At 38.3% G+C, this 51,958-nt stretch overlaps 2 protein-coding genes across 4 annotated transcripts; one reads left to right on the plus strand and one right to left on the minus strand.

Moving 5' to 3' along the window:
• Window positions 1-221: 221 nt before the first annotated feature.
• LOC112555251 (UV radiation resistance associated protein-like) lies at window positions 222-30,979 on the minus strand. Of its 3 annotated transcripts, XR_003097428.1 has the most exons (17): window positions 30,757-30,979; window positions 29,679-29,799; window positions 25,895-25,929; window positions 22,351-22,414; window positions 21,973-22,070; window positions 20,140-20,253; window positions 17,850-17,947; window positions 13,239-13,344; window positions 10,166-10,292; window positions 9,394-9,478; window positions 8,942-9,032; window positions 8,599-8,656; window positions 6,234-6,396; window positions 5,077-5,155; window positions 4,571-4,659; window positions 3,751-3,919; window positions 1,497-1,634 (listed from the first exon to the last, which is right to left on the minus strand). XR_003097428.1 is itself a non-coding variant. In XM_025223565.1 (16 exons), the coding sequence occupies exons 1-16, from the start codon at window positions 30,826-30,828 to the stop codon at window positions 764-766; spliced, it is 2,271 nt and encodes a 756-aa protein (XP_025079350.1). In that variant the 5' UTR covers window positions 30,829-30,977; the 3' UTR covers window positions 222-763. The 3 variants fall into 3 exon arrangements, 2 of the variants coding, with proteins under 2 accessions (XP_025079350.1, XP_025079351.1); XM_025223565.1 differs by lacking the exon at window positions 3,751-3,919 and having other exon boundaries at window positions 222-1,634; window positions 30,757-30,977; XM_025223566.1 differs by lacking the exons at window positions 3,751-3,919; window positions 30,757-30,979 and adding an exon at window positions 26,444-26,483 and having other exon boundaries at window positions 222-1,634; window positions 29,679-29,745.
• Window positions 30,980-31,070: 91 nt separating this feature from the next.
• Window positions 31,071-39,784, plus strand: LOC112555260 (ragulator complex protein LAMTOR4-like). The gene is made up of 4 exons (XM_025223579.1): window positions 31,071-31,208; window positions 31,344-31,433; window positions 33,074-33,191; window positions 39,058-39,784. The coding sequence occupies exons 2-4, from the start codon at window positions 31,356-31,358 to the stop codon at window positions 39,153-39,155; spliced, it is 294 nt and encodes a 97-aa protein (XP_025079364.1). The 5' UTR covers window positions 31,071-31,208; window positions 31,344-31,355; the 3' UTR covers window positions 39,156-39,784.
• Window positions 39,785-51,958: the final 12,174 nt, after the last annotated feature.

Genomic DNA, 51,958 nt, shown 5'->3' on the forward strand with positions numbered 1-51,958 from the left:
ACAAATACCACTATGTCCTAAAACAGTGGTTCTCAAAGTGAGGTCTGCGGACATAAGTCAGGTGGTCCGCAGCTGACAGTCGTCATATGTCAGCAAAGTGATGTTTAAGGTGATGCATTCCTCGCCTTAACATTTTAATTACAAAGAACGAGGTACACGTAGTTTTATGTCAACTTATTACTATACTACTGTCACAAAAGGACATTAGTTTTGAATTGTAATGAATTAAATGCGGCAATTTAAATTTGAAATTCATAGTACAGAGTGATTTTTAGGCCTTGGTGGTCCGCCATATTTTTTACTTAGTAAAGTGGTCCGCAGTCCGAAATACTTTGAGAACCACTGTCCTAGAAGGAGTGCAAGAAATAGGCAACTTATCAGTGGTAGTTCACTTGTTTATGTATGAATTCAGAGGAAAATGCAACATTCATGTACCTATCAAATTTCCTATTTTACATCATAAATAATATAAGATTCAAAGACAGATTTCTTACAACAGTCAACAGTATAATCTGATTGGCTATTCTCCTTTATCTCCAGCTCCCTTTCCAACTTTCATGCCTGTAAGTACTTTCCCAAATTTTATTTCACTCATTATTGTATTTATTTCTAAATTGTGTACACTTTTCCTTTTAATGTACAGCACTTGCAGTTTCTGTTGTAAGAAGCTAATGTTACAAACTAGTGTTTGTACCAAGGTTGCTAATTGGTTGTGGACACTTGAAATCCTATAAAATGATTTTAACCTATATTCAGGCACTATTCATCTTTCACCATCTTCCATCAAAAGCATATCATGAATCTCCTTCATAAGCTGTGAGTCTGGGATCGGGGAAGATGTGTTTGAGGAGGGTTCTATGTCAGAGCTTGGTATTGGCATTCCACGAGACACTAAGCAGGGCCAATCCTCATCACTGTCGCTGTCACTGCTATCACAACTACATTCAATGTTCATGGCATCTACAGCAGCATCCTTCTTGGTAGAAAAACCGCTTGCTCCTGTGGTACTGCTACCATCTTGTATCGTGATACTCTCTCTATCTTTCTCATTCTCAATTTTGTTTAAAAGTTTGAACGATTTTGGCAAAAGTGTTTGACCTGCTGATGCACTCTCAAGAATTTCCATCAAGTGCACATTTCTATCTCTATCTGACAATACATCGCCTAATGAACTGCACACTCCTTGAGAACTTTCATCCTCTCTCATAGAACTAAACTCTTCCACATAAGAATTTTGGGATTTGAAAAAGTTATCATCTACAGGAGGTTTAAACAGGTCCTCTCCCTCGTCATTTCTACAAACATTGCAACTGCTCTTAGCTGCATGATCAGCACTGTCTGGTATCCTGGTGTCTGCTGTTCTGCACTCAGCACTTTCAGACTTGCTCTTAACCTGAATGTTTTGTGCATGCTTGAACCCAAAGGTTGTTCCACTTGCTGGTGTTCTGCTATTTCCAGTGCTACCATTGACAGCACTGAGAGCCATGGCTGGAGAAGGAAGCAAAGCCTCAATGCCAGCCAAACTAGAAGTTGTACTGGAAGCTGTGACGTAGACACTGTCACCCTCAACCCTTTCTGCCATGGCTTTTGGACTCTTCAATATTGTCAATTGATCCTTTTCCTTTTCATCATCCCTAAACAACCGAAAATATAATGAAACAGTAGTGAAGATTTAATAAAAACTCTATTCTTTTATAAACAAGGAATTCCTAACAATCCCATTCAAACAGAATTTACATAAAATTGTGGGATTGTTCATTTGTTGACAACTCTTAAAGCAGTATCTATTCTGGTCCTGACATTAGACAACCTCAGGTTTGGTTGTTTATCTAGGGCCAAGTCTTCCTGAATCTCATTCATGGAGAACTCTGATCTCACAAATGCTCGACTACAGCCAGAGCTATATACCATTCAGCATTCAGCCAAGACATTTTCTCTCTATATGCATTGTGTATTCGAAATCCATATTTTGAATTTCTTAAACCAAAAAATTAACAAGGACACAATAGGGTTTTAAAAATATTTCTGAGAATGCTAGCTTTGAAATAACTTGTTTTGACTTTCTTCATCCAAGCTGGAATTTCTGCACTACACCCGAGTCCTGGAACATTTGCTTCACTGCTAATTACAGAGCTTAAGTGAAATCTGCTAATAGCAGCAAGTAGAAGTCAGCAATGAAAGTATTGATGAAAGGTCAATGATAGTGATCTCTAGCTGAAACTTTACTTTCCTGGGTTATTCCTCTTGTGTACTGAGGACACCTATGACAATAGTTGTGCTTGCAGTGCTCTGTTCCCTACCCCTGCACCTCCTTCCACCCTTGCACCTTAGCTCTTCATAGCTACAGTTGGTCAACAACTTCATTGGTACTCAGGCAAACAATGTCATAAATCTAGCTGATCAACATCTTCATAGCTGCAGTTCAATTGCATTTATTTGGTACAGTCAAATCTCCCTACTATGCCACCTACCGGGACCGAGCAAAAGTGGCATAGTAGCGAGAGTGGCATAATACGGAGGGTTCGTAAAACGGCTTTATTTGCTCAAGTTACCCGTCAGTCCAAAGCTCTCAAGAATAGTTGGCTGGCGCTAGCTGTCTCCTCTCATTCTCCCCCTCACCTCTTCATCCTCCACCCCTCCCAACCACATCCGCACACCTGCATCCTGTCGCTAGTCGACCCCCTCCCGCTCTCCCTCTGTCACGTGACTGTCACCCGGCCAGCGACCTACCCCCATCGCCACCCTCCACCCTCCCTGTGTGCGTGCTATGTTCCATCCCATCTAACTGCGATGTCCCACACTACCATACAGTATAATAATCGAGCACTGCGTGGAATTTCACAACTTGTGCCTTTTAACAATCACAAAAAAGTGGCATAGTAGCGAGAGTAGGGGGTGGCATAGTAAATTTTTTTTTTACATTGAATTTATAGTCGGGACCGAGCAAAAGTGGCATAATACCGAGAGTGGCATAGTAGCGGGGTGGCATAGTAGAGAGATTTGACTGTATTTAACAAATTAGCTGGTTGGATAAGGGATGCAGTGCATGGCACATGACCATGAAGCATGTGATGAAGCACCCAAAATTTAGTAACAACAGTGGGCAAAAGTCGCTACTCAATTGCCACAAGGTGAGGGGGCCTGCTTGGTAGAGAAGTGGCATTGCCACAGGGATTGAGCATAGGTTGAGAGGACTGACATAGTTGGAGGATACCAATGACTGAACATAGGCCGAGAGGATACAAACAGTCGGATGACACCAGTGACTGCAACTGACAAAGTAGCTTGTTAGCAGCCTGGGCAACCTAATCTACACCTACACTTGTATGCTGTTAGCTCGTCCCTTCGGTGAATGAAGCCTGTGTCAAACTGTGCACATTAAAATCTACAATGAAAGTAGTTGTGAAATCCAGAACACACATTATGAGACAGAGAAACAATCCAGTCCAGTGTTTAACCATGTACTGTAAAAAAACTCTTTTGGAAATAAAAAAGGGTCTTTGTGAATTCTAAGGTCAACTATGTGCAATGGTAAAGAAGAATGAAACAGAAGAAACTAGATTAGGAGGCACCCTGTTTACTTAAAATTGCCCTTTTCCCTTAAACAACAAAGTGGAATGGACTGACTGGAGCTAGGGCTTCAGGAGCCATGGCTCATCAATTGTTACTCATGTGGATCAGTCTGCTTACATTTACCAAAGTATGGTCCAGCCACAGTGGTAGTCATAACAAACAGATCAATTGACTTACATTTGCCAAAAGCTGGTCCGACCGCAATGTTAATCATGTCAAACAGACCCGTCTGCTTATGTTTGCCAAAACACAGCAATGCCATTTCAACAATCTCTTTCATCAGTGTCATTCCAAACTGCATGCACAGTGTCATTGCAGACTGCATGCATAATGTTCCTATCACAACCTGTCAGAGGCGCAAGCATTTTTTTTCCTTTTCTGCCAACATCTATGAACTTAAATGGTTTTTAAGAGTTGAAAGTTTTGCAGGTCTACCACTTGCATAAGAGTTAACACGGATAAGCACATTTGGTACTGCTACTTCATGTTTTCAGCATTTATAAACCAAATCCAGTTACAGGAAAAATTCGGTCAAATTTTAGAAGGCAAAAACAAAAAAGTGCCAACACAGCAAAAAGTGAAATACAAGTTAAATTTTTTGCCATATTGTACCTCAAGACCAATAGAAAAACAGAAATAGAGTACACAGCTCTGGTGCATATTATTTGAGGATGTATGGCAGGTAGTTTTTCTCCATTTTATTTTTTTTTCCCCCGTCATTGTAGAATGCTCCAGAAGAAAAGTAAATACTGCATTAAAAAGCTGATTCACTTCTCTAAGACCACTTCTTTAGAAAGCATTACTCTGATGATGTATCACATCATTTCAAGAGTGCATTAATAATTATTTTTCAAAATACTAAAATTCAGCTTAAAACTGATGCTGTTAATAGTGATGTGCTCATATCTTATAATATTTTACCATCTTAAGACCTATTGTACATTTCAATTTCTCATATAGGTCATTATACACAATCACCTCTAATCAAAACACTTACATTCTGACTCCAATCTTCTGCAGCAGAGTCTGCACATTTGGCAGAATAAGACGTAGATCCTGCGTAGGCATCCCAAAGAAATATCGAATCTGTAAAAGCATATAAATTCCATCACTTCTACCTTGTCATGTGCTGCCACAAACCTGAGCTTACGGCAGTATGATTAATTTCAAATGTGGTCTTTTCTGAATGTTTTTAATCCACTTTCATTTGCAAATATAATACAAGTAGACTTGGAAAAAAAACAAAAAAAAACCAACAATTTTTGGTAACCAAAAAAACTCTCAAAATCTGTCTTATCAACAAAGCTTTGTGTTATCAACAGAGCTTTGTGCAAATTAAAGTCTTGAGGCATGATAAATGTAATAAAGAAATTAAAAAATATGAAAATACATAAAGCCAAGGACATATTTTAATTATGAATTACAAATTGCTAGTGTATTGTATGGCGAACAAGTCTTAATTTATAAAAAGAAAAGTATTTTTATTCAAACAGATATGCTTACCTGACTAATGTTTTTGTTCAAAAGATAGACTGCATACTTGAAATGAGCTTTGTCTTTTCCTTTACAGTATAGAGGAAACCTGTCCAGAAAGTACATTTATCATGTCTTTTACCTCAACGTACAATGGAAATAACACTAAGGAACTCTCTGTTGATAGTCTATGAACTGCTACTGTTACTGGCAATAAATTAACCTTTAATACTAACCACATTTATGCTCTCCACCAAAAAAGTCAGCTAATTAAATAAGATGGTTCTAGGTAATCTCCAAAGAGCTTTCCCTGAACCAATGCTAATCTTCTTTTGCTGGTAATGGGGGTCTTAGAGTGAGGAACATGAATACAGGGCGATTAAGATAGGTGGAAGAATCATAAAGGCTAAACCACACGGGATTTGGCAAACACTGTTTTCTTGAAGCACTTCAACCCATCAGTTTCCCGGACGCAAGGAAAATTGGTTCAGGAGCTCTAATATGAACCTTATATGAAAAGGAAGGTAAATATCTGCTGATCTGTATCAAAATAATAACATTTCCCGTAAAGGAAACAGGGGAAAAAGAAGCTTTTTCAGAAAAGTGCTTCAAGAAAACGGTGTTTGCCAAGTGGTTTAGCCTTAAGGAGAAAGTCACAAAAGCTGTGAAAATGTCAATAAGAATAAGCCAATGCAACTACTCTCAAAGCAAACTACTAGCATACCATCTGGTGGAAACTGAACTTGCCAAAGTTATTACTAACATGAAAAAGAGGAGTTTTATACCCATGTTCTTAACACTCCTAAGCAAGCCTTCATCAAGAGATATGTCAATGTGTCCATGTGTGTGAAGATGGCTACAAACCTGGTCGGGCAAAGATTTGTGCTGATATATTTTATTAACACTTCAATGTTCAATCCTTATTTTTTGCATCAATTAGATTTTTAAAATTAGGTTTAGTATTACATAACTGTACCAGGCTATCAAGGGTGACAACGAGACAGCCCATTGACCTGTTTCACTCTCCAATCTTCTCTTTCTAAATTAGCATCAAATCATGCACATATAGGCTGATGAAAATCCCATAAAACCGGTGCAAACACAGTGAATGTTACTTTCTGATATGTGGACATCTTATCTTACATCAAGAATAAGTAAACAATGTCAAAGATTTCTTCCATACATACTCTCGTTCCTTCTCTAACTTGGGATTCACTTGGTCAAACACAATTGACCTTGACCCTCGATTCTCCATTGGATGGCGAAGTGGAAGATCAAGAATTTGTGACATCTTTAGAATTAAATGACATGTGTTGCCTAGGGCAGCAGACAGCATTACTTCATCTTGGCCTGCAATATGCATACAACAGTTCTTCTTAGCTTCCAATTCTTAGTCCCATAATCCTCCACTCAATGAAATCTCATGAGTTAAAAGTCACTCTGTCTTCTCACCATGTATGTTGACCATGTGGGTATGTTCCACTATGTGTTTGTAGGCATGTAGTGCTTCTAAATGGTGTCAGTTGTGTTGACTGTGAGGAATGGGCACTACCACAGCCTGTAAAAAAGGGAAGTGGCATAGTTTGAGAGAGAGAGAGATGGGGCCCTCAGAAAAGAGTCATATCTGAATACTGAGAGAACTGCATTGTTAAGAAGGTGGTATATGGTGTAGAAGTTGGTCCTGAGGAGCCACCCACCCACTACATGATTGCAAGTATTGGCATAAGAGATGCCAGATGTTGTGTTCATGCATTAAATGGCTGCCTCTTCCTTCCACTTTGGGAAGTCTTTAGAAGATATCAGCATAAGAATTTCACATTTTACACAGGAGGCACTCAAAAAACAATCACCTGCAGCATGGCCAGTCCCACACCCCTACCCCCAGTCCCCAACAGCGAACACAGTTGGCTTTAGAATTGCAGAAGCTATCCCCATGACCATAACTCTGACAGGTTGAAATTATGCAATAGAGAAGTTAGTCCCGCGGCCATGGAGAAGGTCAACGTTCAAGGTAGAATATTTTTTGGTTAGGCTATTATGGCTTTGTACACTATAATAAGGTATATTTTTTTGTCATTATGTCCCGCTTTCTGGCTTCTCGCAAGTCCATCAAATGTCCCGGTTGTCTTTAAAAATCTGAATATGATTCGGCGATGGTGACGACACTATCATCGGCACGTGTCCCGCTTTCGCCCCCGAAACGTCTGGTCACTTATAATGCATTATATAAAGATGAGGTTTCACATGTGTAATATATAAAGCATACAATTATATGAGTTTGGAACCTGAGTGTATTATATTGGTGTCTGTTATATACATAGGTAATAATATACTACATACTAAAGATCAGATAAAGAGCTAGGGAGAGAACAACAAACTGTTGCTTAGGCAATTACAATTAGGCAATTAATTTCTGTATTACAGAAGGTGGTAGCCACTCTTCTAGTTAAAAAAAAACAAAACCCAAATAAAACATGCAAACAATAGTCCTAGCATATTCATGAACTTACATATACTTGCAAAGAATTGTTTCAGATTTCAAATACCTTTAAAATGTAGAGCACAGTGTTATATATTATTGTCCTACTACTGCTACTCAGTAACATTAGCTTATATATAGATGGATATCTATAACATTTCAAACATATATATTTCTCTGGAAGAACTATATCTGGGACACATAAATATGACATGAAATTTTTTTATCTGTATCTGTACAACATGGACAGTTGAAATCAGAAGATTGCATATGTGCCTAAAGGTTTGGTCTTTTATTAGAGAAACACCTACTCTAAATCTCACTGAAGCACTTCTAATGTAGGTATTTCTTAAGTAGTATAGAATGCTGACTGTAAAAGAAGATATAAATGCATTATAGTATTGATACTGTCCACTGGAAGTAAAATGCCATTCCTGCTGCTATGTCTTGGAGTTTCCTTTTAAAAGTTGTAACAAATAACTCAGGATCTCCATCCCTTTCATTTCGTCAGACATGCCTGAAGCCATATCAGGGCCGGTAGGCCAGCCTAATAGCGGTGATTGGCGTGGCCAATGAGCGATTGACGCAGCCGTATACAAGACCTGCTGACTGTCCCTGCCTTTTGTTCGAGTGTTGAAAGTTACAGATAAAAGAAAAAAAAAACCACAGATAGAAGCCCGTTTTATCTTGCTTTCATTATGCTTGTTTAACATGGAGGCAGCAGTGCCACAAGTTGAGAATATCCTCGGAGGAGTCTGTTACCACGGACATGCTACAACTGAGGTAGTAATGTGCGCTGTCTCATTGGTGTAATTGCACATGTTTCTGTTTTTCACATAGCACTAAAAAAAGTATTCTCATCCGGTGGGCCAGTGTTCTGTATTTACCATATACTACTCAAAACTATGCTCACCCAAGCTGGGGGCCAGTATCATGTGTTTCATCATGTCTAAGCTTTGTGGTACCTTTTGAAGATTATAATTTTGAGTTTGTCTCTGGGTGAGAACCAAAGCAAAATGCCCCTGTTTTCATGTCTGAATGAAAGAGCACACATCTGCCTGTGTGACATTTACCTTGCATTTCTTCAGCATGTGGAAGTCGGACTCCATTAATAAAATATTTTCCTTTTACCTACACACACAAAAAAAGTATTTTACTGCACACTGGCCACATCAACAAAAATTTGATAATTACATCTGAACATAAAAACGTATGCGATAATGATGTAAAACACAAACATAATGCATTAAAATCAATATAGAGTAAATACACAAAGTCTGAAGTACCTTTCATTCATAACATTCACACTCTCTCTCTCATGCCTGTATTTACACACATAACCCCACTGCCACCCACAAAACACTCCCCCCATAATCCAACTCCTACCCCCCCCCCCTTACACACACATATATATACCTCAGTGATAGGGTAGATATAAGTGACAAGTTCACTTAGCATCTGTTTCCTACGAAGATGCAGCAGTGCATTTTCCTTGACAAGTTGCTCTCTGCAGCAGAAAGTGTAACAGTAAATATAAGAAAAGCACAACAGGTTGGTGTGGTATCTCCTATTATTTTCAATGGATACATAGTTCACAAATCAAGTTGCAAGATATCTTTTCATTGCTTTTTACAGATCATATTTGTGGACTGTAACCACTTTTGTTGGTCTCCAGAAGCAGATAATTTAGAGAAAAGATTCGAATTCTACAGGATTATGCAAACAGTAAGATCCCAAGTGCATAATTACAAGCACATTTGTGTGTTTTTGCTCTTGCCCACACACACACTGTACAATATACATGGATATCAGACTGTACAAACAGCTTTTACAGAGTCCAGGAATCTCATAAGCAAAACATCTTTTACCTTCTGTCAATATGCTCTTTCTTATCTTCACTTAGTACATCCCACATTTTTGTTGTATCTTCCACCTTTCGCTTCAAAGTCTGCTCTGAAATATTATACACATAAATGACAGAATATTTCTTCTTGCCAACCACATGCTAGTCAACTTCAATGTTAAGGAAAAGTCTTGTCACACAACTTCTGTGGACTGACTTATTCTGTACATTAGTAAAAAGGTCAGCGCTCCAAAATACTTTGAGAACCACTATACTCAATGATTATCAGATTTTATGGACTACTTTTCGGTGTAGTTTTCTTTCTTTTATCTGTATGTTCCTTGTATTTTGGTGTACTAAATCTTGCTGCGAGGAGCAACAAGGAATAAACTAAACTAAATCTTCAAGATGGACAGAAACCTGGAAAAGATTTTTGTGTGTGTATTCTGCTCATATTGGATCTCCAAACCTGACAGCAGATGCTACAAAAAAAGTTTTTACAGAGCTGACTGTAATGAATGACTTTTATCTTTATGGGGGAATTGTGGTTTTAATGTGTCTTAATGTAAGTCTATAAAAAAAAAAAAAAAGGACTCATGATCTCAGTCACACCAGGAGAACAAATAGCCATAAGACAAACTATATCAGCCATTATTTTTCGGACACCATAGTTTATCATCTCACTAACTGGGAAAACTAAAGATAATAAGTAAGTGAAAGCAGTTCTCCCAATTCAAATCATCAAAATGTAACTATTAGTGGTGTACAAGCATATTGCGCTGAAAAAGGTCACTAACCTTTCATGACAGCTGCATCCTTGATCATTCGGTACTTCTCTTGTGTAGTAAGCAGCTGAGAAGTGCAGAGGAAAAGTTCCTCACGCAGTTGGCTCACTCTCATGCGGCAGTCTTCCTGTTCTACCAGCTAACAAGAAAATGATATTTCACTTCCACTTCAGATTTTGTATACACATGTATCTGATACTAAAACAATATTATACACTTCATCATCATATGTTCAGTTTCTTTACATATATGTGAGCATGCACTGTGTAACAGTGTGTGTGAGTGTACACTAGGGTCCCTGTGAAAACTTTCACTTCAGTTTTTATCTACACATATATCTGATACTAAACCAAATGTGTTGGATATTGGCTCCGCCTGCTAAGAATGCCACAAACTAGACTCCAGAAAAAAGCCTATTTAATGTTAACACTACTTCATGAGCAAAACAAGAAAATATGGATGCACTTTATTATATTTTTGTATAAATATGGTTTTGGCATGGTGTGGGAAAGTCAATGGGCTGGAGATGATAAACTGCTCCTACAAATCCTGAAGAAGAGACTGATAGACTGTCACCACCAACAGTGGCATGATGCTATTCAAAGCAGTTCAAGATATTTCCCATACAATACATTCAAGACTCATATTATTTTAAGCAACTATCTTGTCTGGTTGAAACACAGAGGCATAAGAGATACCTTCATAAAATTTAGAATGGGTATAACTGTACTCAAATGCCATCAGCAGCGCTATTGCTTAACTCAATCAGAATGTTTGAACTGCCCCTTTTGCCCTGACATAGTTGAAACTTGAACAGCACTTTCTCCTTACATGCCCTAAATATATGGACCTTCGTAAACTTTTCATCCCTAAAAAATATTCTAAGCATCCTTCCCTTTTCCATTTCACACTCTTGATGTCAGATAATAGAATGTGAACTACACTACGTCTTTTGTTTATAATGCACAGGAAATAAGAAAAACTGTGACCTAGACCAAAGCTATGTTAATGTTACTTGGTTATATGTTGTCTTGTGACTAAAATTAATTGATAAGTATTAATTTGTACTTGCATATTTATATAACTGTATGGTGTGTGGTTAAATGACAATGCATATCTTTACTTGCACCTGGGCATGTTGTGCTCACCTATAATTATATTACTATTGATATATATCTTTGATGGTTATGCTCCCTCTTGAAAAGGGCCGATGGCCTATTTAATAAACTGATTCTGATTCTGATACTAAATCAAATGCAATTATAATCACAGTGAAAACTAACGTTTCACTCATTAAATCACTTGAGTAAACTTAAATCATCTTAAAGTAAATAAAGATTATCCAGAATGAGGGAAATCACATGAAACAGAGAAATTCAGACTCTGCTGCAGTAGTCATGTTTCACTCACTTGTAAACAAAGGAACTACACTTACAGAAAACCTGTAGTTAAATTTAAGCCAAGGGATGTAACTTGTGGAGAAATGATTCAGCTTTTAAATTCAGCCTTTACTTCCCAATACCATTAGATCTTATAATGAAAACAAAAATTGACAAATTTGTCTGGAGCATTATTAATAGCAGTTGGGCATGTCACTGACTACAACTAGCCACTGTCTGCATGGTACTGAAAGCTCATCATCTACAAAATCTGTGCTGATTGTTGATCTACATTCCTTTCCTTATTTGCCCAAATTGAAACATCAAAGACGTCTGATCCCAAACATGTGAAAGATAGTGCAAATTACTTTGTACAACATTTTATTCTTATTCTAATGGTTAAGAAGAAAAGATAGGAAACTGCAGTGAAAAAACATCATCTAAATTGTGAGACTGATTCTTCCTAGTTAGAGACCAAGCAGAAATCAGTAACGATAGCTTTCCCTTTTCAACCACCTTCAGACAGAGAAGAATCAACCAGTAAAGACATGCAACCATGTATTTCTGTGTTTACTTAGAACATCTCTGTATTCATGTTGTAAAACACCTAAGCAAAGTGCGTTGCCATAGCAGTGCATGTGGCAAGTTGTGATAGGTCTTGATTTGTCTATGGATGGCATCTTTTGAGTTAGACCTCTAAGGGGTTGTGTCATTCAATAAATGGATGTTGTTGAAGGAGATATGATAGAAACCCTAGCAGCAAAAATGTGGACAGTCATTTGAAAACCATTAAAAAAATCTCTGACTGGTAGCATGTTCTACCCTGGCTGGACACCAGGTTGACCACAGTAGCTCACAAGAAGCATAAGTATGAATAGGACTGTTTCATATTAAATACTGTGTTGTTTCAGCCATTTTACATGCATTTGGACAAGTAGCAGTCATTTTGGTGTATGTTCATGCATGTGCAACCAGAAACAATAAGGCCTTGCAGAGATCCACCAACCAAGCTGTCCTTATTATCGGCAACTTTATTAATTGGGATCTCAGTGACAAATTGCTATCTCTGTATTAGTGTGTTAGCTGTTACACTGGGCAGAACTGTGTGTGTGACAAATGTTTTAAGTTCTAACTTGTATCTCAAATGCTTATGCAAGCAGATGCAGGCCTATCTTGGGTAGATATGATCATAGTGTGGTCCATCTTATCCCAAGATACCCAAAAAGGTAAAAACTGTAAATCAAGGGCTATAAAGACAGGAGGAAGTCACTGTTTGGGGTAACAGATTGACAGTTGTTCATTGACAGCTACTTGCACTACAAAGAATTTGCAGCAAATGTGCCTTAAGCTTCTTCTGTGAAGACCATGTTGTTTTCCAGCAATAAGTCACGGATCAGGAAAAAAAATACCAAAAACTGTAAAACTAGCCTTATCTCTAAGAAGTATGCATTCATTAGAAGTAATACAGGACAGGTAAGAGATCTGGGAAAAAAAATTGATAAAAACAAATCAGAATGATGAAAATTTAATATAAAAAAAAGGTAGAGATGAAGCTAAAGGGTGAGAGCACATATATCAGCTCCAGTCCAATCAACATATTATAAATTAATCCTTGTACTATCATCATGATACTAAAACCAGTAAAAAGCAACCTACTTACTAAGTGGAGTACAGTAACACTGTGCACAATACTATAAGCAACCTACTCGCTTAGTGTTTTCCTGTGATGCTAGTAGTCGGTCTTCAATCTGAATACGGTAGCGTTGTGCATGGCCCTGCAGTTGCTTGATGGCTCTCAGAACAGTCTGGATCCTGAGAGTAGAACGTAAAGCAATGGATGAAGGTATGAAGGGATGTAGATACTGTAAACAGTGTCAGATGGAGTCGTTACATGATGATTAGCATGACAGACAGTATTGCCAGGGAGTTAAGAATAGTAATTCAGGACTACTACTTTGTGAACAGATATGTTTGCAGAGAGCGTGTGAATGTAGCCTTGGAGTCTGAGTGGCAAATGTGATGTAGAAGAGTTCCACTGCTTAGCAGCACAGAGGGAGGATGTCTGTTGTCCCATATGTGACTGTGTGGGAGGGAGGGATAGGAATGCAGGAGTCTGGTGAGGCCTGAAGGTTTCGTAAAGGAGTGTGGACAGACAAGATTTCAGTAAAGTAGTGGGGAGGAGGAGCCATAAAAGATAAATGTCACATGCTCATGGATGAGTTCCAAGAAATAAACATAGCATCATCCAAACATTTCACCTCACCTTCCCTGTGTGTGCCTAACCTAACGGTACTTCTTATCTCTGTCGAATTATCCATCTCTGTCAAATTACCCATAGAGTCCTTTACAACCTATTTCGGTGTCCATTTCCCATTCTTCATATGTCAAGATAATGCCTCACGTAGTAATGGACCTTAAAAAATTGCTTCCTTATTGTACAGTGATTACAGCAGCGATTTGTGACATCATTATACAATGGATGCTTTTAACATCGTGCAACCTCACTTATTAGCAGAGAGCCTAGTCTCAGACTTCCATTTGTCCTATCAATTAACTCTCTGGATCCTAGACTTCTTAACCAACAGGCAGCAGAGAGTTTTCGTTAATGGTACTCTCTCCGACATTACTGTTACCTGTACAAGCTCCCTTCAAGGCTGCTGCTTGTCCCCACTATTGTTCATACTATATACTAATAGCTGTAGAACCACTGTTGATAGAAGCTTTCTTATAAAATTTGCTGATGACACTGCCTTGTTGTCTCTCTTGTATGAGCATGAACACGTTCACAGTGGCGCTCTTCCTGCTTTTGTACGCTGGTGTGATGAACATTTTCTTGACTTGAATGTCTCAAAGACAAAGGAAATGATCTTTGACTTTAGGCTGAACAGACCTGTTGTGGTTAATAGTACTATCCATGGTGATGCCATTGAGATAGTCAACACTTATAAATATTTAGGTACTATCTTTGATGATAAACTTAAATGGGATGTGATAATGACATGATCCTCAGGCGGAGCCAGCAACGCTTATACCTGCTACGGAAGCTTAGGTCTTTCTCTGTCAGCCCAGTCATTCTCACTTGGTTCTATCAGTCCTTCATTGAGAGTCTCATCACCTTTTCTTTCACCATCTTGGTTTCACAACCTCTCCGTAGGGAACAGGAAAAGCCTTGTCTCCCTTGTTAAGATCTGTTCCAAAATCACCGGAACCAAGCAGAGGGATCTAGCCCTCTTAAATAAGCAGCAAATCCTTAGGATGGCATCTCGTATCCTTACCATTCCTGGTCATGTGTTGGCGAGTGAGTTCTCACTTCTGCGGTCTGGTCGCAGATACGCTGTACTGGTCATGTCGAGCGAACCGTTACCGAAACTCGTTCATTCCACGTGCAATTCACTTCTTCAATTCCACTAGCTGTGATGATGTGTCAGCCTGAGGTGACCTTGTGCAGGGTGCCCACTGAACCTCCTGTTGCTGTGTTACTATATGAGTGGGTGTGTGCGCACATGTGTGTGTATGTCGCCAGAATCTATTCCCTTTAATCTCCTACATAATCTTCCCTCTAGTGTGCTGGCGTGTCATCATACCTGTAATTGCCCTTGCGGATTAATAAAGTTGTATTGTATTGAACAAGGAAGGCAAACTAAATTATGGGGAGAATAATATGACTAACAATGAATTTGAGTGCATTATGGGCATAATGATCTTAGCTGGTGGCTATAAAGCTCAGGATGAACCGATAGAACAGTTGGGCAGCAACAAGCAGAAGAGAGCCATTTTTTTTTCCAAAAGCGACACTCAAAGCAAGATTCCTGCAATCGAGAAGAGTGCTTAGATTTGATGCTGCTGATGATGCTGGTCAAAGGTGACCCGATAAAAAGCTATCCTCAATCTCTAAAATATTTTGTAGGGGTAGACAACTTGAAAGAATTTTACAAACCCTCAGAAAATGTGACTGTTAATGGACAATTACTCAACTTTAGAGGCAGATACTTTTTTAAACAATACATTCCCAGTGAACCAGGGAAATATAATATAAAAATCTGGGTCCTCTGTGAAAACCCAATATCTTCTGTTTTGAATTGCCCAGTATGCAAAGGAGGAAGTGGGGTGGGGGAGGAATTGGTGTTTTACGCCGTGCCAGCAACTGAGGCTATATTACGGCAAGGCAGCCAGGCCTGTAAACAGATGCCACATGCAGAGAAAGAACAGCTTGCCCGAGACGAGAAATGAACTCTGGGCAGCCAAACTTCACTGTATTGGTGACAGGCGCTAACCGTTGCGCCACCCGACCGATGCAAAGGAGGAAGACCTGGTCAACCAGGAAAACAGAACCAAGGTGAAAGAGTTGTGTTGGACATGATTTCTGGGTTGAAAAATAGTGGAGGGAACATACCGATTGCCAACTTCTTCACTAGCTTTGGGCTGCAAGAGAAACTTCTTGCTAAGAAGTTTACCTTGCTGGGGACCATTTGTAAAACCAGAAAAGAGATTTTATGTGTTCTTCCAGAACCAAAAGAGGCAAACAAATACTACCCTCTTTGCTTTTTGTAATCATGGGATCTTGATATACAAACGCTTCATAATTTATTGTAACATTACTATGTTTTGTCATTACAATTTGTGGTACATGTTAATTACACTGATTTTCGTGTTTTAATAAAATAGGTATCACATTTTCAACAGTGTGTACATTTTCAGCATGAAAATATGTTGCAAAATGGTATGGCTATGGATCCCACTTATGGTTAACACTATAATAATTTCATGGTCATTGGAAGGTTAAAAGGTTGTCAGCATGAAGATTTTAAAACAATAACTTATTTTTTTCAAATTAAGATGTTCATCATAGTGAATGCCTCGCTCAACATGTCCGCCATTTTTCCCCACAAAGTTTCATTCTTTCTGCTATGAGACATAGTAGTTTTCTCTAATGTAGACATGGTAGCTGTACTGAATGTAGCCCACCTTTCTATTATGAGACATGGTGGCTGCATCTAATACAACCCACTTTCAGATCAAACCTTTAATCTTGCCTTGGTAAGACAATACCTACCAAAACACCTTTGTTCAATCACTGTCACTTCTATTGAGAAACTAGACCCAGCCTCATGACATCCCCTTATATGATGATGACATCATGATTACAGGTCACAGGTTCTAATAATGCTTCACCAACTTAATTCCTTAGAATTTAGAACCCGGTTTCCAAGACAACAGTTGGCTATCTTGTGATTATCATCAATTCTAGAAGCTAAGTTTCAAGCCAGCGTGGAAAATGCCAAAAAATATTGTTATACTGACACCTTTAAATGTGTACCAACTATGATATTTTTGTGAGCCCTTGGCTTTAAAATCATTTACACTTCAGCAATTTTTTTTTAGGAAATCCTGCAAGGCTGCATGAAAAAAATCAATATTTTCTTCCAGTGACATTTATAATCCTCACAGGAACTTCATCAAATGGTTAGTCCCCTCAGTCACAACCATCCTTTCATGACCAGGTAAATCTCTTTTTTTTTTTTTGGCAAGCATACTCTAAAATGGTAGTAAACATGAAAAAATCAAAAGGATAATCTGGTCTACACACTCCATCCTGCCAATCCTTAAAGGGATACTCAAGGCTTGTGATAAGGCTGTGGCGATGGTCAAACGTTTCAAAACTATATTTAGTTACAATTACTGAGCACGAGAGCAATACAAGAGAAATAAATGATTCATTTCTCAACTACCACTTATTAGCACTATTTCGGTTGCTGATGTTTATAAAAATTGAAAACATCCAGCGAAATCGACCCTTGTGTCCTTCCGTTGAGTAACCACGATAGCTTCCTGAGATGGTCAAGCAGACGAGTCTGGTTGTGACATCAGTCAGAGGAAGTGTCTGTGGTCATTGCGAAGATTTGACGTCGTCATCGGTGGTGTCACGTGAGTTTATTCAGGTTTTAAAGTGAACTTTTCAAAGCACAGTTTTAACAATTATAGAAAACAGTCTGTTTCATTTGGTAAGCAGTCTTGGTCATATGTCATAAGGTCACGTGATGAAGAACGAGACTTCTTGTAAATAAACGAAAGAGTTCTATGTAATTTCTATTCTTAAACACAACATGCTACAAAACCTTCAACTTTTCCCATATGAACAGATGCGAAAATAGACGAGATTCAAGTAGATCATACTCTTTACATGATTTTAAGAAGTTTTATTTCGCCTTTAGAATCCCTTTAATCCCATCTCCCATGCCCATAGCATCACTCGAGTACCCTTTCTTACTTCAGGGACCCATTCACCTATACCCCTCCCATAAAAAGCATTAACTTACCTGGACACAGAGCTGGTATTGTATGAGTTACGTACAAGAGACTGGTCAACTTTCACAACAGCAGGTAATAATGTTGATGGCAAATCTAAGTCCGCTACCTACAAAAGGGAGAAAATTAGCATGAACACACAATGAACATAAAGTCAGACTTAGTCATCTACCTAGTATAATGAAGATACAATTAACAGGGAGCTACACATTGTAGTCTAGCTAGTATAATGATCACACAAGGAACATGTATCCAAGCCATTGTTATCTAGAACTGACGAAAGCAGTGGACTCGCCCAGGAGTCATAGTTATGGCACGAGAATAGATAGTCTCCCCAAAATAACTTTCTTTCTATGCACTCTACCAACACTCTTGTATGTGTGTGTGTGTTCTTTCTAGCCTTGATTATTGCAGCTACTTGTTTGCTACTTTTGTCATCCAGACGCTCCAGAAAGTAGAAGACTCCGCTGCACTTCTGGTGCTTAGAGCTTGGAAGCGAGACTGCCACTCTTCTCCTTTATTTTCAGCACTGGCTTCCTGTCTGCTCTGGCATTCAGTAAAAACTGACTGTGGTATGTTTTAATTTCTTTGCTGGCTCCTGCCCTCACTATTTCTCTGAATTTCTATTCCCCTATGTGTCACCAGACAACTATGCTCTGTGCCTGATGACTGTATCCTATTCCTCTCACCAGAACAACAACATATGGTAACAGGATGTTTAGTAAAACAATGAAACTCTCTCCCTTTCCATATCACCACTACCTACAAATGAATCTTTAAAATCCGAACTGAAAACACACCTCATCCTTCAGCATGACTCCTAGTACACACACTTAGTGCATATAATGCTCATCCTTTTTAAACCCCCCACCCTTTCTCTGCTTATTGCTACATTCCTCATCTTCTTCCTCTGCAGAATCATAATACTCTTAGTTCTTCTCACTTGGTTCCTCTCTGCCATTTCTATATTTGACTTCTATTCATTGTCAGTACTGTGCTTTATACTTCTGTACCTTGTATGGTGTTGTCCATATCTCCTTTTTGTTTTAAGCACAAAAGCTATGCTCCTTAGAAATGTGAGTTTGCATTATACAAATCTTGCATTATTATTAAATCAGGAACTCCAGGAAAATCATCTTGTATTTATACTTATAATGTAATACCCTGACCCCTAGATCACTACCATGTGTCTTTATCCCAGAGTACCTTCACCACCACTTTTTAACTATGGATCCAGGAAGATAATTGAGAACTAGAGCACCTTCCCATGCTTAAATTGCCCACTGGGACCAATAAAGTTGATCATTGTCATTGTGTAGATGTGGAGTTTGATGTGATGGGATTTGACACTGGCTTTTAACTACAGAAACAAGACATTTGCCCTAGAATTCCCAATGTTTTCCCAGGCTAGCAATTTACCCTTGCTTCATAGCAAGTAGCTAGACTTTGCCTGAATCACTTGATATAAAAGTTTGTTAACAATCTGAAGATCAGTTCCAGTATTATGCTATTGTCAGTAGGAAGACTGAAAGGGGTTCAGCAGGTTTTTAACAAAAAGATGAATACTGATCCTTTTAAAGAGTTTTAACAACAAAAATATACCATAAACTGAACTTTTTTTTTTTTATTGGTACATTATGGTGGTGAAGATCATGTTTCTTCAAGAAAGGGCAAATGATGGCAGACCTGAAGATGATGGGAGAGACCCAATAGCAAAAGAAGTGTTCATGATGTTGCACGATGAAGAAAAGTATTGGAACAAAATCAGAGTTAAGAAAGGCTTGAAGAGGATCAAGCTCCCAGGTCCTGACAGACATGAAGCAGATTGTTTTGAAGACTTCATCCTGGGTCATGGAGTAAAAAGAGAAAAGTGACATACCAGAGAAGATCTGATCAGTTGGACAAGGGATAAAGAAACTGCATCTTCCAGAATGTAGATGATTGAAAGTGGACAGATACATCCAAGGTCAATGAAGAAGGAGAGCTGTTCTTTATAAGAAGTGGGTTCAAGAATTTTTTCCAAAAAATTATATTTTACTTAAAAAAATTATTAATAATATTTGCCTCCACATACTGAATGGTTTGTTTCTTTTTTAACTAATCCTCCTTAGTCCCTCTCAATTTTTACAAAAACCCCCTCAAAATTACAAGCTATATTTTAATCTGTCATGTACAGAGTTAAGGCATTATAGTAATACATAGTCTAGATATAATTTAGATGTGCTTATCTGTCAGTTCACAAATTCTACCTCTTTCTCACACTCCTCATCTCTCCCTGCCCCGTTTGTCGTTCATACTTACATTTTTGGCCAGGGTTTTCAGGTCAGCTTGTTCTTTGCTGATGTAGATAAAGAACTTATCCAGCATACCAAAGATAACTGTGTTTGGAGGATGCTTCACCATGCTGTTTTGAAGCTGAGTTTTATTCACAGAGAAAAGCACATTAAGAAATTAATAAAGTCAGACCAAAAAGTACTTTAAGTCCATCATACATCCAAATTGCCAATTTGGCAATCATGATAAGCAATTGTTTAATAAGCAGCCCATTTTCATTTTCATCTGTTGAAATTGATCAAGAGTATAGCCAGCACTGAATATCCACATGTAAACATAAATGTACCTAATTATTTCATACCAAAACAACGCTGTCTACCCTTACAATTATTACAGATGCCATAACAGCTAATAATATGCTAAATAATTGATTCCATTGGTTCTTGTGGGAGTATTTCAATCCACAGCTTTACCAATTGCTTCCTTAACATTAGCCTGAATTACTACTGATATTATGATAATAAAATAATTATATAAAAGTATACAAATCAACCCTATTTAAATTCATAAAAATATTAATGTGCTTCTGAACTGACTAAATTAAATAGTATGCATGTGTCAATGGGCGCATCACAAGAAGTGTAAGTTTTAATTAAAACTTAAATATATAACTTTATATATAATATAAATGTATTACATATAATTCAAATCTGAAAATTACAATGGAATAAAATATGAACACTTCACGCTTTTAACATTTAACTGTAAAACTTTATGGGATGAGTCCTCAGTTCTTTTTCTTACTTCTTCTTGCTTTATGTCTACTTTTCATAATAACCCTGATAGAAATAAATAAAGTGTACTACAGTCAAATCTCCTACTATGCCACCCCGCTACTATGCCACTCTCGGTATTATGCCACTTTTGCTCAGTCCCGACTATAAATTCAATGCAAAATAAATTTACTATGCCACCTCCTACTCTCGCTACTATGCCACTATTGTAAAGGCACGAGTTGTGAAATTCCGCGAGCGCGTCGCATCTGGCGGGTCTTTCACGATGGAGGGGATTGCTGAGGAAATGCTATGCAGGGAGGAAAGCAAAGAGGACGAGATCGAGGAGGAAATTGTTCAATTCGAGGAAGCCCAGTGAGCTTGGAGCACCGTTCTTACAACAGAGAAGGGGGAAGCCCGGTGTGATGCAAGTGTGCGATCGACTAGACTAGTGGTTCTCAAAGTGTGGTCTGCGGACCACTAGTGGTCCTCGGGCATGTCAGGTGGTCCGCGGCTGACAGTCGTCATATGTCAGCAAAGTGACGTTCAAAGTGATGCATTCCTCGCTTTAACATTTTAATTACAAAGAACGAGGTACACGTAGTTTTATGTCAACTTATTACTATATATACTACTGTCAAGAAGGACATTTAGTTTTGAATTGTAATGAAACAAATGCGGCAATTTAAATTTGAAATTCATAGTACAGAGTGATTTTTAGGGTTTGGTGGCCCGCCATAATTTTTACTTAAGTAAAGTGGTCCGCGGTCCGAAATACTTTCAGAACACTGGACTAGACAACGAGATGTATGAGATCCGCCGAAAGAACATGCGCCAGCTGACGATTCTTGAGAGCTTTAAACTGACGGGTAACTTGAACAAATAAAGCCATTTTTATGAACCCTCGCTACTATGCCACTCTCGCTACTATGCCACTTTTGCTCGGTCCTGGTAGGTGGCATAGTAGCGAGATTTGACTGTATCCTAATAAAGAGATGGGAGTGGGAAATCTCATCCTTCAAAGTAAACAACATTTGAAAAAAAAAAAAGGAACAGGATACATAAAACTATTCCCACAAGTATTTACCTTTTCTGCTAAAAAGTACAGTCCTGTTAGGTGAACATTCATTACGATCAACTGACGAAATTTATCAACATTTCCCACCCACACTCGCAAGACCAGTGCTGTAAATGGTTAAGGAACAATCTGGTGTGAATTATGTATAATCTCAAAAACCACAGAAAAACTCAATTAACATATACCATAGTTTTTTTTCTCCAAATTTTCAAAAGAAGGCTAGCATAAATGGCATCAAATGTCAACAGTCAATATTTGTTTCTGTTTTTACTATGAATGCCATCGCTAAAGGATAGTGTCAACAGTTGTAACATTTTTTTTGTTTCTACTTTCACCATGACATGGGCTAGGGTTAAGGTTAACATCTAAGCCATAAAAGAAGGATACATTTGGATGCAATGTTTACTTCATCTTCGCACCTGCTTATATCAAAGTTCTGCCAAGAAGGGTTCTGTAGTTGAAGAAAAACAAAGTCTGGACAAACACATTCAACTAGGAAGAAAAAAAAAAGATGATGATAATGAAAAAGATAATAATAATAAAAAAGAACTTGATTTATATAGCACTCTTCTTCACCAGCAAAGGCAGGCTGAAAACACTGTACAAAATGAGAAAAATAAACTGACAACAGACTTTAAAGTATCTAAATATCTCAGATGAAATCATAAGCACTTCAGTTTCAAAACATTTTAATGTCTTTCATTCTTAAATTAGAAAATTCCATCACATAGTTCTGAAACTATAAAGTACAGTCATGTACATATGAAGAACCATCTCATCACATGTTATCAAATGTAACAGTGACACTATAAAATGGCATACTTTTTAATACCTCCATATACAAACGTGTTTGTTCTGGTGAAGATAGCCATGGATAAATTTGTGATACGAAAAGGAACTGATTGCAGTGGTTTTTTGAAAAGAAAACAGGAAGAAACGAGCGATGTGCAAGTTTTGGGTGCTGGAGCCAATGAAATAGCAGAAAGGCCTGCTATGAAAGTAAGAAAGTATGACAATGAATACTTGAAAATTGGTTTTACCAACATTATTGTTGATGGTAAAGAACGTCCACAGTGTGTTGTTTGCTTCGCAATATTAGCTCCAGATAGTATGAAGCCAAACAAACTACGGTGCCAATTGGAAACTCGGCATGCAGAATTAGTTTGCAAACCTCTCGAATTTTTTGAACGAAAATTGCAAGAATACAAAAGAGACAAAAAAAAATGTGTCTCACATACCTCAATTCCTAAGAAAGCTTTGATGGCCTCGTATCAAGTTTCCTATCACATTGCTAAAGAAAAAAAGCACATACAATCGGAGAGTCATTAATAATGCCTGCAGCAATGGACATTGTACGGACCATGATAGGAGAAGATGCTGCTACGCAACTGCAAGCCATTCCTTTGTCAAATGACACAGTTCGCCGGAGAATAACTGAGATATCTGAAGACGTGTCTGATCAGTTGATCAGTCGTATAAAAGCCAAAATTTTGCCTTGTGGTTAGATGAAGTTACTGACACTGCAGGTGACTCACATTTGATTGCTTACATTCATTACGTGTGGGAAAATAATCTTCTGGAAGACTTGTTATTTTGCAAGAAAATTGAACGCAGAGCAAGAGCCCAAGATTTTTTTGGGGATTGTCGACCAAGGCATTTCCTGGAGTTCCTGCGTCAGCTTGTGCACAGATGGTGCTCCTGCAATGGCTGGAAAGAAACAAGGGTTGCAATCTCTTATTATAAAGGTTGCTCCAGACGTAGTTTGGACTCACTGCATGATCCACCGTGAAGTTCTAACTTCCAAAGATTAGAGTGTTGAGTTGAACACAGTGCTAACGGATGTCATCAAAATGGTGAACTTTGTGAAGAACAGTTCTGCCAGATCTCGCCTGTTTTCTCTGATATGTCAAGACATGGGAGCCAACTATGACGCCTTGCTCTATTACTGCGAATCAAGGTGGTTGTTGCGTGGAAAAGCTCTCGCGAGAGTCTTTGAATTGCGGGAAGAATTGTGGGTGTTTCTGAAGGAGAACTCTTTCAACAAGGCTGACCTGCTTAAGAACGACCGATGGCTGCTGCTAATGGCATATTTATCAGACATATTTGAGAAGCTGAACCTTGTGAATACTTCTATGCAAGGGAAAGGCACGACCATATTACAAACAACTGACAAGATGAATGCTTTCGTCCGAAAAATCTCGTTGTGGACGCAAAAGATAAGCCAAGAAAATATTTGTGATATGTTTCCATGCTTGTGTAAGTGCAAGGCTGACGTTAACTTGAATCTTGATCAGGTGAAGAACGTAATTATTGCCCATCTAAATGGAGTGCATTACTTCGCTGAAATTGATGTGACTAAATACGATTGGATTCATAATCCATTTCTGGCTGATCCTAGCACAAGTGGGTTGTCCACGGAAGAAGAAGAGCAGCTCATCGACCTTTCTAGTGACCAATCCCTGAAAATGGTCTTCCAAACAACACCAGTGCCAAAATTCTGGATTAGCGTCAACAGTGAATATCCTCTCCTTTCTGAGAAAGCAATGAAAGTTCTTCTGCCATTTTCAACTTCGCATATGTGTGAGCAAGGATTTTCAGCATTGGCAGCACTGAAGTCGAAATACAGAAATCGTGTGGACGCAGAGGCTGAGCTGCGAATAGCAGTGGGTACGAACATTGCACACAGGTTCGCTTCTCTATGCAATAGCAAGCAGGTTCAACCTTCTCATTAATCAAAGTGAGTGTCCAATAAAATTAATAAAATAATATTTACTAGCACCGCAGAATTTGCTTTCGTAACATTTCATTAACAGTTATGCTTCTTGCAGATACGAACTTTGTTCTTCCATTGTTGAATTGTATTAATTTCCTCGACACGGCATTTGAAGTTATCTAAGGCCCCCCATACCCTCCATCGACCTAGCTGGTTAAGGGGGGCGCACCTGTGTTCGTCAGATGGGCGTCACAAGTAAAATGTTGAGAACTGCTGTACTATATGGTTCTGAAACCTGGAGAGTGACTAACACTATCAACAGCAAGCTCCAGATCTTTACTAACCAATGCATACGCCATATTCTGGGAATAAGATGGCCTGAAAAGATCTTCAACAGCTGCCTGTGGAAAATAACCCAACCAGAATGCCACTAGTCAAGACATCAAAAAGTGCAAATGGGGCTGGATAGGAAACACACCCTGCGCAAACCAGCTGACACCATTGCTGGGCAGGCACTTTAATGGAACCCTCAGGGAAAGAGGAGAGTTGGGGTGCTGCCCAAAACTGGGTCTGCTGGTGAGGTGTTCTGGCCTTATTCTCCTCAAGGAGTAACAAGGAATAAACTAGCTGCCCCGATTGCCCTCCCCAGGCGCATACACCACTAATACAAGAGGCAAAGAGCTAGCTTCCGTAAGACAATAAGGCAAAGTAACAGTACTCTCGTCTCCATATTACAACCGTTTCAGGATTGGATTCTCTCACCATATATATTCATACTGGCCACAAACTGGTTTATGCAACAAACAAAAAAGAAAAAAAAAGGAATTAACTGGACACTTATGTTAGTACAAAAAGACTTTGTGCAGATGGCATCAGTTATGCTGTCCAGCCAACATGAAGATGCACAGGAAAAGATAGGATTTGAAAAAGTAAATACAGGCAAAACAAAAGAAATGAGACAGAATGCTAAGTCAAGAGAACCCATAATCACTGACAACAAGTGGATAAAGTTCATAAGCTTTCATACCCAGGCAGTCTAGTAACAACAGGCGGTGAAGCAGTTTTAACAGCCAACATAAATCTTTTCATTTTATTTTGTTCTATTTCTTTTCTTCAAAACTACCAAACTGAAGACAGAGAACAAAGAAACAAAACACATATGATAAACACTCAAAGGAGAGAACAAAGAAACAGATGTGACAAGTAAACACTACTCACCATTGAGCCTGTGATCTTTTCACTGGTGTAAAATGCTGAAACGAAAGTAACAATTCCCTACAATCATGATCTTTAAACCTTTTTCAATGATAGCTCAGTTGCTCCTTAAGAAACATAGAATTTTAACTAAAGTATCTAAAAGGTAGACTTCATCATGAATTATCATGTAACAAAGCAGTGGATATTATAAAACTGCATTCTGATTTTGTATGTGTTCATTTTAATAAAAGAGTGGGTTTGTTTTAATCATCTAGCAATAACAATGACTAAATTTATTAATCCCAACTTGCAGTTCTACTTGAGAAAGTGTGCTCAGCTAAAAGTCTTTGGCTATAAGAAAAAAAGATGTATCATAGATAGCACAGATAAAAACACTTTTATCTCTAAGGTCATACTAGACTTTAGACATACATCCACATACAACCAAACTTTTATTCACTACTAAGTAGCTGGACTGATAAAGGAAAAATTGGTTTCAGATGTTTCTTGCTTCTGCATAATGAAAAAAGCATCATGCTTGCCTAAATTCATTAAAATAAATCCTCCTACCTAGGCATGTTCAGGTGTGGACAAAATCCCAGCAGCTTCCCTGAGAATATGTGGATCACAAAAAAAAAAAATCAAATCCCTTTAATCCACGCCAATATCTTACAACCAATCTAGTCAATACTACTCCAACTGTTTCCATCAAAGACAGACATAATGGAGAACCAGAAAACAAAGGAAAAAGATAAAAGGGTTTTCAGTAACTGATAAAAATGGCTAACCCTTAATTAGGAATGACTCTTGCTTCTTTGCCTGTGAAAAACTGACACATACAGCAGTTTGGTTACAGCTATGAATGTCTAGCTCCAACAAGGCAAAGACAAAACCAGAGGTACCAATTGAATCAAACAGGACAATGATGATGATGTAGTTTTGTAACGCGCTAGTATCCGTATCACAGAGATATGCTCAATGCGCAGGGAACCCAGCAGCCACCAAACTGCAGGGCAAATGAACAACTTCAAATAATGTTAAACAAGTGAGTCTTAAGATTTTTCCGAAAAGATGCAATACTATCAGACTCCTTAGTCGAGAGGGAAAGCGAGTTCCACAGAAGCGGGGCTACATTAAAGAAGGATCTGAAACCCGCAGTCTTCTTGTTGGTATTCCCTGAATGAACACTCGGTCGTTGAAGTCTGAATTGGGCTGCTGAACGAAGGTTCCGCTGAGGTTGGTGACAGTGAATGAGTTCTTGGAGATATGCAGGCGCAAGGTCGTGAAGACAGCCATATGTCAAAGTGCCCTAATATTGAATTGAATTGAATTGAATAACAATTTGTGGACAATTCTTTTCTCCACAGGAAGCCAATGTAGGTCATGTAGTACAGGAGTAATGTGATCAGATTTCTTCTAGAGTGCAACTATTCTAGCAGCCATATTTTGCACTCGCTGAAGCCTCGACAACTCACTCTTAGAAATTCCCCAGAGGCAGCTATTGGCATAGTCTAATCTAGAACAGATGAGGGAGACAGCAACTGCATTTGCAGTCTTCCTATCGAGAATGGGTCGGAGTCGTCCAAGTGTGCGGATGTGGAAATAACATGCCTTGACTACAGAACTGACATGATCAGACATAGTAAGAAGATTATCGACATAGAGGCCAAGGTTCCGTACGGAGCTGGAGAGGGGGACTCTAGCTTGACCCACTTTGATGGAGTCTAGAGAGACTTTGCGAAGGCTAAACTTGGAACCACATAGCATCGCCTCTGTCTTCTCATCATTAAGCTTGAGTTTATTCCGTAGCATCCATGACTTGACCTCTAAACAACACTCTTCTACGGCACAGACTGCCTCACGCACCGACTCACTGTCTGTACTGAATGAACGATAGAGTTCAGTGTCATCTGCAAACACAATCCAAGAAAAAAAGGACTCATCACAAGTCCTTTCATCCAAGCCACAGCTGAACACAGGGCAGATGACAATAGTTGACTCCAATGGTGAGCAAACAACTGCACAATAAAGGTCTACCGCAGGCTAGAAAGTAATCTGACCTACTCAAGATACAGAAATAGAAATAAGTATCATACATAAGCAATCCAGTAACTGATCCAAAAATTATATAGATTATAAACAAACAAACAAACAAACAAACAAAAAAAAAAGAAAGAAAAAAGGAAAACAGAGAGTCAAACAATTTGTCATTTGCCATAGGGATGCCAGTCTAATCTCTTAACAATCTGGATGAACAACTCAGTATCACCAACACTCCTCATGGTCTAACATGCAAACTGCAGTGAATCTAATATCTGCCTACAGAAGTTCAAATAAAATCACTGAGAATTGTTTACAGAGTTTTCCTTATTTAGGATTATTAGTGTTATTAGCCAAACAATTGTTGGGTTTATTAAAATTAATTTTCTTAGGAAGTGGAGTGAAGTTTGAAAGTTTCCAGATGACTGGAATAGGACCTGAATCAAGAGTGAGTTCAAAGTCATGCTGCAACATCTTATCCACCATATGGCCCTGTGCTTTATTGTCCGACATTTCATCACATAGTCTTAAGAAATTACTGTCATCTACCCATCATCCTCACATAATTAGACTATTAATGCGATGCCTGTGGTCAGGTTAAAATACAATTTATTTTACAGCCAGCATAAAAGAAAAAAAAAACAAACAACAACAACAACAAAAAAACACATCTATGATTTGGTCATCACATTGTTGTTGCTAAACAGTACAACTGTACATTTGTTACCTAGCTTACAGCTGACTTTTACTCCTCACCCCTCAAGATAAGAAAGCAGCAGAAAGCTTGTCAGCATCACAAACCCCTCACCGACTGTTCTTATTATTCTTTATCTACCAGCTTTACTGATAGTATTCCTTCTACAGCTTTACCTAATGAGGATTTATCAAATATAAATATATGATAACCCTAACCCATCACAAACCTCCTCAAACTGTTTTTACAATTCTTTATCTACCAGCTCTTCTGATAGCTTTATCTAATGAGAATTTCTCAAACACAAATGTATGGACATGCAAGTTGTGAGATCGTAGACAGTAAAAGTCATCAGTCAGAACTGGTCTTTCGTTACTTAAGGAAAACATCCACAAAAAGGATCTGAACAGATCTAAACATAATAACAGATATTCCTCTGCTTCATGATAATGGAAACATTAGGGAGCGCTCTAATCAGTCCCCAGAAGCCCAACCTTGCTACAATCAAAAGAATACTGTCATAGTAGGCCTTGTGATATCCACAAAAGTCTTCCCAAGAACATCATACAAGACATTCTGGAAGGATGCAGAAAGAGTGGGATGGCCTGAAACACCAAAGAAGGGACCCAACCCTGGTGCATCTACTAGATATATCTGCTATATCTACCTCAGAAAAGATTGCTAACCTTAATACCTCACCCCACCCTATGACCATATACTGGAGGACTGAACTAATGTTGCTTCACTAAAATGAACAGCTTGCAGACAGAACAAAGAAATATGAGAGGTACAGAGCAAGGAATAAGAATGTGTTAAAAATATATCCTCCAACAAGATGGCATAGACATGTTATACAATGATATCAATAAGTGTGGTCGAAAACCTTTTAAAAATTGTAAATCTGCTATTTTTATGTGTCAAACTTGCGCATGTATCAGGTGGATAAACACTCTTGCCTTTGTGCAATTTTGACAATGTTTTATCCAATTTAAAAACTTTTACACATCCTGGTACTTGTATAGGTCTGGAGTCCAAACACATCATAGCCAAATGCACAGAAAAACTACAAACCTCTAGAAGTACTGCAGGAGTGAAGAGTGAAGTAACATTGCAGCTGAGGATATTGTTCCCTTGTTTCACCTCCACAGTGCAGATTTCTCACAGCTATGCTGCGCAAGTGGCGAAGGCGTTTCTGAAATTTAAAACATGTTTAGCATTAGTTATTCCCTAGCAGTTTCTAAAACAACAGAAAATTCTAATAAGTCATTTATTTCAAAGCCCCAAAATGTATACCTTATGATTCTATATAGTAGCTGTTCAACTCCAAGCTTAAAATATGAGAGAATGTTCTCAAATGTGTGTAAGTAACTGAAATCCATTTTTAAGATACAATTCCACAAACATCACCACATACATAAAGAGGTAAAACTTTTTTCTATCATGCATAATCTAATAATAATGATAATGAGAATAATAATATGTTGATTTGTATAGTGCTTTTCCCCACCATTAAAGGTGGGCTCACAGCTCTAGGCATGACAGCAAAAATCACTTGATACTCCTCTAAAAATAGTTGGTGCCATTCCACAGTGCCCTTTAATCTTATCTGTGAGTATAGTGTGGACTGACACATTGTCAGCAAAAGGACATCACAAGCATGCAATATGATAGTGTCATATAAATTCCTAAGGTTGATATGTATCTGTCTAATAATCGAAATACCAACACTGATATTAGCCAAATATGCCGTTACTCCACACATTAATGTCAAAACGAAGTTTACACTAATATAATGAACAGAAGCAACTACAAAAAAAAAGTATAATTGGGTACAAAGGAAAAATAATTCTATCTTCTTCGAATGGTTAAATCATCATTTGCGCTGCAAGCACTTTGCATGCATCTGCACCACTTACACTATAAATAATGCAAAGATTCTTTGAGTAAGACATATTTGATGCAGTAAGAAGCTTACACTACAGTCAAATCTTTGTTTTCACATAAATTATTGTTTTTGAATTTGAATGAGTAACAAGCACTCCATGCGTTAGTTGATAATTTTCACATTGGCAGCGTTAGCCTGATATGGAAGACTGTCTACACATCATATCCTAGTACATTTAAGTTGTAAGTTGTGTCATTCGATTACCTGCTGAGTCTGTAGATTGTATGCGTTCCGCACCACCGTAAAGTCTCCAGCAATGCCTCCACTTAATGCCATCGTGTCTCTCTCTTTAACATAGCTTGTGTAACGCTGACGCTAAGGCTGTCCGACTTGTTTCAGTATTAGTGAAACTAAAGCAAAAAGCTCCTCCGAGCAGAAAACAAATGGAATATCCAAACTACAGAATAAACAGGCGTCCATGTTGACGCCCCGTCATATCACGTGATATGCGCCTGACATTCTAGTAAAATAAAATTAGGTTCTTCATGTACTTTGATATTACTGGTATTTTATAGAAGGCATATCTTCTTCAGTCATGTTCAAACTTCTTTATTGCTAAACTAAAAACTAAAGTAGGGTTCGTGCTAATCATGTGACATGCCAGGGACAATAACCGTGATTTCTTGAGTGGCATCGTCTTCACTGGCGAGGAAGAGGTAAAATGTTTTTCGTTTTCAGCGGCCGTTTTTCATTACTAATTAATTATCATACGTAGTAAATAGCATACATTTCAGATTACTGATCAACAAAGTATTCATGTATTTGATTCAGCAAATAATACTTTCTTCCAGGTTTGTGGAACTATGACAGGACAAGGCATTGAGCGCATACCAGACTCTCTCGGTTACCTGGTTCTGACAGAAGAGGGTGCTGTTGTTAGTGTGAGTGTAAATGCTGAGAGACACAAAATCATCTGAGTAATAAACGTTTGTAGCAACTCAAATCATATCTATGTTTTAGGCCTTTTTTTAATCACACCTGCATACTTACACATCAGGTGGTAGGTATTCTTTTGAAGTGATGTGTAAGACGTAATAAACGACAATCAGTGGATTTAGGCTCTCTCTCTCACACACACACATGTAAATTGGAAAAGCCGACATCTGGGTGGTTAGAGCACCAGTGCCAAGGCCGGAGGTGCACACACTATTTCTGGTTTATTACAACTGAGGTGTGGTATACAGTGTATCATGGAATACTGTCTCATTGAATCCAATTGTTTAATGAATACCTGACCCCTGAATAGGTTTGAGGAAGGGCAGATCAGCAAGGGAGAAAATAGATGAGCACTGCCCTTACAAAAAACAAATAACACCTGATTCACCAACTACCAGAATTTCACATACCTTTTTGTCTTTTAAATCTTCAAAAGAATACACTGACAGAAGTAAAAAGTAAGTGCAAACAATAGACTCAATAAACCCTGTCAGGGGCCACAGCTATAAAGTTAGAGAAAGTATTTTCCCCAGGGAAAAAGATACCTTAGGAAAAGAATCTTGTTTTCGCACCATCATATACAATTTTCCTGCTTGTGCTGGGTACAAATAAAAATTAAGGCAGTTTAAAAATTTTAACCTTTTGTTTGAAACAAAACAGCATTGGTTCAGCACTGTGGCGTTCACCAAAAACAATTGATGCATTTCATCAAACTTTGTCAAAAGAATTCTATGTGAGATAAGAACTCTGAATGTAGTTCATGTAGGGTAGTAGTGTTGTTTATTTATTTACAGTTATCTATTTATTTACAGTTAAGGTCATTTACTTTAGACATGGTAGCTACTTCAGTATATAGTGCTTTGTTTTTAAATTTTGTCTTAACCCAATCTGTGTTGTAGTGAATAATGGAGCTCATTACAACAATGGTGATTGGTTTTGATGTTATATATTTGATACACTTCCATTGTATATTCAATTGAATTTCCGATTCCTGTCACCTTCAGTATACTTCTGATGCACTGGATAAGATTGTATTATCTCTTTTGGTTTTCATTGTGGGTAGTTTGGTATGCAACAGTTTACACCTGTTACCAATACAGCAAGGGCTGGATGTTATGGGCTCAGTTATTGTCTTAGGCATGCTGTTCTTTCCTTGCATGTGGCATCTGTTTACAGGGCTAGCTATATAGCCCTAGCTGCTGACACAGTGTAAAAACATCAAGTCCACTCCGCACCTTCCCCTCTCCCCCTTGGTGTTCATCCTACTTGTAAGGTTCTTCGGTGGTGAAGCAAATTATGTCAGATGCTGCAATATTCTACATTTATTGTTGGTTGATGGCTTGATGATGATAATATATGGCACATACAACATATAGTAAAGTTAGTTTTTTTAAGAAATGTTAATTTTATAGCATTTTTCAAGAATGGTATGCTATATTTCATGCTTATATTATGTAAGTTGATATATAAACTACAGGGAAAAAACTGTTTCTGATAATGACCTCTTTGTCAGTCTCTCATTTACACTCACTAAAAATGTATGAAGTTCACATTCAAACAAAATTTTTCTTAAATATTGATTCAGTCAGGTGGTGATTTGGAAAATGACGAGAATGTGGCCAACAAGATCACCAAAATGGTGTATTCTGCTGTAAAGCTGGTCAACTTAAATGACAGGAAAGACTCTTTTAAGAGACTTACAGGTATTTTCAGCATATGTGTACTTAGCATCATTCTTAAATAAATGTAAAGAGACATTAAGGGTTTCCATCATTAATTCTGTATTCTCCAGGTTAGGGACATTTTTGCTTGATACATATTTATTTTTCTGGTTTTTTATTTTTTGTTTGTTTGTTTTTTTTAATTTGAAATCTGTCTGGAAACTAGTACTAATGGCTTTCAAAGTGTTAATTAGTTGAAGTGCTAAAATGTGTGACTTTTTTTTCATTTATTATAATAATCATATGATAATATCACAAGTAAAGTATTGTGTCCCAGTATGCATGTAAATCGAATAAGCACAATCACGATTACCTGCTACTTGCATAAGGCGAATCAAGACCTACATTCGCTTACAGCTTATTGATATTCTGCATGCACAATGCTCTACTTGGTCTTCATTAGCTTGCCACAGCTAGCAGCAGGATCAACTGTTGGTATATTTTAGAAACAGCCAAAATCTCATGGCATTTCAGTGAATGAGAAGCAAGGTTAACTACTTCCTACCGTAAGCTGGTTCTTTCTATACATCAAGCTCTCATCTCGGAGGTGTCACCTTCTTAATTAGGAAATTATTATCTTAAGGTTAGGTATTTGACCGTATTGTAGTCGAGATGCAAGTAACTCAAAACGTGAGGCTCTGACCTTTGACTTTGGCATGTTTGTGTGACTACTAGTGGCATGGGAGACAAAAAAGAGAATACAATAAGCAATGGGCTGGATAAACGATTAATCAGAGAGCAGACGGGCTTTGATTAGTCGACTACAAAAGAAAGTTGTATCTTATAATGATGTAACATATGCAAAAGTTTAAAATGATGAGTCAGTAAATGTGTGGGCAAGGATAGCTTTCGCATTTCAACATTGGTTGTGGAGATTACCCTCGAACACCTTGCTTATCTGGTAATCACAGTGGCACTGTGACTCAACATCAAAAAAAGATCACATGGGGAGTCATCACTCAAAAGGTGAATATCTGCGGGGTGCCACAAAGAAGTGCCCTCAATGCAAAGACAAATAAAGAGCCTTGAAAGGTAAATATTTACAGATATAGTTTGTGTTCAGTCAAAGATTGTATTGCATTTATTACATCAGTACATTGATAGCCCAGATGCTGCATAATTACTTGAGACAAAACAAAGTGCCTACACACATGCTAATAGCACACACAATAGCAGTTGGAGGATGACACATTGCAGTAGATGTTGAAAACTGTTTAATATATGCACTGACCATGGTGATTTAAACGCACAAAATATAAAGTCATTGACAAGTGACAAGTATTATTAATACCAGAGGTTACTTGTAAGTCTGCTGTGACTAAACGAAGTGCTCAGTTACAAGACAAAGTGGCACATCATAAAAGAAAGCATAGTTTGATTTAAAAAAAAAAGTAATTTCAGGTGTTAAAGGAAAAAATGATTTTGTGTGTGTGTGTGTGTATTGCTTCTGCATTCGCCTGAATTTAATAAAACAAGTTCCACAACAACATGTTGAGATAGTGACTAAATATCGATTTCCTGACAATCTACTAATTGCAACAAGAAACCAGATTCCTCGGATCGACACCAATGTGACTAGCTTATCACTTGTGACTGTATACTTGTAATCAAAATATAGAAACACATGCAAACAAATGTTTAACTTTTAAAGGGACTTTTCTGCTCTTCCCTCTCATTCTTACCCACACACACACATACATACATACTCATATCTGCTTTTATATGCATGTATATAACCCACACACAAATTAATCATGTACATCCACAGGAAAAAGACACCAAACCATCTAAATTTAAGACTAAAAAAAGAGACAATTAAAACCATACACTGCCATGGTGAGCCAGACAGGCCTCCGTGATAGGTGAAAATCTGCAAAGTAGTGGCATTATAATTTGTTAATATGTATTTGAAGGTTTTTATTAACCACTCCTACAATCTGGTAAACCTTTACCAATCTCTTATTATTAATCTCATGTTAGCCAGCTTGCATAAGGGGTAGTGGTGTACAACAAGGTAATCGTCCCCTGATAAAATACCCGTAAATACTTTATTTTATTTTGATTTATTATTCTTTCAATATGTTTGAATTAATATTCTTTCACTGGCGAGATGTTGTTGCAGCCCTATGCTCCTCAAGGAGCAAGCAACAAGGAATAAACTAAACAAACTAATATTCTTTTAATGTGTTTGAATAAATATTTAAAAGATTTTTATACTTGAACATTTTTTGGCAAAAATAATGAAAACTATAAATATTATATAAATATCTGTACAGAGCGAAAACTATCCAATACAGAATTATATTTTTAAAAAAACATGATACAGTGAAGCCACAATAAGTGAATCTTGATTCTTTGTTCGTTATTTCATTGTATTAGCTTATTACTGTTACTATCAGACTTGTCCTGTTTTATCACCATTTCCTGATCATTAATGTTATAAGCACTTTTGTTTATTTGTGTTGTGTGTTAAACACAGACTCATACCAGGTTTTTATATAAATATTTGTGTATGATGATGATGATGATGTCTATTTGTAATGCGCAGGTATCCATTCAGAAGAATGCTCATTGCGCAGCAAAAAACAAAAAAAAAATAAAAAATTAAAAAAAAAGAAGAGAAAGATAAAGTGAACAAATATATAAAACACCAGAAAAGTAAAAATAAAGACAGAAGTGTTACTTGGTTGTTTAAGTCTGTCTTAAATAAACAGATGGGTCTTCAGTCTTTTTTCGAAACGTGGTTGGTGAGGTGATGGTGGAGAGTGACGATGGCAGAGCATTCCACAGCTTAGGTGCCGCATTTTTGAAGGCCCTGGCTCCAGTGCGCTTCTTGTTGGTGTCTTTCACTGCAGGGAGACAAAAGCGTGACTGGGAGCCTGAGCGCAGGCTACGTGACGGCTGGTAAGGAGGAACTATCTCTTGCAAATAGTCAAGAGCAGTTTTAGACATGCAGGACTGAGCAATCGAAAGTACTTTGTGGTCAATGCACTTATTCATTTGGAGACAATGAAGGCTCTGTATGATAGGGGTGATGTGCTCAGTGGACGACTTTGCACGGGTGACAATCCTGGCGGCTGTGTTTTGAACTCTTTGGAGTCGATCCAACTGAGTAGCAGGTATACCCCACAATGCACTATTACAGTATAACCCCCCTCCCTTCACATATTTGCTTATAGTTTTGGTTGATTAGTGTTTTAGCCACTTTTCTTAGTAGTGTAGTGTTATTACTTTTCTTCTAACAATTTAACCTTTCGTTAAGTTAATTTTGTAATAGTATCTTTCTGTAGACATTCTAGTATTTTTATAGTAACACTTTCTTAAAATGTTTATACCATTTGAAGGATATTTCTACCATTTATTTTAAGTCAAACACTGAATACTGTATAGTACAATTAGTTTATTATGTGCAACTACCACTGAAACACTCTCAATTTCACTTTGCTCCCTTGCCAATCATAATTGTGATTGTAAAGTTGAACAATTGTCGGTCCCATAGATTGTTAGTCAACAACTACCTATATATATATATCATTTCCACACACATATGTATATTACTGCCCCTTCAACACATGCATACTCATGTGTGCTTGTATAAGTATGTAAGCTACACACACACTGGTTTATATATATATAATCTCTATACACACGTACATCTGCTTATATATATAACATATACCCCACCCCACCCCCATATGTGTGTGTGTAAACCTCACACACACTCCTTACAGCAGGAAATAATGCCTACACGGAAAAAAGAGTGAGCGTTTGTAGAGTTTTCCTGGACATAGGAAAAGCCTATGATATAGTCTGGCACGAGGGCCTGCTCCAGAAATTCCTATGCATAGGCACCCCTTGTACAAATAGTCCAATTAATTAAATCCTTCCTATCATAAAATATCAGTAAGAGTTGAAGATCAAACTTCCAGCGAGGTATTACTAAATAATTGAGAATCTCAGGGAAATGTCCTCAGACCATTAACGTTCAATATAATGATTGCAGACCTCCCCAAAAGCATCAAACGTGAATTTGCGGATGACACATCCCTTTTAGAAAAAGTGGAAATACCTATTACAATCCGAACAGGCCTAAAATCAGGAATAAATAGGATATAAGAAGATCTACATAAAAGAATGAAATGGTTTAAATATAATTGGTTTAGACTCTCACTGGAAATAACCGGGGAATAAATGTAAATATCTTCTTAACGTCTACCAGGCCCGCATTATGTCTAAACTACTATGCATAGCTCCACTGCCTGTCCACCTTAGATCAAACCAGATAGCTAAATTTCAGTCAGTTCAGGCCAGGGTGCTTAAAGTAGTATTGAAAGTACCTTCATACACACCAAACCTAGCAGTAATGCCAGAAACCTATAGAATTAATGCTCAAGGAAATGACAGCCAATTACTACTACAAGATGCAATGTCTCACGCCAGACCATCCAGTTTAGCAAATTCATTTACAACCCACAGGCTCCAAACAGGCCACCCCAGTCCACAACCCATGATTGACAACCAGCCTAGCCATGCTTTGATGTTCCTAAAGCCAAACAGGTCTGACCAAACCAAAATAGCTAGAATGAGGCATAGCAGAGAATACCTAGCAAGATGTAAAGACCCTATTTCTTGACTGTGGGAATAGACGTAGCACCCCACATATGTAATGAAAATAAACCAGAAATATAAGAACTAAGACATTTTTAAGATAAATACAGACTGGCATTAAACCATAATAACTTCCTCAAACCTCAAGCCATTAGGATTGCGAGGATAGTAAGGTGATAAATTGTTTGTATGTTTGTCAGTAATTTTTTCTTATTCTGTCTACAAGTTTCTTGGTTACATGTATTTGACTGTAGGTTTGTTTTGTAATCTTTTTTGTGTAGTGAATTCAGCACATATCTACATGCCTTTATCATTATCCAATATAAATAATATATATATTTTATTTTTGATCAGTAGGTGCCTGAATTTGAATCAAGTGGCCATCGATAAATCCAACTACATTTGGAAATTCATAAGCCCAATGTATCTGCCCCTTTGTCATCTCAGTACAACCTTGATTCGACAATGAAATTTCTTTAGGTGCTCGGTGATGAAAAACATTGGTGATTCTTGCCACAGGATGACTAACAGTTCAGTTATCTATACCAGTAAATTCTCCACACACTTATTGAAAGTTTAATGTGACAAAATATCATAGAGTGATGAGCATTGCAGTAAAGCTGTTAGTGTACCTTGCCGATTGGTGACATCAAACTCGCATTCCCCTTCATTAATCAGCGTCACAATGTTCTCTCATCTAACACAAAATTTACAATACCACTCTAAGTCATCAAACTCTTCAAATGGGTTCGATCTGTCTTGAAACACCCAATTTTGTCTCAGCAATCAACGTTGTCGCCACTGAAACACCATGGGGGTCGGCATATTTCTTTTCGGGTGGTGACTTATTCAGCCCCGAGACCTCTGTGGTCAGCCAGGCCAGATAGTGTCTCTGGGCTCCCATGCATATGATTTTGTTGCAAATAGGCACCCACATAAGCACTAAACTCATTTAAAATCCTTCTCCGGTCTACATGCATACGGGGCCTGACGTTAAAACTGAAGTGTGAAACAAAAGAAAAAAGTTCATAGACTTGATGAAAATTCTATTTTGATATATTCAAAGCTAGATATGTGTGAAACCTGTATATTAACCACAAGTGAAAACTCTTGCCGCCTCCTTTTAGTAAATATGCTTTGCTTGTTTTTACAGTTATAGTTGTTAATATAATTTTTTTTATTTTCACCTTCCCAAACAAAACCTTTCTTATTGATTTGAACACTCCTCTCTTTGTTTCAGTTGTGTTCGACAATTTTCTGTATGCAATTACAATCTCCAATCACAAGATCATGATCAGCAAGCGAAAATATGTTCCACAGGATCCTGTATCTGTGTGAAACTGCCAGAAGATCACAGAAGTGTCTACAAATTAAAAACCTTACCATGGTTGTTTGATTTTCTTCATGAAAAATTAGTATCTGATTATGTCCTGCTTGTACAAAAGTTGAAAGGAAGTTTAGTGTGTATATATATATACCTCTCTCTTTATATATATATGTATATAATGTGAGTGTAAGACAAGTGAATGAAATAAGACTACATTTATAAATTATATCTTTTATTAAAGTTTATTTGTATAGTTCTCATTTAGTGTCTGATCACCTGTGAAACTGTTATTTTGTTAAAACTATTGACCAAACTAAATAATGAAGATTAACAGGTTCATTGGTATAATGGAAGTTTAAGCTAGCTTTTGTTTTTGTGTGTGCACCTTTTTTTTTTCTTTTTTTTTTCCTTCGCATGTATGCACTTTCGTCTGTATGCATGTGTGTAAGAGAGAGAGATAATGCTAACCAGTTATATCAAAATACATTAAGCTTGCTGCTGGCAGGGATATGCACTATAGAAGTTCTTATTATTGTTATTCATGAAAAGTTTAAAGCAACATTAGGAGGTACTCAATGAAGGTTATGTTCATTAAACTCTAAACCCATCAATCTTAATAAAGCTCTTGTTTGGATACACATTTATTTTTCTTTTACTTCAAAATGGTTGCTAAGTGATAATTATGGTTAAGATGCACTTCTGTCACTTTTAAATAGGCAGTCATAATAGTGACATCAAACTAGAAGTTTACAAGTGCCTCTGGAATTATACCAGATATTATGAGGCAAGTTATTAAAGGAAGTTTTACCACATGCAACCAGTAAAGCATCATCAGCTTTCAGCAGTTTTTATCTAACATCTGTATTTTCTCATTTATCTGTCAATGTCACTGAGGTTGCCTCTATTCTGTCACCTGTTATTCATTCTCTGGCAATCCATCTGTCTTGTGTAGGGCGATTTGGTAGCGCAACAGTTAGTGTCTGTCACCAATACACTGAGGGTTGGCTCTCCTGGGTTCAGCTCTTCTCTGCAGCGGTCCGGTGGCGCAACGGTTAGCGCTGTTAGCGCCTGTCACCAATACAGTGAAGGTTGGCTGCCCTGAGTTCATTTCTCGTCTCGGGCACGCTGATCTTTCTCTGCACGTGGCATCTGTTTACAGGGCTGGCTGCTTGCCGTAATATAGCCTTAGCTGCTGACACGGCGTAAAACACCAATTCCTTCCCCCCCCCAATTTTCCTTTTCTATTAAAGCCTTCCTGTGGTAACCGTAACATAAATCTAGGTTGACTTCAGAAAGTGCACGACAACAGATAGGAATAGTTATTGTGAATGTATGCTGGGTTTCTATGCTATTCACTGACTTAGTACAGTAAACAAGTAGAACCTATTGCCATTCAAATTGTGGAACGTTTACATGGCTGGCTGCTTTGTCGTGATGTAGCCTTACTGATGCTGCTGACACAATGTAAAAACCACTTTGCCTCCATCTCTCCTAACCTTTCAGTGGTTGGCAAGTATTATGAGACAGCACTTGCCAGACACGTATTAAACTTAGACTTCTGTACACAATCTGCAGGGCTACATTTGTATGAAAGGCGACAGGGTCATTGAGCGTTCAGCAGGCATTGGAGACTTCCAAAAAAAGCGTTTTCATCATCCTACATGGAACCTAAGATTGACAACTTTGTTGGGAGCGCTGTCGCTACCCTCGTGAGTCACCAGGAACATCTGTCAACAATGAAATGGTGCAAGCTGCATTGCTTTGGGCGTGTGATCTGGCACGACTCTCCAAGACCGTCTTAGAGGATCCCTTGGTCGCCATCGAGGTGGACAGAGACAAAAAATCTGGCTGGGAAAAATAAAAGATGGGACTAAACCCATTCAAGACTAGTAACGCAGTGCACTTATGTTTTATATGTACTTTGCGAAGTTTGTAATTTTATGTACACTTATTACTGTGCTACGGTCACAAAAGTACATTTAGTTTTGAATTGTAATGAACCAAATGCTTTAATTTAAATTAGAAATTCACGGTACAGAGTGATTTAGGCTTTGGTGGTCCGCCCTACTTGTTTACTTGAGGAAGGTGGTCCGCCTACTTGTTTACTTGAGTAAGGTGGTCCGCACTACTTGTTTACTTGAGTAAGGTGGTCCGCACTACTTGTTTACTTGAGTAAGGTGGTCCGCACTACTTGTTTACTTGAGTAAAGTGGTCTGCGGTGTGAACTACTTTGAGAACTGCTGTAGAGGGTTGATGAAGGTAAGACTAGGGAGAGATGGACACCGCCCACAAGCTGGCTCCGAAATAAGTGAGGACAAGAACATCAAATATCGTCAACACAAAGATCGCCATGATGCCAGCTTCTACACATTTCACTTGCTACGCCGTACTCCAAGCATCGTGACGACTAACGATGCTAATATCACTTGAATTATCAAAATAGGTTTATCATATTTTTCCCCACCCATCCAGCCTTGTTAGGCCTGGTGCACACAGGTGATCATGAAATAGTAGGGAAGATGGAATCAAGCTCTCAGAAAGGTCTAAAAATTACTGGACTTTTCCATACACACAGTTGATATATATGGTCTTAGTGACATGTCTGATCTGTATACTTTCCCGCCTTTTCACACATTTACAAGGGTGCCTTATATCAACTTTTATGCTCAATATTTTTTAGAAAATATCACCGGCATTGGTTGCTATTTCCTTTTTTCGGGCAGGGATGTAATTAGTGACTGCATTCTTTAAGGCGTTTAAGCCATACGGTGTGTTCCCAGATTCTTTGGCACAGGACAGTGAGGGCCTTTGTAGTTTCTTCCCACACGCTGCCTGAGCGGCTCAGCTGTCACATTATCAACTCGCGACTTTCTTCCCTTCAGACTACGTACAGCTCTTTTGACCTCCTCCCGTAGGTCTGCAGGTTCAGTCTCTAGCCTGGTAGTTTTACAGGATGTTGGCGTCTTTAGCTGGAAGTTCTAAAGGTCCATACAGTACTCAGTCCAATGAGTACAGCATTGTTTTAGTTGTTTTTTTTTTTTGTTTTGTTTTAAATGTGAGAAAGTGACCATTACGGTCTTCGGTGACTGAGCTCTCGTGCTGATCTGTCATAGTAAGGGTCTTTAACAGTTGGTATGCATTTTGCTGTCACCTCGTGCCATTCCATCCTCTATTTCGGCATTGGCTCTCAATCCAGTTCTTTCTAGCTGCCTTCATCTCTTTCTTGATGGCACAGTTCACTTCTTTCTATTTTGTAGCTGCTTCCGGTTTGTTTTCCTTTTCTATTAGGAGCGGTCCGGTGGCGCAACGGTTAGCGCCTGTCACCAATACAGTGAAGGTTGGCTGCCCAGAGTTCATTTCTCGTCTCGGGCACGCTGTTCTTTCTCTGCACGTGGCATCTGTTTACAGGGCTGGCTGCTTGCCGTAATATAGCCTCAGTTGCTGGCACGGCGTAAAACACCAATTCCTTCCCCCCCCCCCAACTTTCCTTTTCTATTAAAGCCTTCCTGTGGTAACAGTAACATAAATATCTAGGTTGTCATTCGTGACCCATTGCTGTTTTTGACAGTGGAACCTCGGTTAACGAACACAATCCATTCTGGAAAGTTGTTCATTATCCGAAATGTTCGTAATCCGAAACAATTTTTCATACTAAGAAATAAAGGAAATAGATTTAATTGGTCCCCAGCCCCTATTGACTCGCTAATATTTGAAAGTTACAGGCTGTATAGGTATTTTTTTTTATGAGAACAGCTATAATACAATATAAATGGAGTTAAATAAGCATAAAAACATTGACGAAAGCATTTAAACATAGACGGCGTGGGTGGATGGAGGTGTTGGGAGGAAGGGTGGAATGACTGCTTGCAATCCCCCTCCATGAGCACGTGACACTGTAAAATCGGGGCTGACTTCCCTTTTCTGTCGCTTTGAGGTTGAAGGAAAAAACTTGTCCAGTGTCTGTTCCTTCTGCCTTTTTGTAAAACTCTTCGGTAATACATCACATTATCATTGAACATGTTTAGGCTCCTATTGCCTATCGCACTGTTAGGGAAAGACTTTTCTACAGACTTGTTTGGAGCCATGATTGAGGATTATCTTATTAAAGTAAAGTACAAAAATCACTAAATAAGAAGGATGCGCACAGATAACGAACGACCGATCGTAACTGTGTCTCGAGCGCGAATGATGACATGCTGGTCGGTCACGTGTGGTTCACGTGGCTGTTCGTTATTCGAAATATTCGCTATCTGAGGCGTTCGCTAACCGAGGTTCCACTGTATTTCTAAGTCACCGTAGAACCTGCGCTGTTGACATTACCACCTCTTTGATGTTTCCAGTGTCTACTTCAGACCTGGGCAAAGGCCGGCCCGCCTCCTGTCTCTGACCGGCCCCCGCCCGCCGGTAGTATATATACTATACATACAGTATTGGGTAAAACTGAGTTAACTATATTAGTCCGGCCCTCTAAAACCATCCCAATTTCTCATGCGGCCCCTTGGAAAAATTAATTGCCCACCCTTCGTCTACAATCTACATCATATGTCACCAGGTTTAGAGCGCCAAATGTTCCTCCAACCACGAACTTATATCCCCATTAATATTATATAAATACACTTCCATGCTCCAACTGTGGCTTTAAAGACTTCTGCAACATTTCGGTCTTTCAGATTTTCCAAATACATGTAAAAGCCAAATCGGGCAGTGTATGAGAGTCGCTTCGCTTTCAGCTTTGTTGAACAGGCTAGTGGTCGTTGTCTCCATGCGTGGAGGTAAGAGCATATACTTGGACTATGGTGACATTGCGGGGCTTAGCTGAGACACGTATGGAGATCAGCCTGCAGGGCTTCTGCTTACGCAAAAAATTGCATACAGTACGCATTAAAAGTTCGGAGGACCCCTTCAATTTTCGTCAATGGGGTCCCCTTCAAATTTGGGCAAAGAACAGGGACCCGTTAAAAATCTGAAGAAGGGGTCCCTGTGACCCCAAAGAATTTAGCCTTAGCAGAAGCCCTGCAGCCTGCTGCATACGGCTGTACAACTAATGACGGCTCCGGACACACTGCTGTGAACGAGGAAGCCCACGCTGTACTGGCGTCATCCCCAATGTACCACAGTTCACGCCGTCTCCCGTTGTTTCCTCTACTCCTGTCCTGATCACTTCCACCAGTCCCACAATGTCCCATCTATACCGTTTTGGCGTTTTAGCTGGTGGGCGAGTTGCACTTGGCCACACTGATGTAACGTGCGAATGTTCCACGTGCCAACGGATGTTGCCTCTCAGCTTGATTTCTCGCTGACCCCATGCTGAAGCCTGCTGATGGGGAGCGCGGTCGTTGATTGTCCGGGACTTCACCAATCCGGCATGGATCGTCTCTTCTGTGGCGTGTATTCATGGTCCTTACATTGAGCATTATACACTTGGAAATTGGAATCATACATCTTTTGTTTCCCAAAGTGTACCACAGTCGGTAGTAGGCGTGGTCATGAACACACAGGTGCTGGGCCATGACCAGTGCTTTCATAATGAAAAGTCTTCGCCCGCTAATGCCAATAGCATCACGATTTTCTGTAGGGGTTTACTCCCTTAGTCTTTATTTCCTCAGATTTCCCCCAAGGCAGTAATGCCATTTTTCATTGGCTAGGAACAGTTACAAGATGATAAAATATTAGATGAACCTACTTTTCCATTTAAGACGTCTGTGCAGCAACCACGTGGTCTTTTAAACTAGCCAATCAGGCTTGCAAGCGTATCTCAGTGAATGGATTAAACTTGCTTCGGGCATCAGCATTGTAGAAAGATAAAACACTTCCAAAATGGATAACATCTTACATGAACCTACTCATTAACAATAATTATGATTTATATCGCGCCTTTCCTAAAAAAAAATGTCCACAGTTCTTTACATATCATATCTTGCCGGCTAGTGGGACAAAAAATATATATATATAACGCTATTTTAATGGACAGCTTATGCATTATTATTGTAAATAATATATTTAGAACGCTGTCAGTAATATATAACGATTATGATATAACGCTGTCGCTGCCTCCCATGAGATCAATGTCGCCTGCAAAGCGCAGTTAAGTTGCCTATATAAGAATTGAGGTGTGACGTACCAGAGACGTTATACCAGAACGTGTCGCTATTCTACCCATGCTTGAACACGATATTCTACCTGTGTTTCAGAGACGTTATACCCGGTCGCTTTGTTTTGTATCTGCGAGTATATTTCAATCATTTGCTATTGAAGAAATCCTCTTAGTAAGTATGTTTTGATATATATTTATGAATATGTAAATGATACTGTAAAAAAATCTACACTCAAACACAGCGATGTATCGTAGTATTTGTAATTATATTTAGAGTCAAAATGTTTTTGTCAGCAAGTTCTCGCTCTCTAGCTCATTGTTTTTCTGAGTGGTTACAGAGGGTATAGTTTGTAGTGAGTTTATCGCTTCTGGATTCAGACTAAGGGTCTAAGGAACTGCATGGCCTTAAAATTAAACTCCATTTAAATCCTTCTTGATTTTTGCACAATATTGTTTTGAACACATTCACATCACGCGCTGTGTTATCAGGACGATAGTGTACTTGAAATGGGTGGCGAAGAAAAATTGGATGTTTCTTCATCTATACCTGATATGTATGCGTCTAATTCCCGTGAAATAAATATGCACAAGACGGCAAATCGTTCTTTCTCTGCATGTGGCATCTGTTTACACGGGGCTGGCTGCCTTGCCGTGTTGTAGCCTTAGTTGCTGGCTCGGCGTAAAACACCAACTTCCCCCCACACACACTCGCTCTCTCTATTGCGAACCGTATCCAGCACTCAGCAGTTTCAAATCAGCAGTGTTGAACATTGCTTATACTAGGTGATTAATAGTTCGATTATTTTTACAGATCTATACTTAGTTGGAATTGTTATAAAATATAAAATTATTTTTCACAAGCTAGATAGCTTAAATGAAGCTAGAATCACAACGATTCATCTGGCACACCAAAACTTTGTGTCGACCTTTGCAAGCAGGGCATCCTGAAATCGCACAGTTACTGCCTGGCATCTTAAAATAATAACGACAGTAGCTCTGCAACACACTGTGAAAAACGAAACCGGAAAAGGCGAGTACTACCCATGGTCCAACGCATGCGCGACTCAAGAGATCTGCTCCCGCGCCTGAGTCGGCTGTCCAGGGTTTTAACGTCTCTGGACGTACATGCCGTTAGTATGATGCTGACCACATGTTCATGAACCCCTTACCCAGGCCACACAGAATATGTAGATGCATTATAAAGATATATCTCTGATCGTGCTGGAGGGAAAAGGTAGCTATATTATATAGATAGTCAGGGCTTCTGCTTACGCAAAAAATTGCGTACAGTACGCATTAAAAGTTCGGAGGACCCCTTCAGTTTTCGTCAATGGGGTCCCATTCAAATTTGGACAAAGAACAGGGACCCCTTAAAAATCTGAAGAAGGGACCCCAAAGAATTTAGCCTTAGCAGAAGCCATGGATAGGTAATATTATGTATAGATTATCTAGTCTCTCTAATCAGGCTTTCGCGGGGTTTACTCAACGTCTCTGACGTCAGAGGGGAAACCCTATGTGAACAGCCTTGACCTTACTGGTGGCCTGCCTCGACAACATGCAGGATTTAGCTGGTCTCGGGCATTGAGCAACTTTGCCAAATGATGGCATATGTTACTGAGGTGAGCAAAAGTCTCTTTTGTTGTATTATGTTATTGTTTAGGGAATGCATACAAGGCAGTAAGAGCGATGTGCTGTGACACAGGAGTTCATTCATGAAGTAGCGCTGAAATTTGTCGAATACCAAGATGGCGGAGCTGACTTCCTGTCAGTGTCGAGCCCTTGCCAAAGTGTAAACAAGGATGAATAACTGGCGGCTTTTACCTTTTTTTTACACCTCAAACCACAGAATTTGTATTCAACTATATGGGACTAATGTGACAGATATGCAGAGAGAATTCCTTTAGATGTGAAAACGATTTCTCATTTATTTTAAATACGCCGTGCGACTGATTTCTCTTTTAGTGACTGGGAAACATGGACGAATTATATTGACTCCTCTTAATTACATGTCGACATCGCTCTGGATTGTTTGTCTTTGGATAAACGTACTTAAGGTGAGGATGAATGACATAGGATAAGTTAATCAGGCGTGGGGTGATACGAAACATTTACTGCATGCTTACGTTTGTATTCAAGCTGAGTAATTCAAGAATTGGCCACGTGGTAACATCAATCTACAACAGGAAGAGGAGGGAGTGGTATGTAGGGATGGGGGGGAACAAATGGTTAACTAGGATGGTTAGTAGGACGTAAAGTATTCAGAAATTCAACTCTTTTTTTCCCCCCAAATGAGTTAAAAAGCTTTGATGAAATACTGTACTGATAAGACAGTCACAAAATAAGAACTATGCGGTCATTTTGGCTTTATGGACAATAGAACGTCTGTTTGTCATGGTTGATGGAGTTTGACCCAATTGGTTGTGATCTTTTCCTTTCAGCTGTTGTATCCACTAGAAAAGTGTTTTTCCCCTTACATCTTCAGCAAGTAACCAATATCTTTCTCGCCATTCATCTTGCCGTCTGTATTACTTGTTGAAACCACCATACAATCTCATCAGCTACTCTATCATTTACCTTGTCTGCATTACTTCCTCTGGCTGAAATATCTGGTCTTTATGTATGCCTGTGTGTTTGAGGCCATTTCTCAAAACAAGAAAATATACAGATGAAGAGAAGTAATTTGTGATTTGCAGTGATAATGATAACACCACATGACATGTTAAACAGCACTTTCCAAACATGCTTCAGACAATTTTTTTATGTCAGTTTTTGTACCTAAGTGTTTGAATATACCACTTCTAAAATAATATGCAGATATGACTTGGTGAAAACATTAAATAGTCAGCTCCGGTTATTCTTATTTACTGATATTTTTGTATGCTTTTTTAACACTTTATTCTCTAAAATACCACATAGAAATTATTAAAAGTGTGTCTAGTAAAGGTAAATTGTAGCACTTTATATAAATTGAACCTTTCAATACTTACCAAAATTGTCCAAGTGATAAAGAGATTTTGGTAGATAGAGATAATATATATTATGTAAATTTCAGTGCCTGTTACATGACAGTTTATTTCTTCTTTTTTTATTTCCTAATGGGGGATTTGCCCTTATAGTCGAAAAGTCATGCAAAATAAAAAAACATTTAGCATCAGAGTTGTTGGTTTCCATGCTGCGTCTTGGTGAGCATGTAATGGACAGCGGGTAGTTTCCATGATGTGTCTCACTGAGTGTGTAATGACCAGAAGGTGGAGCAATACGTTGGCTTCATCAGTCAATGTTAGTTTATCATGTTCTAGTAGCAAAGATGAGTGTAAAATGCTGTTCTCCTTACTCACTTTGTTACATCTTCTCCAATAAAAATATTTTTTTGCCCTTCAAATTTTACTATACTCCAAGAACTTTTTTCTTTATCCTTAAAGAAAGCAAAACGGACCACAGTCAGAGAGTTAGTTTTCGGGGTTCAGTCTATCTTTTCTGTCAAGAGAGATATTCCCATCAATCTTTACTTTTTCTTTGAACGCATCTTTCACTGCAGAATCACATTGTTCCCACATTTCTAGTCTGTCACCAGTGTTCAGTATATCATATATGATGATGTTTTGTCGTGATCTTCCTTTTGAATTGTCAGCTTTATGTTTTACTTCTTCTAGTCTTTTCTTGTTTTCTGTTTTCTCCCCCTAGCTCCTAGTTTTCTTCTTTGAGTGACTTTATTTCAGTCACCATATCTTTCAGTTCTTCAAGGGATGCAGTGTGAACACTCATAGAGTTTATGATTTCATTCATATTGTGAATCTTGGTGTTCTTTTCAGATTTCAGGTCTTTTAAAGGAAAAACCCCCACTTGTCACATCTGTCAAGGTGGGTTCCTAGAGGCTGCCATAAGCTCAGGTCCATTATTATTTGATATTGTCTTAACTGACAACATTTTCTTCAGCAACATTGGTATTCTTTGGCGTAGAATGTGCCCAACAAAAAAGAAATACACGAATACTTTCATGAGTCAGCTGACTGGAAAGATGTTCAGATTTGTTTACTAGCACATAAGGAATATAACATTTACTTGAGAGAAAAAAGATATACCAGAACCAGCTATGTGCAGACCTAAACTCTTCTGCAACCAGCAAACGTTTTGGGAAGACAATAAAGAATACATCATGTAAAAAAGGTTTGGTCCGAAGCACAATAGACGTTAAACAGTGATGTGGTCATTTTAAGACGGTGCTTGAAAGTTGCAGCTAATAGTTGAAACACACTACAAGAAGATATAGACTTATATTACTCTATAACCAAAACACAGTTTCTACAAGCCATCAAATCTCTTAAAAGTAGTAAAATGCCAGGTCAAGATTAGATTGCATAATTGGTAAAGTGGAGGAGAGTCAGGCTGGTTTCAAGTTGATCTTTTTTTTTTTTGTGTGTGTGTGTGCATTATTTGCGATCGTTCATTGACTTGAAAAAACATTTAATTCTGTCTCTTGAAAATTACTTTGGCCAATCCTTTTCAGTCATGGTATATGTGAAAAATTACATAATGTTTGAAATTCCAAGTCAAAGTTGCACCAGTTCATTTCTTGTGAATCTATTAATATTTAAATAGAAATACATCTCTTGTGTGTCACACATTTTACTGACTTATAAAAACTACTGTAAATTTCAATCTATTGAGCGCACCTGCAGGTAAGCTGCACCCACTTTTTTTCCCCTTAAATCTCTACTTTTTTTCACAAATGTCACACTGGTTTATAAGCTGCAAATATATACAATTTGAAAGCTGTGTAGTAATGATTTGACATGATGAGGGTGTGCACCAGCAATTCACCAATACAGTGAAGGTTGGCTGGCCAGAGTTCATTTCTCGTCTCTGGCACGCTGTTCTTTCTCTGCATGTGGCATCTGTTTACAGGGCTGGCTGCCTTGCCGTGATGTAGCCATAGTTGCTGGCACGGCGTAAAACACCAATCCCCCTCCCTTGCACCAGCAATTGATCTTAATGCTTGAATTGTATGCGGCTTCGATTTTAAAATGTCAAAATGTGGGTAGTTGAGGCTGTAACAGCATGAACAGTTGACATGGTACCATGGAGCTCATTGAAAAATTAATCAGAATCTGAAAAATCAGGAAATACCAACAGCATCATTGTTTAAGCAGCAGGGTTTAATGCTGGGGGAAAAAGGTGTGGCTTCTAGTCCAAAATTTATGATAAATCTGTCAATGCTAGTTATAATTTAATTCCATTCTTTCCAGTGATAATCTAACTGATTATCACTGGAAAGAATATTTAATAAAACATTTTATATAAAACATTTCATAAAATTGCTGATTTAATTCCTTGATTTAGCAAAATATGTCCAAAGCATTGTTTATAAAACATAAGTGTAATCTCAGATACCTAGTTTTGCTTAACATTATTAGCCATTCTGACATTTTGTAAGCCCTCCATAGAAGTTTATGCTACATCTTTGTTATTTTCATCCAATGCACAAACTGAAATTCCCTAATTACCTACGCAAGAACAGGTGCTGATGTGCTTTCCTGGAAATGATGTTTGTGTTGGGAACCAGTTTTTCCTTTGTCCACTTTAGTGTTGACTCCACTCCAGTAAAATATATGTTTTAGAGTGGTTTGGCAGATCAGATGGCTGAACTAGAAAAGCATGTTTCACTATTGCAGGAAGGGGTTCCTGATATTTTATGAGAGCATCAACCATAGTTTCTTTATTCCTTGTTACTCCTCGAGGAGCATATGGCTGCAGGGTAGCAACCATATTCTGTACAAATTAGTTGGTTTTGCACTCCCTGTACAACATTTCGAGCAACTTCTTTGGGTACATGGTATCAGATGCATGCCTTCTCTTTGTATCAGCAGAATTGAAAACTAAAGTTATTGAGGAGTACAAGCTTCAATTCACAGGTGTTTCCTGATCAAGAAGTCATAGAAATTTGCATTGCAGTTGCTTGTTCATATAGTTTAGCATCAGTGGAATGTCATGGACTGGTCAAAGGTGCAATAAGATGAGGAGATGACAAATTCAATCTTTCAATATATTTGTAAAGAGAATACCAATTAGCCCAGCAAGCAACAGCCTGGGGCAGTAATAAACAATACAATCTAGAGGTGTGAGTCTTAACATCTTTACCTCATTGCTGGCAGATTTGAACCAGGTCTCTGTCATAAAGCCAACATTGGCTTCAGAGTCAAGAATAAAGTCAGTAGTTTTGTTTCTTCACTACTTTGCAATAGAGTACATGTTTTGGAGTCATTTCATGCACACAGCGCATAAAAGAGAGATTGTCATGCACCTTTTCTGTTATCTGTCATATCTGTACTTATAACTATTGGTGGTACTTATTCAGCCTCTCTTTCTAAACTCTCTGAACATCATGCTTCCAGTAGATTATCTCGGTTGAATATCATTGCCTTTATATGTCCGTGTCATTTATTTTACTCATTTAATTTTCCAACAGGTGTTTGAAGCATAGCAAATTTCTGTTCTGCATAACATAATTATAAAAGCATTTTCATGAACAACTTATGGTAGGTACATTTTAAAACTTTGAGTATATTTTTATTTTAGACGTAACCCCCCCCACCCCCACACACACACACAAAAAGAAAAGGCTGCTGCTGGTCTACTTATTGCAATACAACTTTATTAATTCACAAGAGCATTTTTGGATAGTGCTCATACTAGCAATATACAGGTAAGACATATACATGT

This window comes from Pomacea canaliculata, linkage group LG14 (genome assembly GCF_003073045.1).
Source record: "Pomacea canaliculata isolate SZHN2017 linkage group LG14, ASM307304v1, whole genome shotgun sequence".
Classification (NCBI taxonomy): domain Eukaryota; kingdom Metazoa; phylum Mollusca; class Gastropoda; order Architaenioglossa; family Ampullariidae; genus Pomacea; species Pomacea canaliculata.

Coding starts and splice junctions, on each gene's coding strand:
- LOC112555251 (XM_025223565.1), bottom strand. CDS start 30,828: ATGGCATTAAGTGGAGGCATTGCTGGAGACTTTACGGTGGTGCGGAAC. Junction 29,800..30,756: donor ACAATCTACAGACTCAGCAG/GTAATCGAATGA, acceptor TTTAAATTTCAG/AAACGCCTTCGCCACTTGCG. Junction 5,156..6,233: donor AAGTTAGAGAAGGAACGAGA/GTATGTATGGAA, acceptor CTTTCTGGACAG/GTTTCCTCTATACTGTAAAG.
- LOC112555260 (XM_025223579.1), top strand. CDS start 31,356: ATGACAGGACAAGGCATTGAGCGCATACCAGACTCTCTCGGTTACCTG. Junction 31,434..33,073: donor AAGAGGGTGCTGTTGTTAGT/GTGAGTGTAAAT, acceptor ATATTGATTCAG/TCAGGTGGTGATTTGGAAAA. Junction 33,192..39,057: donor CTCTTTTAAGAGACTTACAG/GTATTTTCAGCA, acceptor TCTTTGTTTCAG/TTGTGTTCGACAATTTTCTG.